The following is a 71665-nucleotide window of genomic DNA, read 5'->3' on the forward strand; positions in this document are numbered from 1 at the left end:
AATGTTGTAAATTATACTAAAGAGGGATGGATTATTCCCATCAAAACCCCACATCCATAAGAAAATTAACTGTATCTGCACTTCCAGGACCTGCTCCTCCAGAATTTGGAAGCCTGGTGACACTTGGGCTGGCAGTGGAGACGTGATTTTACAACTATAAAAGATTTGTTTTTAGAAAATTTCACTTCTCCCAGCAGAGGTCAGCTAAGCTTTACCTGGAAAACCTTGTCCTTTGCTCACATGGACTCAGCACCTCGTTCTTCCCTGCAAGAGGAGCAGTTCCTGCCCTGAATCCCAGCGGATCATCCATGTGATGGTTCTGTTTCAGGTGTTCACTCAGCTGTGGCTTTCTCCTGGAAGTCTTGAGCTGGATTTTGTTCTTCTGCTGCAGCCGTGAGGAAGCTCACGGTGAATTAACACTGAATTAACAGCCAGTGATCAAATGGGGGTGACCAAATCAGTTCCCATTTCCCCACCATTTCCATCAGAACAGGGTGCTCCTCACCAGTCAGAAGCACTTCTTCAGCCTTGAGGTTTGGAAGTGAGAAAGCTTCCAAAATGGGGATAAAAGAGCAAAGACACAAAAAGCAATGCCTTTCTGACACTGATGTAAGACGGATTTTTTAAATATTTTTTATCCCCCATCTCTGTTGTTCCAGCCACTCCTTGCTTTAGCCTCTCAACCTTATTCTGTTTGGAAATACTCCAGATATCTCTGGATTTATGCTTTTCCTTTGCACACACTCAAGATGTAAATTTTACCCCAAAAGAGAGCACAAATCTCTGAGGAATCTCTATGACAGTGCAAGATATTCTGGTTTTTAGCCCTGGCCAAAGGCAACAAAAACATCCATCATGGAACTAATTTTCATCCCAAATCTCCTCTAAATTTGTCACTTAGAGTTCCCTATTAAAGCTGGCACGTTGGGCATTTTGAGTCAAGGGGAATATTTGATTTCAGTAGTGTATTTTTAAAAGACACGGTGTCAAAATTAACACACTTGAAGAAAAAAGAAAAAACAAACCACAAGTTCTCCTTCAGAAATGTTTTGACATTTCTTGAAATGACTCATTTTGACTTCTCTTTCACAGCTACAGTTTCCTGAAGTGGGTATTTCGTGGAAAGTTTCTATTCTGGCAAAAGTGGGATTTTTATTTTGTGAGAAAATGTTCTTGGAAAGGTTTCAGGCACTGATAATTGCACTGTACTTACCACTTCTTTCTTCTGCTCCTCCTGATTCCTATTTGGATTCCCAGCCCCAAAGTTGCTTGCTTTTTTAACTGAATAACCCCAAACCTCACTGAGGATCCTAAAAAATATCTTGGATAAACAAATGTCCATTTAATAATAATACATGGCCAATGAGATGGGCATGAAACCAGCTCAAAAGTGATGATTTTAGTGGAATTTATTTTAAAAGGCCCTACAGAAAATCAGATTATGGGGGCAGAAAAACAGGCATTGTGCAAATCCAGAGCAATAACTTCTTTCCCCAAAGAAACATTTGAAATAAAACTGCTTGAAGGGACACATCCAGCCATAATTTTGCTGAAACACTGCATCTCCAGCTTCATCCTTTTACTTCAAATAAAAGTGATTAAAGTTGGTGCTTATTCAAGCTTAAATATTTCAGTGTTTGAGGCATTTAAATTTTTTAAAGTACTTAACTAGAAGTATTAGTTTTAAAAACTGCCACAGGAGTTCTGAGTCTTCGTGTCTCCAGAAGAATAACCTATAGAAAATGTGCTGTATTTGTTCCATGCTATTGATAAATATCATAAATACAATTAGCAAGGGAGCTGGCCTTCTGCTTTAAAGGAATAATATCATAGGATTACAACAGAAATAAACAAAAAGCCAGAGGTTGTCTGCTCCATTGTCTGTTCTGCAAACAGAACATTTTTCCTTTCATAAATCAACAGTTTGTCTTAATCTAATAGAGAAATGCCTATGGATAAATGTGTTTATCACATCACATAAATATCACATTGTCTGCAATGTACTGCAGTATCTCTGAACTCCCAAATGCCAACGTGCAATAAATTGCAAACATCGTTACAGGAATTAATGTCTGTCACAGCCAGAAGGATTTTACACCAGATTTATATTTTTCAGAAAGTTGCTTCCATGCAATTTTTGCAGAGAAGCTTCTTATTTTATGCTGCTGTAAGATGTTCTGAACTGGAAGGAGTCGTGTCTTCCCTCAGAGATGATGTTAACAGGGTTAAAATTCCACAGAAAGCAGCTTTGTGAGGCTGCTGAACCTACAGAGGGCAAAATCCCCAAATCAGGCTGCAACAGGGAACACATCAGTCCCAGCAGCATCTTCATAACCCTCTGCAGCCAATTAACAAAATTAACAAAACCTCTGGTGTCAGGGAGAAAAGCCTTCAGCAGTTTGTGCTGCTACAGTCACGGGGCGCTGCTTTTTAGGACTTTTGCATCATTAATCCTCCCATGCCACGCACAAAAGCAACGGGAAAACCCATTCAGGATCTCTCCCTGCTTTTCCTTCCAGTGTTCTCCAATATCCCACAGTTTCTCCACTGCTGCTCTGTGATTCCAGATGCAACTCCAATACGAACTCATTTTAGGATAAAGTTGTAGCACCACATATTCTGGGTTCTTTCAGAGCATTTGGGTTTTCTCTCGCCCAGCACAGGCTCAGAACATCCAAACCTCTTTCAGTCACCTGCACAGTCTGAATAACTGATGGTGATTTCAAATTAACTTGTGCTTTCATCTCTGAAAGAGCCCTTGGCCTCTTTTCTCTTTGCTCTCTTTGGACAGGGATGAAGTCAGAATCTGCTGTTTCTTCTTTGATTGGTTTTGAACTGGAACAATTTTAGGTTTTGACAAGAAAGGGGAAGAAAAAAATGTCCTTTCAAGTAGTAATTTTCTACTTCATAAGGATCAAATTCTTAAGATTCCTGCCTTAAAAGAGAGGAACACTGCAGGAAAGAACTGAGGTAATGAACATTTCTGTCACTCACCTCACAAACTCATTTTTCTTCTACATTTTATTAGATGCTGCCTTGCTCTCCTCCTTAAACACAAATGACAGATTATATTAGATGCATAAATTATATGGATTATATTTCTGTCACCAGTAAATTAGCTGTTAAATTTAGTTTGCATGATGCTATTGACAGGTCTCTGATTTAAGAACATTTTTTTTTTCTTTTTAGTAATGTTTTTTTTCATCTTTTCTCCTTTTCTCTTTTGTTAAATTCTCCATCGCAGTTTGGAAGAACCCAGCAAAAGTTTTTAATGCATGTCACAGAGTTACAAGGACAGAAAGGCTGTGTTTCTCTCAGAGAGATGAGGAAATTAAGGCTTATGAGAAAATATTTAAGCCCAGGGAATTTACCCTGGAAGTGCCCCAGGCTGGGCTGGACGGGGCTTGGAGCAACCAGGGATGGTGAGAGGTGTCCCTGCCATGGCAGGAGGTGGAACTGGATGAGTTTAATGTCCCTTCCAACCCAAGCCAGTCTGGGATTCTAGGATTCTATAAATTCAATAAATATGGCATAAGCATGCTGGCCAATAAATGCCATTTTACTGCACTTATTTTCTCACTTTTTGTCCATAATTTGCCTAAGGAGTGTTTCCATCCCAAGTGGAAACCAGACTCCTGATACAGTTAAAGACTTGTTGAGGTTTAAGCTTTACTGTTGGCTCCTCAGTTTGGTTTTGTTCCCAGACCTCTTAGGAAATAAACCCCCTGCTAAGAAAACATTTCTGCAGCTCATGAGCAGCTGAAAAATTGGAGCACAGCTCATCCAAGCTCCAGAGCTCCAAAGTTCTGCCATGCAAGGTGCAAGTCCCACCTGCTTCAGGTCTGCCCCAGAGGGATTTTCACTGGGGCTTGAGCTTAATATGAGCATCCATAGCCATCAGCATGGTTAAATGTCACGAGTGCTGTCCATATCTGTGTGATTTGTGTAACTCCTTGAACCTGTGGTGGTTCATGAAGTGCTTTCAGAAGAGAACAGCCAGAATATCCCACACAGAATTCCACAGGCAGAGCTCTGTCCCCATCCCAGCCCAGCTGGACTCTGGCTAAGGCTCAAGCCGCTGCTTTAATAAAAGATCAGGAAGCAGACAAACACTTATAGACAGAGATGTGATGCCAGATGTGCTCTAATAAGCCCTTTGCTCAAGTTCAGCAACTTGAAAAAGCTGATTGCTCAAAAAATTTACAGATTCAGCTCACTCTGCCCTCCTGTATTTTCATACCAAATCTTCAAATCACCTCCCCTTTAATTAAATAGTTGCTGTGGAATCCCCAGGAAATTACTGACACCATCAAGCTTTGCTGACGTTATTATATTTGCAAACTAGTAGAGTTTCTATAGACAAAAAATTATCACCAAAAGATCACTTTGAAGATGAATAGTTCTTCCTGGAGTTCTCTTTATCAAAAGTCCTAAGTATTCCACCCCAGGAATTAACAAACAGGTATTTAATGCAGCTCTTTCTTTGCTTGAACAGAAATATTTATTCTTCCTGGACTTTCCATGAGCTACTGCATAGCCTGAGGGTAATTTACAGATTGAGAGGAGGTGATTTACAGATGCCATGAATAAATAGATGCTTTAATGTCTTGGCTGCACCCTGCTCCAACATGCAAGAACAATCTCAAGGCACTTAATGCTACCAAGAGTTTCTACTCCTGGAAACAGCCACATGTTCTCAAAAGTTTGACAGCACTGGAATTCCTGAGCCACAAGAGTTGTCATCTGCTCGTTTGATTTCTTGGTGATACTTGGAACTATTTATGTTGCTTCTGGTTTTCCTAAGAAGGGGAATTCTGTGGCACAGGGGAGCAGAAAAGCAAGGAATTCCCTTGGTAGCACAACATAAAATTGGAACTTTCAGCATCATGATGAAAGAACTGGGCTCCAGAGCTCTTTGTGCAAGGAAGGACCAAAGTGCATCTTGGAGTTCACAAGAATAAAGAGTGGAGGGTGAGAAGGAGCCTGGTTTGAAGCTTTTAAACAAACCTAAAAAGACCTCTGCCCTAAAGGTTTGCTCAAGAAGTGTTCATTACAAAACACTTTAAAGCTGGAACCTCAAATGTGGTTTTAGGATGAAATAAGCCAAATAAAAATTTAAAACAAAGCAGCCCAAGCACTGTTGCACTGTTAATGCTCTCACAGATACTCCATAGACATTTGGCAGGCCCAGCTGTTTATCATCTCTACACCCTTTTTAGCTTTTATGCTCCTTTTTTATCACGAGGTTTGCTTGAACTCTGAACCAGAACACAAACTCTTGTTCCTGCACAGGGAAACAGAGGCAAACCAGCAACACCAAGTGTTAATCAACCCTCTCCCCTCCTTCAGCCTCCTGATCCTTCACTGTGTTTCACTGGATCAATGGGAACCAAGCCCTGCAGGAGCCACCCAGAGAAGCACTGGGATTTCAGCCCTGCAGCTCAACAACAATAATCATCTCACTAATGACAGGCATCCCTCGAAGGGGGTGGGTGTTTTTTGGGACTACTCGGGGTTTTTTTGGGGGAACAGCTCACCAGCAGAATCAAATCGTATTTGGCAGAGAGCCAGCTGAAATTATCAAAGCAGATTTATAGAGGGCCATTTCTTAAACCCCTCAGATTTCCACATTGACTCTAATCTTCTCACAGCAGCAATTTAGGGGAAGGTTAAAAATAAAGCACACTATGAATTATGAGGCAGGCTCGTGGTTTTGCATTCCCCTTTTATGCAAATATGAATTCCAAAGAGGGGGTGTAAGAAAAGAGGCTTCGAAGGGTTTGACCCTAGCAGCTGATTTGAAGCACCACAATTTAAAGAAGAAAGCCAAAAGTGAACAAAAAAAGCCATTTCTTTCCTTGTGTGCCCACGTGGTTTGCTGTGGACAAGACAAGCTTTAAAGAAAGTGTTTCAATTTTGCTACAATTCATGAGAGATACCCCCACATCCACACTTCCAGACCTCTTAAAAACGCTCCTCTTTTGGGATTTAAAAAGTAAGTTTTAATCCTGGCTCTGCCAATAATCTTCTGAATGAGCTTGAGCAAATCACTTTGCCTCTGTTCTTTCAGCCCGGCTGTAAAGCTGGATTAATTCTCACCCACTCGTGCTGGTGTAAAATAAAGATTGGCAGGAATTCTGAAGCACCACAACACGCAAGAGATAGGCAGGACAGACACCAGGCTTTGCATGGGCTTTGCAAAGATAAGCTCAGACACTACTGTCTGTGAGGTTTCAAGGGAAAATATCAATATTTTCTTGCAGAAAGGTTTGCATTTTTTCATTCCGAATGAATCCTACCTGGAACTCACCCCACTCTGATTAAAATTTAAGACAGTGTGTACACCTTTGATTTGTGTCAATAAGAATGAAAAAGCTAATTATCTCTTTTTCATATTTTATTTCCTTCCTTTCGTGACATAAGGCTCTAGACTCCACTAGAAGTAAGAAAACATTGAAATAGCTCAATTTTGCCAAACTGCCCATGCAAAGTGAGCACCTGCAGCATGGCAGGACACCAAATGGTGCAGGAGGATGGCTCAAACACCCACTCATCTCAGTCATTTTTCTAGCCAGCAACCAATTAATTTATGTTTTGAAACACAGCCACACACTTGTTTTGCAAAATATTCCTATTAAATGCAAAGCTATATTACCTAGAATTCCCAATAAGAATTCTAATTAAACTGTCAGCTTTTTGAAGGCAGAATTATCTAAAGCCTGTTCTTCCTACTGGTCTCATTACAGCTGGATTTTGTTTTCATTAGTTTCTTTCTTGTGGTGCCTTTATTTTCTGCTCTCATTACAGAGAAGATTCATAGATCAAAATGACATTTTTGCAGGAAACCCCCAGTTCAGCCCGTTTGGTTGCTTACAAAAGATACAAACCTGCTTATCAGGAGCTGATTTCTCTGCACAAATGAACACAGGAGAATCACAGTGACCCACAGCAGTGAAATCATTAAATTCGCATGGGCAGAGAAAATCCTGTTCCGAAGGATTACAGAACCTATCAGCGGGGTTAATGCCCATTCCCACACAGGTGTCTGCAGGAATTTTCATGGCTTTAAGGTGATCATCTTCTGCTCGGATATTGTTTGTTTCTAACTAAGAAAGCTGCACTAAATACCTGAAAACCAACCCCAAATTCCCTGCACACGTGGGTTATGGATCATGGACCAAGGAGTTTGGTCAGCACTCAGGACTGCCAGAGATTCCAGCTTCTGTCCTTTCATGAAAGAATCCTCTCATAGCCACACCTCATCCTCACAGTTTGGCTCTATTTGGGTATCTGTTCTCAAAATTCACGGGTGGTTTATCCCTGGCAGGGCACTCTGAGCACAGCTGGGAGAGTTCACTGAGGGACACGATACAAACATCTGCAAGGGGAAGAGCTTCAATCATCAGGCTTCACAAAAACTGCACCAAAAGGTCTTAAAACTGCCACAGTGACTGAGTAAGAGCTCCCCAGTCCCTAAATTAATACAGCTTTTATTTAGAAGCTGTTCTATTTATTTATTTTATTTATTTAACCCTGTGCTTTTCTGTACAAGCCCTTGGGAATAATTGGACACAGCACTGAAATCTTCTGATTTCAGTTTCTATTTCTGATTTCTGGTTTCAGATTCTACCTGAAAGTATTTTAAAATCTTGAGCAACAGCATCTCAAGGGAACACGGCAGAGCCAGCACCAAAATTGCTCTTCTGGCTGCCCCTGAGAGTTTATGACTGAAAAATTTATTGACCTCAGCATCACTCCCTCCCTGTCCCTTCCTGCCAAGTGTTACTTTCTTCTCACATCTGCTGATACAAGCCCCTCTATCATAGTAAACCTGATCTTTCTGCTCTTGAAATAAAAACTATTTTCTGTTTCAACCAGCTGTTGTTCACTTTTGATAACAGCATAAAGAAGTGCAATCTAGTTTTAAAATTCCGGTATTAACAAATACAAAGTTACATTGGAGCCAATAATCACACATTAAGATGCTAAAGTTTAAAGTTTTGGGGGCTGAGAGATTCAGATACCTTTTGGACTGCAAACTCCAATATTTTTGCAGTGATGTGACTTGGCCACACTTTTAATGTGGATATGCACCAGGGGCAAATACTGGAACAATTCATCCCTGAAAGTGGAACAATTCATCCCTGAAAGGTGAAAAGTCAGAGGGATACTTAGTGTGGAATTCATAATTTTCCAGATGAGGTAATTAGTCTTTTTTCCTCTCCTCTATTAGTGTTTGTATTCTGTAGAACACAAGACACAAGAGGCTGTTTGAGGTTCAAACAGGTTACAAACACACCTAAAGAGCGCCATTGGACACATCACTATCGCAGAGTCTTGGAGGAAGGTGGAGATTCCAAAAGGCACCAGATGAGAGGAAGATAAAATGTTATTGACACCTTCAGGAAGCAAACTGACCCCTGCTCTAGCGATTACCTGAGTGTGGACACATCCTGCACCAGTTGTTGGCCCTGGGGTGGGGACAGGGCTCAGGCAGGGAGGGAAAGGCTGAGCTGGGATTTAGGGGTGCCCTGGGGTGCCCACAGTCCAAAGGGACTTTCAATAACCGGGATTCCTGAAGCTCTGCTGTCACCTGGGGTCGATGGCAGCCAAACTGGGGAAGCCACTGGGAATCTCTGTGTGCCACCCTGCAAGCTGCTGCAGATAAGGTCTCTGCCTACAAAAGAGCCATTCATTTTCCATTTAAAGCTTATCTGTGCTGAGCTGCCGAGGACAACGACACTTGGTAATGATCATTAATATCTGGAAAGGTCTCGACCTGAATTCAGTGCATTTTGAGATAAACAGTGCCGGAAGAGGGCTATCATTTAACTTTGCAGCACACAGGCATGCAATAATCCCTAAGAAATAGCCTAGGAGGTCTCAAAAGCATGAAAAATGTATTTTTGACATCCTGTGTGCATAACTGCTTTTATGGTGGCCCTCGAGTGCAGGCGTCATAAACCACTGAAGACCTCACAAATAATTTATAGCAAATAAAGAGCTGTGTTGACCTGAAATGCAGCACAAACTTACGTGGTGTCCAAGCTTGCTAAACAAAGCACTGAAAGAGTGCTAAAAGTGGTCCAAAAAAATTTAAAAAATAAATAATGCAGCTGCTTTCACAAGCATCATAGGAGGAACCCTGTATTTTTCAGTTGTATGAGCTTGCTTTGAAGCAAAACCCATGGTTTTTTCTCTCTTTCTTTTTTTTTTAGCTGTGTCCTTGGGCTCGAACAAAAATAGGCTGTGTGTCAGTGACTTACTACAATGCCCTCATTTTTTTACATTAATGCAGTTAATGTAGCATAAAAAGAATAAAAAACGGTGCACATTTAAGAATTGCTCTTTCCTGCGCAGCATCCAGACCATCTTCACACATTTCAGCCACTTTCCATAGAAACCACCCTAAGTGCCAAGGAAAATCACCCAGCAGAGTCCCACCCTCCCCCAGAGACAGAAACCCTCCTGCTGCTCTTCCCAGGATCTGTGGCAGGAGTGAACACCAACACCAATAAAATATTTAACAGCCTAGATTTCACTTGACTGGCTAGAGGGTGCAATGAAGCTTTTGACTTGATTAAATATCCCACTTCCAGTGTGGGATGCAGGTTTAGCAGTTTTTAATTCCCCCCCAGAGCACCATGCCAGGTTTTATGTAATTAAGTGGGTACATCCAGACTGTTTACAACTGGGATCCCTGATGGGCCTATTGTCTGAAAACTTTATGTTCTTCTCAAAACTACAGAGAGGATGTCAAGTTCCTTAATAAATTCCCTTCTAGTGGCTGCTCCAGAAAGAATTTTAAGCAATTTATGATTAAGGAAGCCAAATAAGGGCTTGTCTCCCCCCACCGCTTTTTAATTTTTGTTTCTACTTTCTTATTTTACTCTCTGCCATGGGTTAATGGGTCTTAATTACAGGAGTAATTGAGAAAAAGCTGAAACAGAGCTAGCTTAATTTGAGGCATAGAAATGAGCCCATTTTCAATATATTAATCTGTGGAATAATTAAAAAGCAAAGGAGAAAACTTTAGTTCATGACTGACAGAGCTGCAGTGCGGAAATTAAGTTTGATACATTAAAAAGCCACTAAATCTGAGCCAGTGTCACCAAAATACCTGTGACTGTGAGGAAATAATCTAATAGCATACGAAACAGGTCTCCCTCTGGTTTTTTTTCCCCTCACAAATTTAATAAGATGGAACAGTTCCTTTATTTACAGGTCTCCATGCTTTAGCAGTCTGCTATCCCCCTGTCACGTCTTGTTAGGATGCAAGCAAAAAAATCAAATGGGAAAGGGGTTTCAAATAAATATTTCATTAAGGAGAGCACAGCAGTAGTCAAAGGAGGAAGTCTGTACACAGAGCAAGTTCTGCATTTAGAAAAAAAGGAAGTTAGTGCCCACACATGTTCAGTGGCACAGCTGACCCAGGCAGGTGACAGTAAGTGAATTTGTCTGCTCCCACATATCCCTCCTCAGCATCCATGAGGAAACACAGGAATAAATTGCTGTTCAATTGCAGGTGATGAATTCACAGCCGAGGAGAGGGGAGCAGAGCAGGATCTAACAAACACTTCCAATAAGCAGCAACAAAACATCCAGGAGAGAATGGCAGCACCGAGCCTTCCTCCTTCCTTTGTGTCACACAAATAATTGCACGCTCTGAAGGACATTTCCAGAGAGCTTCAGCAATTCCAGAAACACGAGGGGCTCAAATTTCCCTGTGCTGATCCCAGACAGAATATCAGGCAGGTACCAGAATCAGCAGTTCTCCCTACAACCCCATCTATAATGTAGACATTGGCTAACTGGGTATTTTGAAGCTAAAAAGTACAATTCTATTAATTTTAAAAAGATCATAAAATTTATTTTTATTCTGCTACTTAATCTTTGAAGTGTTTTCTTGTCCTGAAGGAACATTATACAATGTATTACACTTCATATTTTCTTCCAACTTCCATTCTAATCTTTGCTAATCCATCCAAACTCAACCTAAACTGCTGATAAAAGCTTCTGCTTTGAAGGAAACATCAAATAGTACAGCAATTAGTATGTAAAACAAGATTATTTCAGTGGATCAGCCTGCAGTTCCTATCCCATAAATCACTCCTAACCAGAGCATATGGGCACATTGATCCACACACATCAAAGGTGGTGTAAATATTCCATAGGCAGGAAGAGATGGCTGGGTTATCCAGGGAAATACCTGTTACCATGGCCTCAGCAGGGACACGTGCAGCACTGCCCTCTGGAAAGCTGAAAAGTTAAAATCCTGCACTGGGACTGCAGAGAAACCCCAAAACCCATCAGCCCCAACCTCTGACCCCTGGAAAAAGGAAGGGCAGGACCACTGCACCTCCTCAGCACCACTGCACATCCTCAGGGATTTACACACCTAATTACAAGAGACACACACACCAGGACTCATAAAATCAGTGCCTTCCCAAAAACCCTTTCCATTTCTGATTTTGTGCGCCGTAAATTGAGGTTGTGGCCCTCACTTATTTTACCCCATCCTTCAGAGATTTCACCAGACACCAGCACAGTATTTGCAGAAAGCCATCTGCAGGATCAGAAAAGTCTCCTGAAGATGCTTCTCCCCTCTGATATAACTGTATTTACTATCACATCAAATGAAATATAAATCTGCACAGTAGAGATTCTTGTGTTCCAGTCTGTGGGTAATATCTTTGGGGTCAATAATCAATAAAAGCTTAAATAAAAGCAATGAACTCTACTCCAGCAGTATTTAGATGTCTAAGCAATGGCAGAGCAGCACTTCCATAGATGTTAATTTATAATTCAGAAAATATTCCTTCTTAATTGAAAATCCAGAAAATATTCCTCCTTAATTTAAAATTGGAAAAATAATAATTGAAAATTGAGAAAATATTCCCTCTTTCCCCACATGCCAGTGCTGCTGGATGCCACGCTGCTCCTAAATTCTGCTGCCTGTGGATCTCAGAGCGCAGGGCTCAAGGGCACCCTGGAAAGTGGGGATGAGCCCCAGGAATCTGCTGCCCTGAATGGACACAAACCAGCTCCAGGCTGACAGCAAATTCCTCCCAGCTCTTGGAGGCTGGCACATGAGATCCTGGCTGGCAGGGAGAACAAATCTCCTGATGGAGAAAGATGGAAAGATTTGGAAATGATTACCTGGGCCCTGGCTGATGGGTGCACACCTCCAGTGCTGCTCCAGCTCAGCTGTGCCAGGTTCCTCCTCTGGAGCTCAGGGAAAGCTCTGCCCGCCCTGCAGGAGCCCTGACTGTGTCCTGTCCATGATAATTATGGATTTTATAAGAATTTCCTGCCATGATCTGAAGTTGTAAGGGAATAAAGGCTGGCTGGTTTGCTTGGGGAGCACTGACTGAGACAGCAGAGCCTTCCTACAGTCTGTGGGGAGAGAGGAACACATTTAGTGACCTTCTGCAAGAACCTCTTTCCTACCACTGACTGTAGAAATAAACCCAGAGAGATCAGCTGAATGGATTTCCCATTCACCAGGAACAGCTGCTCTGCAAACATCATTTTAAAAGGTTAGATTAACTGGCTGACAGAGCATTGATTTAATGTGCTGTTTTTTGGGTTTTTTTCTAATTCCACACTTGTAGAAATGTTAAGAAACAAAACAAAGAGGGTGTAGGAAATGCACAGAGACAATAGAAATGACCAAAATAAGCATCAACTTTCCTGACTGTGATTCACTCCTGCAGAACTGTGGGAACAACGTGGAGACGCCTCAGTGGTAATTGAGCTTTTAGAGGCCTTTAGAGCTGGTGACAGATTAATAGGTTGCTATCATAAATCCTGACATCCTTGCAATTTCTGTATTCCTGGATTTACACACAAACTGAACACTGTAAACACTTCAGTGCCTCAGCTGCAGCGTTACACATCTGCTAAGGCCACTGGTAACTTTATGAAATAACACCATGTCACAAAGCAAGGCAGTGTTCAGCAATTAAACTGAGTCCAGGCACCACAACAGATAATTTTCCAAAGTAATTGCCTCGAGGAAACTCCAGCAACACTAAAAATCAGGTCTGTTGAAGACAACAGTGTAAAAGCAGTACTTTCATTGCCAGTAGTATAAACACAAGAGACTTTAAAGGAGTTTGTTTCCTGATTATTAAGTTGCATGCTGTGTAAAGCAATTATTACAGCTCTCAGTTTCCCAATCTTTGTGTTTATTAAAACTAATGAATGCTTTTAGCATACAGGAGAGTAAATAAATTTGCATAGGATTATAACAGGCAGCCTATACTCATCCCTGTAGGCTTAAACACTAATGGTAAAAGAAACATTTACCCAGTAAATAAGCAAGTTGAAACCTGAACTCCTCCTCCTTTGCCAGGAGTTGAGTTGGAGTGGGCTGCAAAACTCCTCTGAGCACAGAGAGATTGGTTATCCAGTGCAGTGCCAAGGTCACTCCTGAACAATCCAACAATCTAACTTGTGATGTAATTAGATGAAATCAGGCTTTGACTTCAATAAAACACCTGGATTGTCCTGCTTCAGCTCAGTCACTTCCCTAAGCACTGCCCCGTGCTGTGACGAGCTATTCATCCACCCCTTTATGATGGAGAAGGTAAAAAAGAGAGCAATGAAAAGTGGAAAGTTTTGTGGGGTTCTGTGTTATTCACAGTCTGAGGCACAGCCCCAGGGAGTTCAGCCCCACAACAGATGAGAAGTTACGTCCTTCCCCAAATGTTTTGTTGAATTCCTCATCAGCCTCAGTGAGATCCCCTCCATATTTGAATCCTGCAGCTTCCTCTTCTTGGTGTCCTCTGCTCCTCTTCCTCCTCACTCTCTGTTCCAGGGTGTTTAAAAATCTGACTTTTACTGCAAGCTGGAGAACAGGGAGACAACTTCCCACTCTTACAGCCAGCCTTCTGCTTCCTGTTTCTGCAGCCTGGAAGGGAGTTTAGTTTGGTACTCAGATACCCAAATCCATACAAGTGTAACTATAGTGTTACTCTGTGAGCACAGAGCTGATCCTGTAGGCTCTCCTGTGCTTAAAGCCAGGTAATTCCACAAAACAAGGTTGTATTTATCTAAAATTAAGATTAAAGCTAAACACTGGCTGCAGCTCTGACAGTGGAATGTTGCTGTCACATTTTAAACACCCAGCTTGGTGAGCTGGAACAAAACCCCCTCAGAGCTGCCTGTTTGGAGGGGCTGAATAATTGAAGAGAAGTGCAAAATGCTGAAAAGATCCTGCTTTTTACTCAGTAACTACAGCAAGTTTGCTTTTTCCAGTATCTTATGAGATTTATGAACTCTTCAAAATGGGATACTTGCTCATTTAAAGTAATTTTACAAACTCTGTTCCGAGCTATTACCAAATGTGTTCAGAGCAGCTTCCCACTCTGCTCTCCCACTGCAAGCATTGTGGTGAAAGGAAAATAGAGGAAGAGTTGTTAGTTCCTCTTGTCAGCCTGGAAAGGACAGTTTTTAGTTGATCACACAGATATTTTTAACATTTTCTAGTAGATTTAAAAAAAAAAAATCTTTATTTTGAGAAGTCAAAAAGAAATTTGTGTATAAACCGTGTTATTACAAGAATAAGCCACCTTTAAGGATAGGTGGGGAGTGATGTGTCTTGACAAAACTCTCATGGATGAACACTTTGCAGGCACAAACACAGATTTATTGGAAATCATTGGCTCCATCTTGTTTCTTTTGAAGTGAGCTGAAGCTCTGCTATTCTCTTGAATAACAGCACAGTCAGTTTCTCAGTCAGACTCCTGTCCTAAATACATTTATGTGGCACTCTGCATGTAAGAGCAAATACAGAAAAGAAACAAAACAAACCCCAAGACACAGGACTACCTTCATTCCCATCATAAATCAGTTTGTCCTTGCTATAGTGGAATTATTGAGCACAGAATCCAGGGCATGTATTTTATTTTTACCTAACATTTGAACAGATTAAAGAGAAAAAAAAAAAAAGGAAGAGGATCAGATTGACTTGGATCAAATTGACTTTCTATCTTTTATTAGCTTTTCTTTTTGCTCAGAGACAAAATTTTACAATTACTGAAGTGCAATTAGGCTCTTTCAATCTCCAGTTTTCTAACAATAACATTCAGTTTTCAGTAATAAGCGTTTTCAAGAATAAACATCCACAGTGGCAAGGCAGATCCAGGGAAGAGGGGCTGGAATTTGGGACGAGAGAACTCTGCAGCCCTGTGCAGAAAGGTCTCAAACCCTCAGGCTGAGCTGAAATGGGGCTCCTGAACCCATGGAGAAGGTCCCAGGTGAGGCAGGGCAGGGCCACTGATGCCTCGTGGTGCCCTCAGGTCCTGACAGGCAGAGATGTGTTTTCATTTCCCGAGCAGCAGCTGAAGCAGACAGTAAGTTTTCCCTAGGGGAAAAAAAAAATAAATAAAAAAAGAAGCAGTAGAAGGTTTCAAAAGAAATGTCTTACTTGACAAAGTCTTACAAGCTGCACCACAGAGGTTTCTGGGGATGAACAACACTTGTAGCTGCTTTTTATGGCTGTAGGTCATGCAAGAGAGCTCTGTTCTTGCAGGAATCCCAGCCAAGGACAATCTGAGAGTGCTGTCAAAATGGAAAGAACAGAAGAATTTCTACAGAGGGTTCTAAAAGGGAATTGCTCCTGAGAAATGCTGACCATTTGCAGGCAGGTTGGAGCCTTCATCGTCCATCACCACTCTCCCCTTGTGCTAACATCTCTATCTCAGGCTTCTTGAATTTCTGAATCAGAAACTGGGCGGGTCCATAAGGATTTCAATGAATAGGAAGATTAACTAGACTCATTTTAGCACAATTCTAGGGCCTATGTCAACCAAATCTGCATCAGATTGTGAAGAAGTTTATTGTAGAATCATACATCGAACAAACACGGCAGATTTAAGATCATTATTAAACATACAGAAAGAAAAATTCATTTTCTAGCTCTACTTAGCTAAAAGAAATAGTCTATCCACCTCTTTTTATGAAGCATGGCCAAAACCGTTTTATTTTAGTTTTCACATGGAAAAAGTTGTACTTGTCTAATGGATGCCTATTTAAAACTGCAGAATTGCTATAAAGGGTGCATATAGAAATATCATGATGATTTTTGGTGGAAGTTTTTACCTACTCCTCTGTCTCCAAAGGCATTACCCTGGGAATCTGACATAGACAGAGGCTCTTTTGGCAGCCCCTTTCCTGGGGAGGTGAAGGAGAAAGACTGACCAAACAACTTTGAAGGTTTTTTATTTAGCTGAAAATTAAGTTCTAAAGGTGGGAAGGGAATTTCTGGAGCTTAATTCATTACCAGTGAGATTCAAATGTTTTAAAATAGTCTTTTTTATGTATTTTAATGTTTCTGAGTCATGTTTTCACTCCCTTAAGGGTATAATAGTTTATCATATAACCCTCAGTTTCCTAGGACTATACTGCTCACAGTTTTTTCTCTTTTGGGACAAAATTCCTTAGGAATCTCTAGCATATTCCTCTAAAATTTGTAACTAGGCAGTGTTCTCTTTATGTCTCTTCACTGACAAAGGGGGCTTGATTCTCTCCCCAATTCTTATTTCAAACATTGAGAATCACAGTTCCCTGTGCTTTTAAGGACAATTGCTGCTCAATTCTGATCTCACTGGCATCAACATGACCCATGTGTTTTGCTGGTTTAATGTCTAAAGGAGGCAAATCCTGAATGTCCAGAGGAGTGTTACCTTCGCAAGCCTGATGGGAGCAGGGTGGAGATGTTGAACTTCATTCACGAAAGGTCCTGACACACTTGAGAGGACTTTGGGCTCATGATGAGTTTTTTTGCTACAGGGCCTAAAGAACAGGCCATGCTCAGGTCTGTGACCTCAAAATTGCACAACCAAATTTGTGTTGTTTCCTGCAGTTGTTTCAGAGCAAAAACAGCTGCAGGGCTGGCCTGGACTCCCTGGGGCTGTGATTCCTGTCCCTGAAAGTATCAGCAGAATTCCAGGAGCCACAGCCTCCTCAGGACATGGGGAAGCTGCCCAGGAAATCAGATTTGTTCCCTGGCGTGCACCAAGCCAGTAATGCCACATTTGAGACACACATGAATTCTTTATTTCAGCGTTGTGCAAGCCTGGGTGCTCAGTGATGTTCCACAAACCCAGCACAGCCCAGCAGGAGCCACAGGGGAGAAAGACACAGAGGACAGAGTAAGGACGTAAAGTGAGACAGGGGAGATTCAAATCAGGTATTTGGAAAAAAATTATTCACTGGTTGGGAGGTCAGGCACTGGGACAGGCTGCCCAGGAGGTGCTGGAGTCACCATCCCTGGAGATGCTCAGGTGTCCGGATCTGGCATTTGTTGCTGTGGTTCAGGGTTACAGTGGCAGCGCTGGATGAACACTTGGACTGGATGATCCTAAAGGTCTCTTCTTGATGATTCACGGAATCACAAAAGCAACTAGGTTAGAAAAGACCTCTGAGATCATCAAGTTCAATTTGTGCAGAACATCAACTTCTCAACCAAGCGCCACTTCCAGGGAGGTGACTCCACCGCCTCCCTGGGCTGCCCGATGTCTGGCCACCCTTTCTGTGAGGAAATTCCCCCTAGCGTCGAACCCGGCCGTCCCCTGGCGCAGCCTGGCACTGTGTCCGATGTGTCCCCGCGGTTCCAAAGTGCAGCACGGTGCATTTCGAGGGCAGGGCGGTGCCGGGAGAGCTCCGGGCCGTGAGGAGGGGCAGCGACCGCTGAGCGGCACGCTCAACATGGCGGCTGACACACCCCTCACACACCCCCTGCTATCCTCACTTTTCATTGGCGGAGCGCGCTGTCAGTCTTCGGCCGCAACCAATCAGCGCTCGCGGAGCGGCGCGGCGGGCGGGGCCGCGGCCTGCGGCGGTGTGCGGGATGAGGCGGCTGTGCCCGCGCCTGGGCCCCCGCCCGTTGCTCTGGGCCGCGCCGGGCCCGCGCCGCTTCTCCTCGGGCGCTTCCCCGGGCATGGAGGAGCTGCTGCGCCGCTCCGTGCCGCCGCTGCCGCCCTACGAGACCAAGGAGAAGGCGCCGCCGCCCGCCGAGCTGCGCGGCGCGGAGTTCGTGCGGTTCTACCGCGCGCTGCAGCCCGGGCCGCCCCGCGCCGAGCTCCTCACCCGCCTGGCCCGAGACTTCGGCGTGGAGCACGGGCGGGTGGCCGAGGCCGCCGCCAAGGTGCTGCAGGCCCGCGAGCAGCGCAGGGAGCCCGGGGCGCTGCTGCAGGCCGAGGACCGGCTCCGTTACTACCTGAACCCCCAGTACCGCGGGCTCTTCGCTCACCTGGGCCGGCTGGAGGGCGGGCTGCGCTTCCTCGTGGAGCTCAGGGCCGACCTGATGGAGGGGCTGGCCAGCAAAGCGGTGGATGGGCCCCACGTTAAGGTGAGGGCTGGCCTGGGTGGCTCTAAGGGACAGTCGGGGGATGTGGTTTGGGGTTTTACTGCTCTTGGTGCAGCCACGTTAGGCTGGGATCCAGGTCACTGCTGGGGTCTTTATGGGTCCCTCAGTTCAGGAAGGACATAGAAGTGCTGGAGTGGGTTCAGGGAAAGGGAAGGGTCTAAAGGACAAGTCCGATGAAGAGCGGCTGAGAGAGTTGGGAAAGGGGCTCAGCCTGGAGAAAAGGAGGCTCAGGGGGAATTTCTGGCTCTGCACAACTCCCTGACAGGAGGGGACAGCTGGGGGGTCGGGCTCTGCTCCCAGGAACAGGGACAGGAGGAGAGGGAATGGCCTCAGGCTGGGTCAGGGCAGGCTCAGGGTGGACAGCAGTAAGAATACATTTGCATTAAAGGGTGATTAATCATTGGAACAGACCCAGAGAGGTGGTGGAGTCCCCATCCTTGGAGGTGATCAAGAAACCGCTCCTTATGGCACTTGGTGACATGGTCTGGTTGACAAGGTGGTGATGGGTCAGAGATCGGACTCAATGATCCCAGATGTCTTTTCCAACATAAATGATTCCATGATTCTCTGGAGAGACCCGAGTAAACCGCTTCCCCAGGCCATGGCAGCAGTGAGAGCTGCCTGTGCTGACACTTGGGAAGGAAGTGGCCCCTGGTAAGTGGCCAGTGGGCTTTCCAGAGTGGCACTGCGAACTGCTGGCATATAATACACTGTTTTAAAAGTTATTTTACAGCAAAGCTGGGCTTGATTATTTTTTTATTATGCTATTTCAATTTTTGTCCTCTCTCATGTTCTTTTTTTCCACAGGCCACTGATTTTCCACTGTCCTTATCATTTCTGATGAGCTCTTGCAATTCACAGAGGGAAATTTGCTGAAAATCTGTTTCATGGGTGCAATTCTTCCTCTTGCTGTTCAGAACCCTCTCACCTGCAACACTTTACTTTTTCTGTGCCAGCATTTTCCTCTTGAGATTTGTTACATTTTGCTTGCTTACTTATATTCCAACCCTTGAAATATGACTCTGGTGAAAAATTCACAACATTATGATCTCAGGTAGCAAATCATCCAACGATTGCTTTTAAAATATTCTTCATCTTTACATATGATTTAGAAAAAGTCAGTGAAAAGTTCAAGTTGCTGGCAAAAGATAATGAAAAAGGGAGCATTTTTGTCAAATTGATTTATCTACAAAGCTGCTTCCATAATTAAGCAGTAGTTGGAGTGTATTTGTGATCTTGGTCTTGTGTTGATCTTCTGGAAAAAAAAGCACCATCATTGTTAAAAGTTTTTCTATAAAAAGTGTTTGGTATTTGCCTATCAAAAGTCCTGTGTAGCCATTTCATTAGTGCAGAGTTGATTTCAGTTCTAACATAAAGACAAATGTGCAACAAGAGTTTTATAACTTCTGTATATTTGTGTCTGCGCTGACAAGGAAATGTGGGAATAAAATTAAATGGATCTCCTTGATGCTGGTGGAGAGCTAAGAATGCATTATGTGGCCTCCTGGGATTCTGGTTTTGCTCAAACTGTCTAAAATATTTCTTAGACAGTCCTTAGTCCATTTAGTTTGTAATTTGAAAGACCTATTAAAACCAGTAGTACCCATTTCTGTGTTGTAAATATGAAATATTTTTCTATTTCCTCAGCACTATCAGCATAAAAGCAGCTTGGACTGCTCAGATATTGGGTGATGAAGGATTTCTATTTTGTGTTTGTTCAATAGATTGTAGTAAAATGTCATATTTCAGTGATTAAGTCACTTGAAAGTGCTTGAGCACAATTTACTCATTGACCAAATGAGCAGAAATGGGGGTGGGGAAGGGAAAGAAATAATGATTTTAATTTTAAGGATGAGATGTCCCATAATATAAACCAATATAAATAAGAGCCAGAAGAGATTTTAGCACTGCCATTATCACTGCAGTAATTACTATTAGCAATAAAAAATCAGAAACCTATAATTTGTGTCACTATTGAATCCTTGTGTTGCTGGTGGGGATATTTATCCATTATCTTACCAGAGATATTCTCTATGTAGATTCTGAAGGTAATTTGTGGGGGAAAAAAAAAAACCCAACAGAAAAAAAATTGACCCACCAAAACCAAACTAAATCAACCTGCCCAGCACAGGCACCTTCAAATATTTGGCAATATCAGAGTAGATCTGTAAGTGCCAAATGAAGTAAAAAGTTGAAAACTTCAAATATTCCAAAACCATGGGAAAACTCAACTCTTGTGAGTGGTATTTTATTTAGTAGCTCAAGAGGGAAAGAGAAATAGTTTCCTCATGAGCAAGGCATTTCTTCTTAATAAAAAATAATTAATTGGAGATTTTAATAAGAGTTTTCCCATTTGTTGCCCAAGAAATAGGTACTTGATATGAAGATTAAATAGGCTGTAATTTGCTGTCTCGTAGCAAGAGCACGGAACAGGAAAAAAATAACCACAATTTATTAGACTTGGCTAATAGAAATTGAAGTATAGCTGGTAATTTGAAATACTAATCTGAGTATGTCTTGTTGCTCAGATTTAGGACTGGGATGCTGAATAATGAATGTGCTTGCTTTTCTTTTTAATGAAGTCTTGCAGATATAATTTTTATGACTAAAAAGGCCTCTGAAATGAAAATAAGAATTAAATTTACAAAATAAGAGAATCTGCCACTAAATCTGAAAAATAAGGAACCCAAACTTGAGCCTGTCCTTGTTGAAGCTTTTTGGAAATGTCCTGTATAATGAAATATTAAACACAAGTCAGAATCTTGTTCAGGTGACTTGAATTAAACAGTTTTGGATAGTGAAAACTTCTATGTCTTTCTGCACTGAAAAGTTTTGTCAGCACAGCATCATGGAATCCTGGAAAGGTTTGGGTTGAAGGGACCTTAAAGCCCATCCAGTTCCACCCCACACCATGGGCAGGGACACCTCCCACTGTCCCAGGCTGCTCCAAGCGCTGTCCAAGCTGGCCTTGGGCACTGCCAGGGATGGGGAAACCACAGCCTCTCTGGGGAACATGTGCCAGGGCCTCCCCATCCTCACAGGGAACAATTCATTCCTCATATCCCATCTCAACCTGCTCTCTTTCAATCTGAAGCCATTCCCCCCTGTCCCGTTGCTGCAGGCCCAGCTGGGGTTGGACTCGATGATGGTGGCTGGTCCCTTCCACCTGGAGCCCTTCAAATTCCTGCACTGTTGTTTTATAAAACCTTCTTATTCACAACTGACAGGTTGGTTGGGTTGTAATTCCCCATAAACAATATTTCTTTCTCCCCAAATCATTACTGAAAGCACATCTGCTCCACCTTGTTCGGTTACAGCTGTTGCTTCAGCCACACCCCGGGCCTGCACAGTAGTGCTGTAATGGAAACAGGCTCCAGTTCCATTGGCATCCCTTGCTGAACCTTCAGAGGAGCAAAGCTGCAGCAGTTTGGAGTGCTTCCCACTCTGTTTCCATGCAGGATGTGCTGTGTGAGCCTGGTTACTGGCTCTGCCATCCTGTTCCCCCTCTGCCTGCTGCGCTGCAGCTGAAATGCTGCTCAAAAGGCACATGGATGGCAAGAGAGACGTAAGAACCTGTTCCTCTGCCCCCACATCTGACAAATCCAGCTCCTTTTTCTGGTTTACAGTGTGCCCCTACAAAAGAAAACAAACCAAACAATCCTGGGGTGCCTGGAGACCTCCACTCCACCATAGGATATTTGACTAAAGTGATTCATGGTATTATGGAAAAACTTCAGAGCTGTGCAGAAAGGATTCACAAGGGAGGTATCTTAAAGTCAGAATAAACATACCAATCAGAATTTATTTGTTTAGTAAAAAGGTATTGAAAAAAAATTGTCATGGAGGACCAAATTGTTCTATGCAGATGAATAACTGTTTCTTCTGGATTTGAAATTGTTTGGTTTTTTCTAGTATGTTAAGAAATAAACCTGTCCTCTTATTCAGTTTTGGACTACTTGTAGCAGTTATTTTGGCCAGCAGAAACCTTTGATGTGTGTCTTTTGACAAGTGCCTCTGCAACTTTCATCTTGATTAGGTTATAATAGGAAATATTTTTGCTTTCTATGACAGTCCTGAGACTACATCTGAACTTAAGAAAAATATTTTAAATTTTCTGATTAGATTTATATATTTTTTCCAATTGTTTTTCTTTAATGTGGTAAGCTAAAGTACATTGGAACTTAATTTTTCTCTCTTACGTCCAGCAGTAGCTATTTAATAAAGGTTTGAATAGAAGATGAAGAGTTTTGTTTTGAAATAAATGGTTATTAAGTTAGTTTCAGGCAAACCCATCTGATAAGGCTGTTGGTAAGTTGGTGCTGGTCTCACACTGTGTCTTGTGTACAAGGCAAATGGAAGAAAGAAAAATGAGCTCTGGAATCTCTTTTAGGGATAATCATGCTGTGCTGAGTTCAAGAATACTTGTTAAATTCAAATAAATTTAGACAGGAAATCTTTAATAATACAGGCAGCTGGAAAGTGGTATATAAAAATCACTATTACAATGAATGTTTCTGAAAGGGTTTGACATTACAGTTGGGTTTCATCTCTCATACTGTTCCAAAGTTGATTTGATTTTTCAGTTCTGTAGTCTTATGCTGCTGGGTTTTATTTTTCTTGCTCAAATATTTTCATGTTTTTAGAGAAGAAAAATTCTGTCTGCATCCTGTTGAAAGGTATTTCCATGGTATTGAATTCTGGGCTACTGTGTAACTGCAGCATGGTGGTCAAATCTGCTCAAAACCTCCCCATTGTGTGCTTTTTGTCCACAGTGTTTTGCCTTCTCTTCCCTGTCCCTGCTTGCACTACAGACAGTCCCTTCAAGGATTTTCCTTGGTTCAGTCCTGGACTATTTCCTGATTAATCTTCTCAAGCAGATCCCTAAGGAGTCAGTCAAGGTTATCTTTACTCACATTTCCATGTTGTACCTTGCTTATTCAGCAGCCGGTTCCATCTCGGTTCTGTTGGCAGGAGATGAATGGAGTTCTCAAGAACATGCTCTCCGAGTGGTTCTGCACAGGATTCCTCAACCTGGAACGGGTCACATGGCAATCCCCTTGTGAAGTACTCCAGAAAATCAGTGAGTAAGTGCTGGAGGCTGGGAGGAGTCCCTGATGAAGAGGAGATGGAATGCTTGAGACTGCAGAAATTCTGTGTTTTCAAGACTCTGCTTTTCTGAGCTGAAGGCAAAGTATGATCAGGAAATATTTGCATTAGCACGCTGTAGAGCCCAATTTTAAAAACAGATTGAAGTAAAGAATAAAGGTGATGATTTGTGCCATAGTTTGATCCTGTAGCTCCCACTCTGCGCTGGTAGAGTGCTGTCTTTCCTTCCAACTTTCTCAGTTACCCTTCCCACTTTCCCAGAGGTTCTGCAGTGGTTTTGGCTGGAACTGGTGAGGTGCAGAGGGTCACTTGTAAAGTACATGTGAAGAGAGCACCTTGGTTTTTGTACCATGTGCTCTACAGTCCATCTCAATCTGATTTCTGAACCTACAACATTGACTGCTGAATTTCTGTCAAATGGTCAAAGTTGTGATGAAGTTGAAAACTACTGAATTATGTGCTGGGCCACCTTGTTGTATAAAATCTTGATGAAAAAATAATTTCTAGAATGTTCTGAAAGTATGTTATGTGAGTGTTAATGAGGCAAAGACATCTTGGACAACCTGAATTTTCCAAATAAAAAGAATTAGTAATATTTAATTAATCTTCAAGGTAATTTGGCAAACACACTAATGAGTGGATATGCAATATTCCTTTACAATCCACTTTGTCACAGCTTGCTGACAATTTTACTTTGTTCACAGCCTGATTCTTTTTTTTTTGATTGGAAAGTTTTGTCACTGACCTCAGTGGGAAAAGCACTGGACTTGTAGGGCAGATGACCTCTATTTTAAATTAAATAATAATAACAATGACACTGATAATGACAATGATGATGATGATAATAATAATGATAATAAATCAATAATAGTAGTAATTTTATTTTTACATTTTCTCCTTGAGTTCTGAAGCTGTGCACCCTGTCAGAAACTGGGTTGATATGAAGCGTCGAGTTGGGGCCTATAGAAGGTGCTACTTCTTTTCTCACTGTGCCATCCCAGGAGAGCCACTGATTGTCCTGCACGTGGCACTAACCAGTGACATCTCCAGCAGCATCCAGGTACAGCCACTCAGGCATTTGGTACACAGCAAAGCGCCCAAATTGCAGTGGGCTTATTTAAAAATCCACAATTCCCTGTCATTTGGCAATATTTGCTTTTGTTTTCATCTTTTAAGAGAGGAGAGAATTGGCATGTAAAAATTACAGGGATATTTTTTGTTTTATAATATTCTGGTTTGGTATATTATGTAAATTGAAATTTTGAGGGTTTGCTCAAGAGCAAGAAGAATAAGAAAATATAAGAAATATATAGAGAAATAAGAAATATATAGAGAAAATGAGACAAAAATTTCAAAGTGGTTGCAATTACTTCTGAAAACTTTAAACCATGTTACAGCTTTTTCCTCCACTTACTAATGAATAAGCAGCTCTTCCTACTTTTTCATAGACTTTTGTTGTCAATGAATAAAACAGTGGGGAAAAGTGTTAATGCATTTAAAAGTTAAAAAGAAAAACCTCCCTTTAATGATGATAGTAACTATTAGTAACATTTTTTATTTTTAATCCTTATTTTCCCAGGCCATAGTGAAAGAAGTGCCTCCTTTAGAGACAGAAGATCCAGACAAAATCACAACAGCAATTTTCTACTCCATCAGTTTGACTCAGCAGGGCCTGCAAGGGGTGGAACTCGGGACTCACCTCATCAAAAGAGTTGTCAGAGAGCTGCAGGTGGGTGTGGCAGGGGGGCTCAGGGTTTGTTTGCACAGCAAAATGGTTTAGTTCCCAATTCATGTCACTACTCAGCCCAGGAAGCTGGGGCTTCCCCTTCACTTGGAACTTCTTCCCAGAGCAGCCTTTGGAGATGTGGAGAGCTGGAAGAGCATTTCCTGCTCTTGGTTGGTGTCTGCCAGATGTAGATTCTGTTCCACAGCTGACAAGTTCTGTGTGAACTCCTTGTGTGGTTGCCTGAAGTCAAATGAGAACATTTCTGCTGGAGGTGGCTTTGAAACATCTGTTTTCTGCTCTGATCCAATTCACTCTTGCCTCTCAGCTGAGTGGGAAGAGCCTGATCAAGATAGTCTCTCTTCAAAGTACCTGACAGTGCCTTTTCCAAAATCTTACAGCTGCTCCAGGAACCAAAACACTTCCTGTTCACTAATTAGTTCATTGTTTTGTTTGTAATATTGAATTGCCACTGGTTATTTATGCAGTGTGCGTGCCCTGAATACATCCATTGAGAAAAATAAAAAGGAGAAAGATTTCTTTGCCCAGGTATGTCTTGCAATATAGTAAACAAAATCTCTTAAAAGAGTCTTTTACTTTCTGCCAGTCAGTTCTCTGAATTTAGATAATATCATTGCATGCTAAGGGATTATTGTTAATAGCTTTAGTATTTGGAGAACCTTCTTCCAAGCAACTGGAGAAAGGAATGAAAATTAATTTACAGAGTGGTGTGAAAGAGAGAATCACATTCCTGCTCTGAGTACATTATTTTATTTAATATAAGTCTTTACTGCTTAAATTGCTGACAAAGCTACCACTTAAAAGTAATGATCACTGCTTGTGTTTATATTCATTGTTTCACATCTGGATTAGTAACGATGTCTGGAAAACTGCCTGTGATTTAGAACTTCAATTCTACTTACAAAAATATCTTAAAATTGGATGCTCCAAAGCTCTACTGCCAGAAAGTGATAGATTATTTAATTGCTGAATCATAGCTGGCTACCCTGAAGTTGTTTTTTGGTTTTTTGTTTTTTTGTTTTTTTGTTTTATTTTTAATGGATATTTTGGCTGAATTTTGTTGCTTCTTGCTTTTGGAATGGCTTTTAGATTAATTGTTGAAAGTGTAGTAGTCCAGGTATAATTAGGCCATGCCATCTGTCTGATCTTGACTGAGGGGAAATTGGAATAAATTCATGCAGTTATCTGCTTTCACATCTGAAAAATAATTCCTGGATAATTGAGTTGCTCTCATAAAATAACCCTATTGACATTGTATCTGTCCATCACTAACTGCTTGCAACACCAGCAAAGTTGTGAGTTCTAAAGACAAACAGACACATCATGCTTAGATAACCTAATGCAAGTTGTAAAATTTGGTGTTTCCAGCAGAAGAGTGTGTTTTGTATTTATACTTATGGTAAAGTTTTTACATTGCAGTGTTTAAAACCCAGCCCCTCTTCAGTGTCTATCACTGAAACCCTTTGCCGAGATGCCTTTAAATACATTTTAATCATAAAATTAATCCCTCAGTCTTAAACTACCTCTTTAATATTGAGAACTTGAGTGCTTGCCATGCAATGCCAAAGGTGGAGATCTTCCTTCTACTGAAATTTCCTACACTTAAAGCTGTTGTGAAAACCGTGCTGGCAGGAAATTGTTGTGTGACAAATTGGACATGGGCTGAGGTGTTTATATATGGTCTGTGTGCATAGATTAAAAGTACAGCAACCTCCATGCCTTGCCCCTACACCATTCCTGTTTGGAAGGGAACTGCTCTAGGGCTAAAGAAGACAGAAAGGATAATCCAGGAATATTTATCCATTGTGGATGTGGCTCTCTAATAGTTTTTTCTTCACTCTTTGATGTTAATATTTTTCTCTCTCCTGTTCTTTCCACTCCTTCATGCTTTCTCCGCCTTCATTCCAAAGTATTGTCCTCAAATTTGTCTTGAATGGTGCAAGAACCATCTCCCACTGCATGTTTCACATCTGTGAAGTGACCCTGAATCATTGTCCTGTGGTTCCTACAATTTTTGATGCTCTTCTACAAGGCCTCCTTGCTGTGCCTCCCATCTCAGTGGACTTCACCCCTCAGAGGAGAGAAGCCCTCTGTATGTCAGCTTCAAAATACTTCCACTGTGGAATTTTTACAAGGTCAGGGTTGTTCAGGGCAAAGGCAGGGCATGCAGTGAATAAATACTCCTGGCAGCCTGTTCTGCTTGGCTCCCAAAATTCTGGAAGTCCTTTTCCTGTGGATGAATTGCACACATGTGCGCTCTTTCTCTCTGCTCAGGTGCAAGCAAAGGACTTGCCAAGGTTGTCTGTATTCAGGTTGGACATAATTCTTGGGAGCAGCATTACAGTCACTTCAGGAGGGATAAATGGTGTACAGGAGTGCTGAGTGGACTTGGTGACAGCAGCTGAAACAATCCAGCCTCAGCAAAAAAATTCTGGGTCAAAAATTACATCTCATTAAGCCAGCCTCCAGCAGCTTTTGTAAAAACAGATGGGTGAGGTCTCTGATAGGAAAAGGATTTTTTGTATCACCTTTACATGGCTTTGCAATAAACAAATCTTTTTTTCAAGTGCTGCTAAATCACCAAGTGTTCCAGGTTACAGAAGTTGAGACTGTCTTTAATTTAACTGGTAATAAAATGCATTGGGAAGAGGAGACCATTTGGAAGGGTCGAGGATTTTGTTTTTCATTTTATTTAAACTGATGATTAAGACACTTTTATAACTTGCCATTTGAGTTAACTTTGGTGGACATCTGTTTGATCTGCAGAATTCTGAGTTGTGCTGTCCCAAAGTGCTGCAAGCTCTCAGAACTTCTTTTATCCTCCAGTAAAAATCCTCTACCTGACTTGTACCTTAGTGTAACGTGCTCTGACACTTCTACTTGTAAGTGCCACTGTAACCTGCAAACTGAAATCCCAGCTGTCGATGAGAAAAACTCCAAATTGGACCTGCCATGAATGTGTATCATTAGGTCAGGAAAAGACATGCACAGAGTTAGGAGTGTGCTGAGAACCCCTCTGCATCGAAGCCTTCATCGGACAGGATTTCAAAAAAAGCTGCACTGAAACCCTGATCTGAACTAGAAAATGATGGCTGTAAATCCAGTTAGTACCATACTCCTTAATATATCATTAATACACAATTAAAATAGAATTTAATTTTTTATAAATCTTGCTAATCTGCCTGAACTGGTCACATACTCTGCTAAACATGAGCATGTGTGGGGCAGCACTTCTCACTTTCAGAGGATGCCAAGCACCAATTCCTTCCTGAAATATTCCTTGCATTGGGAAAACTGGTGAGGATTTCACATCCCAGTGCTGAGCACTGTTAGTTTGAGACACTGGGTACAACTTGATGCTGCTTTTGGGTGTCACTAATTTAAGCAGATGGAGGGTGGGTGAAACTGAGGCACAAAATGGGGTCCTCAGTTTCCTCTGCAGTTGGAATCCTTAACATTTACCTGGACATTAAGATTTGGCATTTGCCACAGGAATTGTTCTGTACAATTGGGTAAAGGTGGGGGATATTCTGGAGATCAGAATTGGACCTGGTGTCTCCTACAAGGGGCATCCTGGGAGAAATTGTGCTGCTCTCAGGAGCAGATTTTTCAGTTTTTGGCAATTTCTTGACAAAAGTTTGCTTTACACAGATTACACAGATAATATAGAAGGGGTTTGTGTACAGGCTTCTGTTTTTTCTCAGCATATCCTGTTGGGATTATTTTGGGATGAATTCATTAGGCCAGTGATACCACTTTGATCCCAGTGCTCCCTGTACAAATCTGGGAATAGGCTGTGTAGGCATTCCCTGCAGTCTCTTGTTTATATTAATATATATAAAGCAGGGAGCAGGCAACAAAAATGATCTCTTGTATTGCTGAAATTGAAGCTTGCTTTGTTCCCAGAAATGAATTAGATTTTGAAACTATTTCAGACAACTACAAAAAAACAAACCCCAAAATGAGTGCAGGCAGATAATTTCTAGCAAGCTGATAGGTGCTGGTGAACGAGGAGGTGGATGGATTTCTCATTAGCCAGACATTTAATTCCCAATGTGTTTATAGCCACTCTAAACAGTCTGTGGCTCTGCAGAAGGTACATGGTGGCAATTCAGTCAGCAGATGACAGACACAGATAGCTGTGCTGAAGCCTTTGAGAAAACTGCTTAGGATTTTATAGCCTGTGGCATTTGAGGGAGAAAACTGATAGCTGCTGTGGACTCAATAGAATGCTCAACAATTGGTGGCAGATTTTAGCTTTCTGCTTGGGCTGTTGATAATTGCTACCTTAATTTGATCTAGGTGACCTGGGGAGATTATAATTTCCAAAACAGGCTTTGATTTCATTGATGAAAAATGTGACCTTGGACTGCAGCTTTCAGAGTGCAAGACAGTTTCAGATAAGATATGGATAATGGGAGAAATCTGTGCTCCTCTGCAAGGGAAGAAAAAAGAAAACAACAACAAAAAGCAGCAATCAAACACAGAAATCTACCCCGAAGCAAAACTAGCAGCTGTTTCTTAATGGTGTGTGGGTTTCTGACAGGAAAGTAAATATTAATGTATCTCCACCAGTAGCCTTAGAAACCAGCACATCAATTTAGCAAAACATAAATGTGCTCACTCCAGTGAATTTATTTATTTTTCCATGAGAAATGGATGCCTCAGATAAGCTTCTAAATAAAACTTTTATCAGATGTGTAGTAGTTGGTACTGTACCTTCAAGATGGGGTCACTTTCCCGTGTCTTATCTGTCCTGAGAAGTAAAAAACTCACGATTTCCCATTTTGTTTTTAATAGAGTAAGAGCTGGTAACCTCCTGTGAAGTCTTTGGGACTGTGTTGGTGAACAGGTCACTCCTGAAAGCGGTGATAAGCAAGGAGCAGTCCCCAGCAATCCGTGTCAGTTATTTATTTAATTAAGAACTTTGCAGTGTTTGTTATTACCACATGGAGAGGGAAGAAATAATTCATTCTCCCTTTTGTCATCGTGGGTGGTGCACAGGTGCCCTCGGGCTCTGCAGGCTGGGAAATGAGATTGGAATTGTTACCCTATGGAAGCAATAGACACAGCTCAGCTCCCGAGTGAGAACCTTGTTAGCTCTGTTCAGGAGAAAAACAGAAGGTGTAAGAGATGTCTGTAAAGAAACTTCTTTATTTTATGAAATTCATGTGCAAGGAAACCTCATAGTTGGATTTCACAGAAGACATCAGCTTTGGAATTAATCTTAAAAAAAAAATATCACTATGTCCTTTAGTGGAAACTTGAAAAAGGTTTCTACTTTACTGGTTTCTGCTTCTTTACCAGAATTTCACTTTCTGAGTGTGGTAGTTGTAGCAGTTGTGAGCATGACAATGACCTCCTGGGAGCTCTGATTACAAAAATGGTGTTTTGTTCAGTAAGATACAGAACTGAGTGTTTTTAGGAAATAATTAGCTTGGTTTTCTTGACTTGGTTCTCTAAGGAGATGAAATGAGGTGTTTCTTTGATCAGGTGTAACTTGATCTGCTTTTCTTGTCCCTGCCTGGTCCCAGAAGAATTCTTAGGCTGACATGTCTAAATAACAGTCAGAGAGCTTCAGCTCAGGGCAGGCAGTGATTTTCTGCAGGTGCTCCAGCTGTGGCACCAAACAGCAGAGCACAGCGCTGGCAGGCCCAGCCCAGCAGGGACATCTGGGGAAGAGGGAGAAGGTTTGGTTGTACCAGAGCCGGTGCTCAGCCCAGCACTGCTGGCCCTGCGCCCTCCCGGAGCAGGCTGCAGATGGCAGCTGTGCGTGCTCACACAGCCCGGCAGCACCGGCTGAGCCCTGATGGCTTTTTAATGCTTACCTCGGTAATCCTCCAGCTAGAAAAAGTGCCGTTTGTAGTCATTTAAAGACAATTTTCTGCTGAAATTAAGATGCATCTGTAATGTTGATGAATGTCTTGGTTCTTATCATTTCTGCTGTTGGAACAGTAATTAAATCAGCACTGGGGTGGTTTCAGCTCAGCTCTGTTCCTTTGCCCCCCGCTCCTCCAGGAGGGTTACCTGATGGATTCTGTATTCATTCCAAGTGACAGTGAGTTTAGTCTTCATGCTTGCGAGCCCCAAAACTAACACGGTTTTCCTTATGCATGTTTTGCTTTACATGATTTCATAGTTAGTAAGGTTTAATCAGAAATTAGCAGGAGTACAGAAGAAATTTTGCATGGTTAAAACAAGTATTATAGTTGCAATAAAAAAAATACTCACATGGTGTGTATTTCTTGCTGGTTTAGGGAATAGCATGAAAGGTAGCTGGTCTGTATAAAGAACTTCATTCAAAACTTCAGGAAATACTTCTTTCCATAAAAATCTACAAATAGTACCTCATGATTCTACAATAGACTGAAATAATAAACTGCCCTTGATTTAAAAAAAAAGATGGTTACATATGAAAATAAATAGTATTTAAGTGGCTTTCAAAACTTGCATGTCTGTTTAAAAGAAATATTCTTCAGAATCACTTCTTTATGGCCTGTGATTTTGTTTGTTTATTTCTGCCTGTAAAAGGATAATAGCAGAACCCTGTGGTGGTAAGTACTGCAAAAGTACTTTTATAGTGATGGTGTGTGAGGAATGGCATTCAGTCAGCTTTAAAATTTCCTGCGTGCTCCCAGTGCCTTCTCATCACTAACCTGCTACTGCCAGGGGAATTTTTTACCTTTTTTTGTGTGTTCATGTGTTCCTTTTCAGGTTTCCTGATCTTCACCTGCCAAAAAGCAAAGGCCATCAGCTGCCCTTTCGCTCAAACTTCTCTGTGTCAATCATGACCAAACTCACGGTTTATTTTTTCTCTCCTTTTGTCTGCAGAAGGAACTTCCTCAGATAAAAGCTTTTTCCACACTTTCACCTATCCCAGGATTCACAAAATGGCTCGTTGGTCTCATCTCCTCCCAGACTAAAGAACAGGGAAGGAATGAACTTTTTACAGAGTCGGAATGGCAGGAAATCTTTGAGATCACGGGAGACTCCAGCAGCGAAACCTTGAAGAAGCTGTTGAACACCAACGAGTGGGTGAGGTCAGAGAAGCTGGTTCAGGTGCTGTGCTCCCCCCTGATGAGACTCTGTGCCTGGTACTTGTATGGGGAGAAGCACCGAGGCTACGCCCTCAACCCAGTGGCCAATTTCCACCTGCAGAACGGCTCGGTGCTCTGGAGGATAAACTGGATGGGGGACACCAGCCCCCGGGGCATCGGGGCCTCCTGTGGCATGATGGTCAACTACAGATATTTCCTGGAGGAGACAGCCTCCAACAGTGCCCTGTACCTGGGCTCCAAGCAGGTCAGAGCCTCCGAGCAGGTGCTGGCCTTGGTGTCCCAGTTCCAGCAGAACAGCAAGCTGTAGCTACGTACCATGAACACTCAGAGTGAACGATCCTGACTGTAAAGAGCTGTAATCATCTGCACTTCTTCACTTAAATCAGAATGTACCCCCTAGGACAAATGTGCTCCGAGTTCCCTGGGTTAGCAGGGTCTTGCTGATGTGGCTGTGTACTCAACCTGGTTGAATCACCTCTGGTGTGTGCAGAGGGGCTGGAGTCGTGTTAATGGAGAGTGAAATCCTCTTCATCAGTTACAGCCCAGGGGTAGCTTGAATGGAAAATACCCGAGCCAACGTTATTCTGTTGGTAATATAAATTGTATAAGCTGTCTTTGAAGGGAGCTGCACTTCTCTGTCAAAATGCTGCTATAGATTGTTCAGAACCAAAGTACCTGGAATAAAGGTAAATTTTGGGTCAAATATATTATCAAAACAGAAATCTGCAGTTTTATTTCTACAATATCTGTCTTCTGCACAAAAAAATCTCATGTAAAGCTTCCTGGTATTTTCATTTTTCAAGCTAAAACTCACTGAATCCTTGCTTTGATGCAGTGTGGAAAAGCCTTGCACTAATCAAAAAAAATCAGGATCTCAGTACAGCAGGTATGTTATGTTATATTGGCGTGTTTTGGCTGCTAAAATTTAATGAGCAATAAGGAAGCCTTCAAATAGGGGAGGAGAACAAGCCAGACTGTTATTTGGGAATCAGATGAGGAGTTTCTAATTATGTATATTATATTTCGGCTCTAGTAATGTTTTAAGTTGATAAAGAGCTTTTTTAATAAAGAGGTAGGTGGGATTTTTAAACCAATAAAACAAACTTTCTCATTAAACAATGTGGATTTCAGCATCTCCCCTCTTTCACTTAGTTTACTTGTTACCTCCTTGATAACAGTTACTGCAGGACACTCCTGTTTTTACCAGGGACCAGGGGTAGGATCCATTCTCTTGGGCTTTCTTAGCTTTCTCAAATGCCTTAGAATTCAGGTTTCAAGGTGAAATTTATCTGCTTGTATAAACCATGCAAGCCATTCCTGGCTGGCAGGAATAGAGCAAGAGAACTCTCCTTGTTCAGCTCTTCAGGTTTGAAGGAACCAGGTCACTTACTTCAAGTTGAAGGAGTTCTGAAAATGCAGTGGTTTTGAAAGATGGTTTTATTTTGAAGCAGGAGGAGCTGTGAGGGCAATTAAATCTGCATCCTCCTGGCCATAGTTCAGAAAAAGCTAATGCTTCTGCTGTATTGCAGATGGAAATACAACATAATCCCATATTCTTAATAGCTGGACTCGAAGGATAATGAGTTTTTTCCACTTGGAGCCTTAGACAATTGTATGAGAATTGGTTCAGTGACATGAAATGATAGTAGCTTATGAGGGAGGAAGAGCAAAGCTGCTAATGCTTCGTTAACACTTCAGTTATTGCCCAGGCCTGCCTGGGACCGACACAGAAAGATCTGGCACAGCTCAAGGGAGGCAGGCTTCTCTCCATTTTCATTCCTACCAATCTTCAGGAGGATGGATGCTGGCATTGGGCCGTGGCAAACAAGTTCCCACCTGTGGCTCCAGGACCGGTTTCTCAGCCGCTGACCCACGCGGTTGGGCAGTCTCCATCAGGTCTGTCCCTGCCGCCTCGTGCAGGTGCCACCTTTCTCTGGATGTTGAATTAACCAGTCACCAACGCATCAGCAGCCAGTTTAATCTGCTGGTATTCCCAGGAGTTGTGGTGTGGGGCTGAGGAGGAGGTCGCAAAGCTGCAGCAGCCTCTTCCTGGAGCTCTTGTGGATGGGTACATTTGTTAGGTGACATCTGGTCTCCATCAGAACCTCAGCACCTGCAGAGTTGTTTCCTTTTCAGCAGTTGTGGTTGTTGGTTGTGTGGTGCTTTCTGAGGTCACATCATCTGTTCCATTGATAAGTTAGCAATGTGAGGCCAAAGCTCCTGCAGCGAGCTCTGTGTCACAATCACGGCACCAGTGTGAGTGCAGAAGGATCGTTTGGATGTGAAGGTGGGACAGGCTGCCCATAAAAGCCATCAGCTGCTAAGTGCTATTAGTTTTTTTTGACTGGCCATTGATTTTGCCTTTTCTGATGGATTTTCCAGCTTGTTACTAAAGAGAGATTTTAGCATGAAAGATGCTGAGGAGAAAAAAATTAAATATTCACCATCTGCGCTACTTACCAGGACAATAACCATCCCTGGAGAGGATTGTACTCTCACAGGGAGTCTGCACAACAATGAAAGCAGAGAGACGTCCAGTTCCTTTCTGTCCCTGTCAGTGCCACTGCAGTGCCATTTCTGAGGAGCAGAGGATGTGAAAGAACACCCTCTGTCAGAGTGTGGAGAGGAAAAAGGAGAGGCTGCTTTCCTCAGCGAGCAGTGGGAGCTGCTGTGCTGGAATGGGCTGCATAGAAAAGCATCTCAGTTTCACAGCTGCATCCTGCCTCTGAAAGCAAATCAATAGAAATTATGTTGCTTTGTCACTTTGGCTTGTTTATGATCAACTCAGGCTGTTTTTCTCGTCCCAGGAGCGGGGCCTCCCGTAGTGCAGTTGTGTGGGGTTGAGTGGGACCTGTGCTCTGAGATGTGCCCTGGCTCAGCAATGAGAGGCAAAACAGCGCCTGGCTGGGGGCTGCTCGCTTTTCAGTTCCCTTGCAGGTGCCTCTGAGCCATCCCAGAGTTCTGCTGAAATACAGGAGTGCTCGAAGCAGACAGACTTTCCACGTGTATCTCTGGAGTTTGGTTATTGGGGAAAAGGGTGCAAAGGTGTTGTAGAGAGAGTAAGGTAAGGGCAGTGCGATTCCTCAGCCTCTTGTGATGGTTGTCTGAGGCTTGGTGCTTTTCCTCTCATGCTATTCTGCTCCCCACTTCTGCTGCCTTGGATACACATTTTGCAGCAGCAATCATATCTTGTGACACATCTTTTGCAAGCCCACTTACATCTCGTGAAAGCCTTGCTTCCCCTTTTCTTACACTGCCCAAAAACAATTACAAAGGTAACTAAACCTAAAAGCAGGTTAAAGCTTACAATAAACACGGGCAAATGCAGATTTCTGTGGTTTTTTCTCCACGTGGCTGTTCCTGGAGGTGCCATAATTGCCTGCAGGATGCATTAGCTCACTGCAACAATATTGAAAAGGTAGCATGGTGTTTTATATTATGTGTAACACTAATCAATATCCATCTCTTCCTCTTTATTATCTCTTAATTGTGGGCATAATTAACAAAGATAATCTCTGGAAGGCAGAAGCTGTAGCTGAAAGAGAGAAATTAAGCAGTACCTGGTCAGATGATGAGGAAATAAAAGATATTCTGTTTCCATTTTAAGAAATGGCAAGAAAAAAGTAATTTTTGCTAAGTTGTTTAAGCTAATAGGCCTTTTTTTCTTTTTAAAAAATGAAAAGTAGGAAGGAAAATTAAAGTAACTCATTTACTGAAACAGATTTGTAAAATTCTCTGCTAAATGTGACTTTTAAACCAGACAATTCATTAACCCAGCTGCTGGGAATTAGATTGGAATTATTTACTGAGTCTTAACCAGAGTCAAAACTTGGGAGTGTTGAGGGGAGTGGTGGAAAAAGATTGAGAATTAAAATGACATGTTTCTGCCTAATTACAAAAGAAAAGGAAATGATGCCAGAACTTTAAATAGGGGAAAAAAAAAAAAACATTACATTGTTACAGTCTGTACCTAAGATTATACTTAGATAGACTTCATGTTCCAGAACGGTATTTAAAATGCAATTTAAATATTTAAATTATGTTTGCTTAAATTTTTAAAATAAATGTTGTTGTGTTATTTTTACAGAGAATATTCTCCCGATGAGATGGCCTTGAAATTTCATATTTTTACTGCAACTAAAGTTCTCCTAACAAGTTATGTTGGAGTTAAGAGGATGCCTTTAGGCAAAGGATAAAGTTTTAATTGGATTTTTGAATAATCATCTTTTGAGTCCTACTCAAACTTCAGATTGCTTTTGAGACACATTTTGCACCGTAGATCTTTGATGTCACACTCAAAATGTGCAGTTCTCTGCTGTATTTGTGGCACAGCCACCCTGCAGTGGCACAGGGGTGGCTTTTGTAGGGAGGGACCTTAAAAACCACCAGCTCCACCCCTGCCATGGGCAGGGTCACCTTCCACTCTCCCAGGCTGCTCCAAGCCCTGGCTGGGACATTTCCAGGGCTCCAGGGGCAGCCACAGCTGCTCTGAGCAATAAACAGTTCTGGGTTTTGGCCAGCTCTTTATCCTGTGTTTGAAGCACCCCAGGGTGGATTTTCTGTCCTGGATCCCCGGACAGCCCTGACTCTCTGATCCTCCTGCACCCCCAGATCCCTTCCTGGCGAGCAGCCTCTCTTACCCCAGGAAAATCCTGTGCCAGATCTGTGATTTTCAGCTCCTGTTGCTGATCTTACCCCACCACTCTCCTTGCTCTGGTTTGGCTCCCATCCCCTCAAGCCCCTTTTCATCCCCCTGGTGACCTGGCAGGGCTGGTGCCACAGGAGACAGTTTGCTCTCATCCAGGTGAAGTTGCCAGAGCCTTACCCTGCTCTGGGTGTCAGGGGCACAGCTGGAGAGGGAGCTCTCGCTCAGAGCCTGCAAGCCAAGCAGTGGAGCATGCTGGGGACGAAGAATTCAGCTGTCTGGTTCTATTTCCCCAAGCCTGTGCAAGCAAAGGCTTTCAGAGGCTTCAGATCAGGACAGATTTTTCCAGCTTCCACAAGAACCTGGTTATCTCCCAGCAGAGCACTGAGGGGAGGAGGTGCTCAAACACCTCTGTGAAGTTGCACTAACAGCAGAGCACAGCGATGCCTGTAACTCCTAACTTCATCCTCAAAGGAATATCCAGGGTTTTCCTCCCTGCTGAAAATTGTTCCTAACCAAGGTATGGAGGTGCACAGGAACTTTCAAGCTGAATGGAGGAAATTTTAAATTAATACCAGGCTAGCCTCACTTGGAACAGCTGCCCACTCCTTCTGTCCCACCTTTTCCCAAGCAGCCTGTGGAGGGGCTCTTGGCAGATCCACCATGGAAAAACACAGGTTATATTCGATGATGAGGAGCTGCTCTGTGAGGCAGAGCAGCAGAGGTGTATTTCTCTGTTTCTTAATATGCAGCTGATTCAGATAAGATCACTCAGAGAAACCATAAAGCCAATAAAATGTGGTGTTGTAAACTCCAGTTTCCCAGCTGGATCAGAAGCTGGGCGAGAGAGCCTTAACAGAATGAATGATGTAGGAGTGAAAGCTTTTAAAACAGAACAAGGCTATTCTCGCTGCTACACAGATTCATCATTTCTTTTCCTGAAGGAAATAATTCTGAGGATTTGAGTCTATTCAGTCTGACACAAGTGGCTGAGAAAGGGAGTATTGAAAGAGCAGGTTTTTGATATAAAATATACTGAAGTAAGATATGTGAGAGCTTTTTCCCTGAAGTGCTCACTCCTACGCTTAGGCCATTGTTAATGTGATGAAATTTATTAATTAAGAGGAATTTATTCACTGTGTTGGCATCTCTTTTGCTCTTTCTCTTCCTCCCTGGTACTGTGTCTCTGTATTTCATAGGCTTTGATGCATAGATAAAAGTAGGAGGTAAGAAAACATTCATGTGGTCATGTTTGGATAAATATTTTCAATGAGAGTAAGCCAGTGTTGGAGGCAAATACATGTTTGATTCTGTTCCACGAAGCAATCAGGCTCTTTTCTTTCCTTAGCCCATACTAAACTCCAGGTTGTAAGTTTGTTTATATTAGGAAAATAAATATTAGAAAAGGGAATGAATGAAATCTGAACTACTAACACGTTCCACTTCTTTTTATATTTTTTTTCCCTCAGCGAATTTATTTACTGGCATATCAGTGAGTGTAATTCCCCATAACCAAGTTCATAAAGTGAGGGAGAAAAGAACACTAATTAGATAATCTCTGACTCTTATAGGATTAAAACCTTCCTGCCCACAGACAGACAGCTGAAATAGTGGCTCTGTTGAAATCATCACTGAAACTCCTAATGGCTTCCACGGAGGCACTGGTGATTTGTCTGCCTCTTTGCTCATTTGGAGAATCTTGATTTATCTCAGGTTTGCTCTCCCTGTGTGTGTTTATTGCTCTTGATGCAGCCTATCAAGCCATGCAGCCCCCTATGATAGCTCTGTGGAGATATATTTAATTTGATTTGCTGCTGTCCCCAGGAGTTTATTCCTTGTCAAACAGCTGCCTGTTGCAGAGAAACCTCAATAGAGAAGCACATAATGGTTTATGGATGGAGCATTTAACAACCACCAGTGAGTGGCATATGTCTGGAAAATATGTCCCAAACAATGGCATGTGCAAAGAGCATTGTTCTGGGGATCCAGCCACAAATGCAGCACAAAGGAGAATTAGCTGACAGGTGTATTCAGGAGTTTATAAACACCTCTGCTGTCTGAATGCCTCTGTGCTGTGCATTTTAGTGCATTACACCTCAGCAGACTCTTAATAGAAGGAGAAGGTCCTTCAGCATTCATTCCCTGCTTTGATGCTCTGCCATTCTTCATCTCTCCACATCGGGCCTTGTTTCTTCCCTCTCCCTCCAAAGGGGGAAAAAAAAATTCACTGCTTAAATGTCTGCTGGGCATGACAAAAAAAAAATAAAATTGTGTTAACAGGGAATTAACTGAGGTTGCTAAAACAAGAGACACAGCAAGGCACATCATTTGCATGTGTTAATGGGAGTAAGGGAATGAGAGAAGAGGAAGTGCCTGTGCTCCATCACTGCCAGAGCAGTCACTTGGAGCCACCCTGACACTGATCTAGTGCCACTGGCCCCGTGCCAGAGTACATCCAGTCACTGGAGCCCTGCCCTGGCTGCGAGTTCATTGCATATTCATTTCAAAGGGCCTGGACTTCAGGCGCTTCTTTCAGCGGAGTGATTAATTTCTGTAATTCCATGTGTGTGTGGCTTCTCACATCCTCAGGATGAGCAGAATGTCTGAAATGGAAACTCTGGGACGTCAGGTGAGAATGATCTTTTCCGCTGGGGTTAAAAATGTTACCTTAAACCTCAGTGAGGTTTTGTGGGAGCTGGATGCTGCATTCCCTGAGAACTTCCCTGCCCAGGCTGTTTCCTCAGGTGCCACCCACCCACATTCCTCCTCAGCACCTCCTGCAGTTCCCTCCCTCCCCCTGGGCTCTCCAGGAATATTCACACACATATTTCAGGGCTCTGAAGGCCTCTCTGACATTTAGACTCGGAGCCAAACCAGTTAATTGAGAGGAAATATCTCAGCTGGCATGTCAGGCAGGGACCAAGCTTCAGCACGAGAGTGATGGGAGGGTCCAGGTAACCACTGGAATGGGGAAAGTTGGGGTGAAGAATCCATCATGATTGTCCTCTGAAAATCCTGACCCCCTGGGTCAAATCCTGGCATCACTTAGAGCACAGAAATGCTCCATGTCTGCAAGGACACTTTGGAAATGAAGTTGAGCTTTGGTGGCAGATATTCTTCAGTTTTCCTTTTGTGAATTCCAGTTCCCAAAAGGCCAGAATTCTAACAGGTACTCTTGAAAAAAATCCCAAACCCCGAAACAACAGCAACAAAACCAAAATGCTTTTTTTTAGAGATATTTGCCATCAGAATTTCATTGGGATGATGGAGAAAAACTCACACTTCCCCACGTGCTGCCAATCAAGTGATTGACACATCTCACAGTCTCAGCTGAGCTCTTCACGTGAAACTGTGGCACATTCTGTAAACTTGCAGGGAATTGCCCGTTTTAAGGAGAAAACAGAAAGGACAAATGATATTTGCCTTCTCTCAGCAGGGTCTGTGTACACAGCCAGCACATTTGTTCTGTGAGTGACCATCCTAGGGTGGTCACAGTGTGCTGGCAATGACACACATCAAGGCTGAGGGGAAAATCTTCAGAGAAACTAATCCAAGTAAATCAGAAAATAGTCATAATCAATAATAGGGTTAAAGTCCTGATCCAGATCTTTCACAATTTCTGTAGGCAAAGCTGCTCCACCAGTGTGGCAAATACCCATCTGATCATACCCACCGAATCAAGAGTAGATGAATAACTATAAATAATAACAGCATTTTAAGTTATTTTTGTTTTATTTACATTTTTTTAAACTATGTGAAAATATCAGCTGCCAAGCCCTTTCATGTCTCCTGGGGTTGTCCTAGCCTGGTGACCGTGTGCAGGTTTTGAAAGCACATTTTTGACATTTTTGGAGCCCTGATGAGCTGCAAATCTGAGTGCCACGAACAGAGGCTGCTCTGAGATCTGCTGTGCGCTCCTCGAGGTGCCTCCACATCCAGAAATTCCCATTTCTTCTCCATTCACATCTATAGTCACCTTTCCTTTGCAGAACTCTCTGGTTCTACCCCAAACCTCGCACAGGCTCCTCAGCTGAAGCCCCTAGAAGATGTCCACAGATCATTACAGAGTTTGCAGTCTCTGGTAGCCCTTCAAATTCTCTCAGATCTGTAGGTTTTTGCTCTGGACTGTAAAATAATGCTTTGCTACTCTTTAGTCATTGTTTCACACAGTACTCCAGGCAGCAAATCTTTCTGGAAATTCAGTAAATCTTTCTGTGTAATAGTAATGCAGTGTCACATTCTGCAAAACTGTTGGCTGTATTTTAGTTTTGTGGGATGTAGCTACCCCCTGAATAACAAGAGTGTGGTTTGTGTGATTTCAGTTGTGTTTGGTGCTTCTTGGAGAGTACAGAAACTTCAGGCTATGGCAAAGAGGAACATTTCCAAATACAAACCAAGTTATCGACAAGGAATAATAAACTGTAGGTGATTGTAGGAGAAAACCGGATTAAAGTGAAATTATCACAGGTCTCACTTCTGCTGGGTCAATACCAGCCTGCCCTGGATCTTCTGACGTCCTTGAAGTTTTTCTTGAGGAATTTGAAATGTTTTTTCTGTGCTCAAGCAAGAGACCTACTTATGTATTTTTAAACAAGGTGTGTTCTGTCTGGGCGCATTGTTCTGAGGAGAATGTTGCTGTGCATTTCCAATGGGCAAAGAATCCAATTAGAGAAGCATGAGGAGGTCTGATAAATACTGAATCCTGCTTGAAGTGGGAAATGAAAAATGTCTGGGGGCACCAACCAAGCATTCTTTTGAATGCTAACAAAAAAAGACATTTAATGCTTTATGGTAAACTCATCCATACAGCCAAGATGCTGGAGAGGACATGAATACATGCTCAGGTTTTATATGTTTGTGCAGCTCATTAAAGGAGTGATCTGGGCTGTGTTTCGAGAACTTTCTTGTGAATAGAGGAGTGCAGAAGAACACAATAGGTTTAGTTTGTAAAAATACCGACTGTAGAGTGAAAATCAGCAGAACCTTTAGAGGAATTAACGCCTTTTAGGTTCAGTGGGACTCTTCCAGCTCAATCTGGATATAGGATATAATCTCCAGAGTGTAAAAGCCACATCACAACACATGGAGATATGAAATAAAGCAGCACAAAGATGGTTTGCAATCCCTCTGTAAGTGACTGGGAGAGAGAAGAGTTTATCTTGAACCTTGTCCAAAGGGATGGGGAGCAGCCAAGCATGGAAATCATCAGAAGGGAACAAGGCTTAAAATTCCTAACCTCTATTTTCCTCACCAGCTTCCCCATCAGGTAGCTGAGGAAGTCTGCTCCTGCACTCATTTCTGTACCACGGGTTTGTTGGTAGCTGTGTACACCTCCAGTGCACATTACCTGTTTGCAGGGGTTTTATTTGTCCAGTAGTGTCTGAAATTCTTTCTAATCTACTGAAGGTATTTACCAAAGTGCCACCATGAGAGAGAAGGCATAATGCTGTTAGTCATGTCATGGAATAACAGGAGTATCCCTCAATAGGGGTGATGTCTGTGCTTCCATCCCTCAGCTTCTCTGTGCTTTCCTGCTTCCTGCTCTTTGTTTTCACTTTGGAAAGGTGTCAGTTCTCTCCATCCCAGTTTGTTTACATGAGCAGTAGTTCAACTCGGGATATTTCCCAAGGAAATTTCCCCCTGAGAGAGGTCCAGCTGGGACTCACCACACTGCCAAAGGATCTCTCAGAATCTTCAATTCCTCGGTGCCACAAGCTACTGTGGGTGAGTGCAGAGTCTTAATCCTGGGGTGGTCCCGTATCTTTGACCTAATTAGTGATGTGCCCTGATGAATTTTGGCTACAGGCTGTGTCAGCCTGGGCATAAACTGATGGATCACCCCCATGCAGGATCAGGCTGTTGGCAAACTGAGTGATTTCCAGGCTGGTCAGCACTAAGGCTGCTTATCCACACCTGGTTAAACCCTCTTCAGAAGCAGAAAACACATTTTTCTTCTTTTCAACACCTCTGCAAAAGATTTACTATTGTCCTTGTTTGCAGTAGACAAACGTGCCCAAAGATTCCAAGGTTTGGTTTGGCCATTGGACTTGCAAACCAACAAACACAATCCTTGCATCCTGCACTGAGCCTCTGGAGCAGATTTATTACCTGGCAGCGTCGTTGTGCACTGTCCCCGCTGTGTTTGTGGCCGTCCTGCTCCCTGTGCACTTCTGCTCACTCCACATTTTCCCTGTTTCCAGCAGCCTTTCCTCGATTTACTCATTATTTACACTCCAGTGCCTCCTGTTTGGTGAGATGTTTGATGCCCTGCTTCATGCAGTGTTACCTTTGATCTAACGCCTGCTCTCGCCCCAAACGCCTTCGTCATTCTCGGCTCCCCACTCTTTGATATTCCTCAACCACTTCTAAAATCAACACCTTCCCTTAATTGTACGCCCCTCTGCTTTGGAAAACTTCTGTTCTGATTCTGGCAGCCTGTTTTCCTCTCTGCTCACTTTCCTTTGAGGTCACGGCCTGTCCTGTGCACATTTGGGTACAAATAATCTGGGTTTGTGTTATTGCTCCCCTGTGACCCAGCTGCTGTTTAGAAAGCCTTCGTGTTCAGCTTTCCCCAGAAAAAAGCAAGAATCAGCTCACATGGATATTTTACAACTTGAAAAAAGAGTTCTTTCATGTATTTGGACAAAATTAGAAAATGTATAAGTGTGCTGTTGAATGGTTCTCCCATAGCAGAGTAAGTATGGGTGCAAGTGTGCTACTAAATATATAAACATAAATAATCCTTGCTTTGTCTCTTCTTCCAGGCAACATATTTTTCCTTTATAACTCACCCCTGGAGAAAGGTTCATGAGTGAAAAATCATTGCTAACTTCATTTTTTGCCTTCACTGTGAATTTCTTTCCTGGAGCAATGATAAGAAATAATGGATGCAATGTTTTCCTTCAGAATCCATACTGTGCAACAAATTGTCTGGTTTATTTGTTGTTGCCATATTTAATTTAAGTGCAATAATTTTTCTCCTTGGCTTATCTATTACATTTGAAGTTCAAAGGCTCTTCCAAACCTTTTTGCAACATTAGTTCAGGAGCCAGATCAGTTTTGTAGTTAGATGTGGAAAGGAAGATTCGAGTCTCAAGTCTCCAACTTCCTCCCTGGATTGTAAAGCAAAATCAATCAGAGGCTACAACTTCAACTGGCACAAGAAGAGAGGTGTTCTCTTGGTGTCCCCAAAAAGCTGAGCCACAGAAATTCAGTGTTTGCTGCTCTTTATCCCTGTAGGTCTCAGTTTACCTCTCTGTAATATCTGATTCCAGGGAAGGAATGTTCAGGCTGTTTAAAGGCTGCAGAAGCTCACCCAGCTCTAAGAGGATTGCACTCGATGGGTGCTGAGTTAAGTGGTGATGTCTCCTGTGTTCTGCTCAAAACAGATGTGGAGAAAACCCCTGGCTGGGCAGATTCTTTTGTCACATCCCAGCGACTTTAGCAAATCCAAAGACAAAAGATTTTCCTCTTTATGACCCTGTTTTCTTCATTACTCACAAGAGGAGACATTTGTGAGAGCACAGGGTGTGGATAATAACCTCGTGTTCACCTTTTGCTTCGTGGGTCCAGTGTATTTTGACAGTTGAGGAGTCCCATGAATTAAGGATGGGAAAGTGGAGATTAGGGAATATTAAACCTGATAATTGTGCTGCTAATTGGTGTCCACTGGCCAGGAGGCTGGAGACAGAGTGAATGCAGCTGCATGAGGCAGTCACAGAACTCCAGCCATCCTCAGCCAAGGGTAAAGTGGCACTGGGGTGTGACACTGACCCAGGGGCACAGGACACCCCTCAGCACCCTTTAACTCAGCTGGACACCCAAACCCACCCGTGCTGCTGGCATCTAGGCTTACCTGTTGCTAAGAAAACATCAAAACACAGCAGATCTTTTATGTGTGTTAAAAAAAAACCACCCAGGTTTGCAGGAGTGCAAATTACCCTTTGAGAGCTCTCAGAGCTCTTGAAGGCAAAAAGAAAAAAAAGGTAAATAACACAAAAATGTTGGTTTAAATAGTTTTTCCAGTATCTCTTTAGATGTGAAGAGGATATTTCTGTTGTCATTTTCTATTCTGCTCCTTTGGGTTTCTGAAATTATACAGCAGCTTGCTCACCAGAGGGGAGGGATTTGAGGGCAGGCATTCCTGATTATGCTGCAAAAAACTGAGGGCCTTTCTCCCCGTGGTGTTCAGAAAGGTCCAGTTTGACAGAACCTCTGTGAGTACAGAATCCCTGCTCAGGCATTTCATCCAGCAAAGGGGAGATCCCATTTCATGGGCACATTGGGCAGGGAAAGGCAGGTTTTGGAGCATCAGCGTGGGAATGGGCACTGCAGAGCCCCTCGGTTTCCAGGTTTTTCCAGCTTGGCAGGGGGGTGTTTGTTCCCAAAGTTTTTCCTGCCTGATAAATAGTGATTTCTCAGGAATGGTTTAATCTCTTTTGGCTGCTTTGCATAAAGGGAAGGGTTCTGTTCACTGGGATCCTGGGATTAAAGTTGTTTGTAACCTCAAACCATTGAGGCTCAGCCAGAACTGGGGCAGCACCGTGAGGTGAGGATGGTGATGAAGGTGGAGACTGGGACTTTGCAAAGTTTGCTCTGCTGTTTTAGATATAAATTACTTGCTCAGGCCCCAGTGGATTGCTCCAAAACTGACAATATTCCAGTGCCTCATCCAAGATTCTGAATAAAGCAGGAGGATTTGAGGTCTTTATCTTGCAGCATGGTGTTTAGTATAGATAATATTTTATTTCTTCTTCTTTAATTCCCATGCCAGATGGGAAAGTTCTGCCTTGCCAGCTTGGTTTGTCTCTCCAGGTAGTTCTCACATTACATTTTTGATGCTGGTAATTGTAGTTTATACTAAATGGGATTACTATTATACTCAGCAACCACTTTAATTTCTAAATATCTTCTTATAGCTGCAAATCAAAAAGACTGTCTTCCTTTTCTTGTGGGAACACATATTTGACTGTATTGCTATTAAATGCCACTTGTGTTACTCCACTTGTAAAGAACACAGCCTTTTAAAAATAATAATAATTAAAACTAACTTCCCCTCACATCCAACCTATGCGTCATCTATCTTTATTTATTGTGAAAATATTTGCAATAATCTTTAAAACATTTTCAGATCCCACACTTTTCTTTCTGTCACCTATAGGCATTTAATATGTTTTGTGACTTCCAAATAAATATGTCTTAGACATATTCAATCACCCAGCTTGAGCTGGTGGTCCTGGCCTGTAGCTAACAGGGTGCTTCTCATGAACACCAGGAACAGTAAATAAAAGACAAAGAAATAACCTGGGAATACAAGCAAGGGAGAAGAAAAGAACCTCCCTTAATAAAAAGGAGATTGCATTACACAGCCATGCCTCCAAGTGCCATTAGGATGCCGGGTCTCCGTTATCTGTAATTCCCAAAATATTTAATTTGCAGCTCTGAGCAATCTGTAACACACAAAGAAGCAAAAGCAATTTGAAAGTAGCTAAATGCTCCAACTTTCAGTCTCTCTTTATTGCCTGAGATAGGACTGCTGTACTTTAGAACATATTTTTTACACTGTCATGTTCCTTATTTGCTTTGCTGTGTGACTTTGTCTTCTTTCCTCCTCCTTTTGTTTTGTTTTTAGGTCTGTAACAATGCAGGACTTGAAGGGAAAGGCTGCAGTGCCATAAAGGAGCTCCTGTGGAGCCAGGGGCTGTCCCAGGGCATCACTGAGAGCGTTGGGTGTCAGACCAGGAGGTCCAAATCAATGAAATCATCTTTACCAGATGAGTGTGGGACAGGATTTCCCACCCAGCCTTTCATGTGCACAGCCATGAGGAGTTGATGCAGGCTGGAGAGCTTCATTAAATTCCCTCCTGTGGCATCAATGGACACCTGCTGCAGATCAGGACAGTAAAATGTTCTTACAGGGACTTGCAATTCCTGTTGTGCTACAATATTCCAGATTTTACAAGCTTGAGTGAATGTGGAGTGGGGAGCCCTGTGCAGGAGTGACCAGGAGTGTGTGAAATGAGGAAACAAGGAATTTCCTGCTGCAGCGCAGGCAGAGCTCTGTGATTTTTGTGGTGAGGATGCAGGCTGGCCCTGAGCTGACAGAATGTGCCTCACTGCTGCTGGTGCCACCTGAATTACCGTGGATTACTCAAGATGAGGATCTGATCTGAGAACCTGGAGGGAAGATTATTCCCCTTTGGTGACTTAGAGCCAAACCAGATCAGAACTGTGGCAGCTGAATGAGCCAGAGCTGATAATTCAGGAGCACTGGCCTGAAGCTCTGCTGGGGGATTAGGGGAGAGGCTCCCTACTCCAGGGCATCACACAAACCTTTCTGCAAGTTTTGCTAACCTTGGTCAGTCTGTGAGGTTTCTAAAGTGCTTGTAAAAATATACTGAGTTTATACAAGGGTTTATGGGGCAGTTCTTAGGACAGAGCCACAATTTTTTAAATAACTGATCCTTAAATCAGGGGAGAGGAAGTCATAAAGAAAATTGCACGGAGATAATTTTCTCCTGCTAAAAGGACTGCAACAAATGAAATGTTTCCGCCTCCATCAGGCAGCCTCTGATTCTGTACATATTTATTTATCCGCTTAACCCTGGGCTCAGAATTGTCCCATTGAGAGCCCCCCTGGTGCCCTGCTGTAATATCAGTGAGTTAAGCTGAGTAACAGCAAGAAACCCTGGAGAGAGATCAGGATGCTGCTGCACAAAATGCTGCACAGACACACAATAACAAAGACAGACTCTGCCCCAAAACCCTCCAGGTAAAGCCAAGAGAAAACAGATGGATACAGCAAGCAGGCTCAGAGGAAGTGCCAAAATGGTATGAGCAGCCTGAAAGTCAAAAGTCTACCCAGGGCTGGCTTTTGGCAAGCCTGAGCTTGCAGAAGGGTTCAGGAGGAGAGGAGGAAGAGGGGTGCAAGGTTTAGGGGTGAGCAGTGAGGAGACAAACACAGGTTCCCCCTGGAAAACCCAAACCAGGGGGGGGTGAAAACCATGCATATCCACAAGTCTATGCAAGGCTGGTGCCCATGTGTTCAGGGTGATTTTTCATATGTTTCTCCTTATGTGTTTGGATTGTACAGTCAAATCCTATACGCTTGCGTGTGGGAAAATAATTAAAGATTAATGGATATGTTCAGCACAAGAAAATTCTAATTATGAATAGGCTGAGCTCTTCAGCTTAGGAAAATGTTAAGGACACATATATAGGACAATGTGAGAATAATTTCCATAAGACTGGTATTGCTTAAAGGCAAATATAACTTTCACTATTTATAATTCTTCTCTCGGATGGTTGCTCTGGGGTTATTTTTTGCTTTTTTTGTTGTTTTTTTTTAACAGTATTTCCAAATTTATTTCCTTTCCTATTCTATCTATGCCATGGTTGAGGAATTGCCACCATTAATATTTCATAATCTCCAGAGTATGTGCTAAAAATGTGGAAATGTAGAAACAAATCACCTTTTTTGGTGTTAATGCAATATTGTACAAAGAAAGGATGAGACTTTACAGGGGGAGAAAAAGGGCAGTAAAAATGTGTCTGGAAAAACACATTGAGAGTTTTTAACCAGTTTTAACAATTTTATCACATCCTGTAGTGACTTATTAGCAGTGCCTTCAACCCTTATATATTCCAATAACAACCTGATGCCTTCATCTTATCTTATGGAACTATAATTGGCTGAATCCAGGTACCAGTGCCTGGAGGCCATAGAACTTTATAGACTTTAATGGCTCATTAGGTATTTATTCACTTTAACTTCAACAGCTCAGCCATTTGTGGAAAATGAGCCCTTAAAATAGAATTAGGGGTTTTGGTTTTGGGTTGTTTTTTTGTTGGTTTTTTTTTTTTTAACCTAAAAGCAGTGTATAACTTGAACTGCCACTGAGTTTAAATTTCCAGATCTGCCAGTTTAATTTGGCTTTGCTCTCTTCCCTTTTCAAAATGGGTTGTGGCTTTGTAATGACTTCTTATGCTGAAGAACTATGCTGGTGGCACTGAGCACTGCTTGAATGAAACAGAATGCTTCCTTTAGTTAAAAACCAAGCCAACCCCCACTAAATGTGTGCTTAATGTCTTTTGATAACTCACGCTGGCAGGTGTCATCTCTGCAGGCTCCTTCAGGCCTTTAATCATCAGAAAGCAGAGACTGGAGGGATCCTAATTAATCTGAATTTTAGCCAGGGTGGTGGGTGGTTCTACTTTACTCTTCAAAGTAGCACGAGCCTGGTGCTACACACATGGTGCACCTTGGGCTGTGTCCAAAACCAGGAGGCTGGGAGAGAAAAAGGCTGTAAAAGGTAACAGAGGGTAGGGAGGGTGTGAGTTCCTTTAATGGTTCCAGCTGAAGCCTCACTTGGTGCTGAACAGGAAAACCCCGTTCTCCTCCTTCACTCAGTGATCTGGAAGGCCCAGCACAGAGAAAAATGCGGTTTTTTTTTCTGAATAAAAACAATATTGTTATGTCAATGAAAATGCACCAAAGCCACAGTGATGTTGAGTGGTTTTGTTGCAAATTTCTCTTCAAGGAGAATTTTTCTTGGGCTTAAAGGAAGGTCATTCCTGTAATGGGATGGATAATTTCTGTGTGGAAGGTTACCCTCGTCCTTCACTGCCCAGCAGTGCCACGTGAAGTGGGCATGGGCTTGTGAAAAAGGGAATTTATGTGCAGGATGCCATGGAATTGATGGCTGCCTTTGGCTTCTTGGGCCACCAGGGTCTCTGTGGGAAGGGAGAGCTCCTGCTCCTTGGGGATAATGACGGGTGAACATTCTGTTCTAGAACCAAGCTGCCCAATTTTCCACCCTAATAAATCTATTTCTTTCCCATATCATCAGGCTCCACAGCCTAAGAGAAGTTTTATTTCATGAATGCCTAAAAAATTATCTGGAAATTGCTTTTTAGCTGCCCTTTTTTCACATTTCCTTTTGTTCTTTTCCATTATTTGGAATGATCTAAAATGTCTGTATTTGCTCTATTTAGTTGAAGAATACACTTTATGTTTTGCTGGGGGAGGGTGGCTTTGTAAAGGAAAAAATTAAAAAGCTCTTAAAATACTCAGGAATGAAAATGGTGCCTTTAATACAAACAGATTGTGATGGACTCTGAGCACAAATGGGAGCTGAGGGCTAAAATAAAGCTTTGTGAGAGTTGTGGTCTAAGGAATGAACAGGATGGAGCCCAGGAGAAGCAGGAGCTGCTTGTCCCTGGGTGGAGAATTGAAGGAGCAGTAAAATACTGAAAGGCTCTGTCTGTTCCAAAGGGATCATTAAGGTGAGTTTGTTACTTTAATTCACTTAGAGTGGTGCTTAAGGACAATTTGTTCCTGATTCCCCCTGCCAGCTGAAGCAAATGGTTTTCTTTTCTTTTCCTCCCTTTTCCCCTGCCAAGATGAGCCCACAGAAGGGAATGGCTGGAGACAGGAGCCTGGCTCAGCCAAATCCCCTTTCCATCATCCCCCAGCTGCTTTCTGCACGCTGAACACTGCCCACAACTTCTAACACCCAATTTAAATTGATTTCAAACCAGTGCCAGAAGAATGCACAAGCAGTGAGCTCTCTTTTGTGATGGGGACCTTTAATTGCAGAGTTTCTCCTGCTCTGGGGATGCACCCATTGCCCCCCAACACCTTTGACAAATTGTCTGTATTGTCTAGATGAAATGTCCATTATTGTCTATATGAAATGTCCTTTATTGTCTATATAAAATGTTTCTTTGATTTTATTTTTTGTTTGAAAAGCAATATATGTACATAATTAATGCCTGGGCAGCTCTTAAGACTGTCCCTCACCCCCGGTAACTTGTTAAATTTAGAAAAGGTGCCTTGGTGTTTAATTCCTGCAGACTCCTGGGCTGATGGCAGTGCAGGGATGGCAGTGAGGGCAGGGTCAGGCTGGAGCTGACATTCCTCCCATCCTGCTCCATCCCACGTGGGATCAGACAGAAGGGACCCCACATCACACAGGGAGCAGAGGAACCACGGTCCCTAAACCTCCTCTCTTTCCCTCCCCATATTTCCATTCCAGGAATCCTTGTTAGGATAAATGCTCTTCTGAGAACGGCACCACTAAATCAGCATTTCTTCCTAAGGAATCCTGATATTCCAGGGAGCTCCTGAGCTGGGCCCACCTCTGCTTTGTGCCAGGGAGCCGTGTTGACACAATATATTCAGACTTGTGTAATGTGTTTGACTCAGCGCTGCACAACATTCTGATTAAAAACAATTATCGCTGCACAAAACCAGTGTGGCACATATTAAACACTCCTGAGGTGCCTGCATGGCAGCAGAGGGGAGCTCTGAGTGGGATCAGCGCTCGGGGGAAGTTTCCAGCTCCCTCTGGGGTGGTGGGTTGGGCACAGGAACTCCAGTGGAATTTTGCTGGTTTGGGCTGGGACAGAGCTCACTTGTCTCTGTGCTGGGAGCTCAGGGTGAGGATGGTGTGGGCAGCACGCTGAGGATGGCTCTGGTGGGCTGACCCTAAATCGAGGACTTCAGCTGGCTCTGCAGTGAGGGGGTGCAGGAGGGGCCAGGAGGGAGCAGGGCTGGGACAGTGCGGCCAGACTGGGACATCCCACACATCCCAACACCCTGACCACTTCAGGAACTGGGGAATTGCCTCTGGGCCAGACTGGGACATCCCACACATCCCAACACTGACCACTTCAGGAACTGGGGAATTGCCTCTGGGACAGACTGGGCATCACTCAGAGGTTTGTGGGCAACTGTCCTGGGCATCACTTGGTTTTGTAAGGGCTTATCTCTCTCCCCCTCTCCTTTTTACTACAATTTAATCAGCAGTAGCAGCAAACATTGCTTTGTTTCAATTATTAAAGTGTTTATCTGTCTTCATCTTGACCCATGAACTTTTCCATCCCTTTTTCTCCCCCGGTTCTGCTGAAGCAGAGCACTGAGGGAGCGGCTCAAGGCCAGCCCACCACTACTTCCTTTCTGAAAATCTCCAGAACAATTTGCTGATGTGGAGAACTCAAGGTAATCATGGTATTGTCCAGTTGGAATGAAAGTTCTGATGTAACTTGATTAAAGCCCACGTGAGGGAACAGCTTGTGTGAGGCACAGCAGACATTTCCTTAATTTAACAAGCCAAGGCAGGATGAGATCCAGTTAATTTTGCTTAAACTATAATGACTCATTCCAATTGAAGTTATGGCCCTGGAGGTCTGTGGAAAAACAAGTGCCCTGTGTTGACTTTGAGCCAAAACACAGTAACTCAGGGACTGAAGGCAGGATGGGACCTGTGGCAGAAAAATGGAGCCAGCAGAAATTCCAGGCAGGCTTCAGGTGCTAAAATTTCACACACAGACCCATAGAGGAGTTTTCATTATTTCATTTCATAATCCTTCTTAAAACCTGCCCTAGCTCCTACCACAAAACACGCTCAGGATGCAGGGGTTACCAAGTGATGCATTTTGACTGGATTCTACTGGAAGTCACATAGATTACGGTAGTTTTCCCCTTCTGGTATAAAAATTCCGTGAGGCTGAATGAGATCACAGCCTGTAATGACAGTGTTCACTGTCTCCTAGCACCAGCAGTGATTAGAAGCAGAATTATAGCGTGGTGATTTCATGTCAGAGGACAATGCTTTATTAGAGTTTGATTTACTTAGTAATTTAAGTACACTGAATCAGAGCAGGGGAAAGTGCTTTAGAAGTAATTTTTTTGTTAGCTCAGTTATTTTTGTTTTGTTCTGTCTTTATTGTGACCTTCATCAGACTGTAAGGGCTCCTGGAAAACAAGAATAGCGCCTTTTTAATGTTGTGATTCACCCAAATCTAACACTGGTGGAACAGCAACATGCCAAGGGGACAGAGAAGGTCTAAGGCATGTGGAAAGAAGCTGATGACCTGAGTATGGTCATGGAATGGGGTCTTTTCCTGATTCCCATGAAGATGATAACAGCTACTCTTGATCAGCAGCTGCCCTCTGTTGAGTCACGTTTAATTGCTCAGTTAGTCATTTATATCACTGAGTTTTCCCATCTATGAGGTAAAACTGGTCTGATTTAGGAGTGTAGGTTCTGCACAGAGTCCAAAGGAAAGAATTGAGCATCTCCAAAGATGATTCTGCTGTACTGGGCTGCTGAAAAAGGTGGGCTGACCCAGCTTCTGGAGGTATCTGTGTTACTGCAGATCACGAGGTGTGTCCTGGCTCTGGGGCTGCAGCAGAAGAGCTCTCCAGAGCTGCTGGGGATGTCCTGACCCTGTGGGTTCCCATTCCCTGCCGCCCACTGAGCAGCTCCAGCCGCTCCTGGAGCTGTGGGACAATCCCTGCCCTCATCTCTGCTCCGAGGCTGGGATGGAAGGGTTGGAAATAACCAGAGCAAGGTGAGCGGGCAGGGGCTGCTGCTCAGGAAATCTTTCACTTCCTATTAAGGCTAATTTATCCTTTTTTTCCACAGGCACAGAAACTCCCATGCAAACACATCCTCTGCTATTGCATTTTCTGTCAAATTAACCCTCCTGTACCCCAGCCTGGGGCTCCACTGCTGGTCCTGGGGCACTGGGACACTGCCTCCCAGGGAATGCATTGCCCTTGGGGCCACCTGGGGTTAGCTAAGCAGCATTTCTCCATGTTTGATTACCAATTTGAGTTAATTAATGTGCTGCATGTGATCTCTATTAATTAGAGCGTGCTCAGGCCTTGATAAAGTGTGTGTCCTCCTAGCATAACATAATGGCTTCACAAACCCCCTACACACTGTGGTTAATTAGAAGTGCATTAGGATTTCAGTGTTTAAGGGCTGAGGGGAAAAAAAAAGAAAAATATAAAATACTTTTTTATAATGGTTGTAGAATGGTTCTAAGAAAAGCCTTCCACGAAGTGAAGGTAAGAATGGAGGTTTTTTTTTAAAGATGAAATTATTTGGTGGAGACAATTTTTCCCTAATTTGACAGCTTTGCTCTGTGTTATCTGTGGGAAGGGCAAGCTTAGGATGGGAAAAAAAAAAAAAAAAAGCAAGGGGACACATTGCTTCAGTGCAGGAGAGGAAAGACAGTCATTTGTAGCTGCTATTTCCTTAAATTTGGTAGTCAGCTCTAGCCAGTTGTGTGATCTCCCAGCTCCGGGGAGAAATCCTTGTTTTTGAGGACAATTAACATTTCCTACTCATTGTGCTTGGTGTCAACCCATTTGATGCTGCACTTGGAGGCAAACCCTGCCCAAACCTGCCAGCAGAAGACCACACGTTCGAGAATAGGGACAACTAATTAACCTTTCACTGGTAGTGTGCGTTTTCTTATTTACCTGCCGATAGAGCTGAGAGCAGGATCAGCAGCTCAGCCTCAGTTCATGCCATTTTGGCTCCTGCACTCCCACAAATTTCCTGTGAAAGGTGTGGGGTCCAAGCAGTAGAATATTTGTGTTGCATCCACAGAAACTTTCAGGTTTTTTTCTGTTTGTATTGATCCCAAGCCTGAAGTTCTTTGCCCTTATTCTGGCACAGCTGCCCTTACAGCCTGCAAGAGTTTAGGCTGAGCACAGAAAAGGTCTTTGTTCCACTGGCTTCCATAAAACTCTTGAAAAATAATAGCACTGAGCACTAAAGATAAAGGTTAATATATTTATTATTTACACAAATGTAAATTATATATAATATTTAAAAGAATTAAAATTTTATGAGCTGTGTGGAGCTGGCCACGTTTAAATGAGAGTTTTGCTCTTTCCCTCAGTTATCTGGAGCACAGAGCCCTTCTGCACCATTAGGAATTGTGTGTTTACACTGATTCCCTGCAGCACCACTTGAACTCTTCAACTCCTCCTCTCCCAAGGATGAAATCCTGTGGCATGGAAACTCCAATGCAGTGGTGAGCTCAAATATAGATGTGAAATTAATATCAAAGCAGATTAGAGAGTATTTGCTCAGCTGTTGTCTATCCAAGTCATTTTGCAGGATGTGAAAAGCAATCAGCTTTGTTTTAGGAGGGCTGTTTCACTTAGCAAGCAGCTTGATTAAGACAGATGCAAATGCAGCTCTGGCTATGTTTAAAATGGTATCTGATCATGATTCTTTTAGTCTAAGGCCCCACTTCAAATGGCTACAGGAAATGGAATAGCTGCTGGGGAAAACGTAGCATATGCTGTGTGGACAAAGAATTTGCCTGGGTAGAAAAACAACTTTCAAAAAAAGAGGAGAAAAATGGGAAAAAGCCAGCATAAAGGAAGAATTAAAAAAAAAAAAACCTGGCACCTCAGTTGCACCTAAGATTACCCAATATTTTCTTCCAACAAAGCAGGAGGAATGATTCCCAGCACTGTTGACTCAAACCATCATAAAAGACATTTTTAGTGTGTTGTAAAAGCAAGATCAACTTTTCCCTGCAGAAACAAGTGCCAGCCTTGAAGCACAGCAAATTCCTCCTGATCTTCTTGTCCTCAAACCTCCCTGTGGCCACAGCTCCCTGCTCACAGAGCACAGGGATGGTCAGAGGACCTCATTCCTGTGCAGATCCAGCTGGGACATGGGGATTGCTCCCTTTTCCCTGGAAAAGAAAGGTGGGAAGGGCCAAGAACGGTTTAGAATTCACCTTTTCCCCTCAGCACCCAGAGGGAGATGAGTGGATGAGGGTGATGCCTTCTCTGGGGCTACCTACAAATAGAGGCCAGACAAAGTTAAGGGAATAAAAAGGAATTTTATTTATTGAAGGGCCTTCAGGTAGTTTTTGGGCAGACGAAGCTCCCTCAAGGGCTGCACCCAAAAATGGATGATGGGTCTTGGGTTTTCATATTTTTATAAGTTTGTTCCATTTGCATATTGGGGGTTCATCTTCCAACTCCAGCTGCAGGTAATGAGGTCATTTACCCCAAGTTTGCTCCCACACAATTCATTTTTGTTTCCATCTCTGGAGGCCTGAGGCAGCGAGGTGTCCTCGATTCCCAGGCCTGGAGAGGAATTGCTGCGTCTGACCAAAATGTGAAAGCAGTAGCTCACAGTCTGTGTGTTTAGAGTTACACACTACAGAGCTGCAGGATTACAAATAGATGAGAAACAGCCAAGCTAGAGTGCAGAGGGATCAAGGAGGGGTTAATTTTGGGAGCTGAGAGCAGGAGCACAGAGCTGCACTTCCCAGCAGATGGCTCCGTGGTATTCCAGACCCGGCTCGGTCTCCACCAAACCTTTTAACTCCACACAGATGCACCAAGCTTTGCCTTTTCCGTCGGGCACCGGGGTCATGCTGAGGTGTCTTTTATTTTTTCATGATTACTGCTTTTCCCCTCTGATCATAGCACCAGAAACTTCCACAGTGGAATCCCAGGGCACGGAATAATCCGGCCCTGGGCTGAGTGGGGACCAACAGCTGATTCAGCCCTACTGAGTCATTGGCTGCACATGTAACCAGATAAAATTTAACAAAGCCAATTAAAGCCTTCAGCGTAACACAAGGACACTTCCCCAATGGTATTCCCAGATTCAGAATTTCTGTTGTTTTGTTATTTTTTTTTTTATTATTATTCTTTTTTTCACAAAGAGGACAATATGGGATTGATGAGTCTTGTTATTTTCCCTATAAAGAGAGGTCTTAAGCACTTACAGAAGCCTGCCAAGTGCAGCCATTCAGTTCTACGCCACAGAACCAGATGAGTTTTGTACGAGTTATAAAATGCATTAATTCAAGATTATACCCCTGTATGCTGTGGAACATATGTAGGTACAGCACAAAGCTGACAATTTGTCAGGCCCTTTTCCAAGCCCTTCTCATGAAGAATGAGGTCCCATTTGGATCAATTACAAGTGAATAGGCATTACAGGCTGAAAATCATGCCTTTGTTGCTTAACAGTGCAAAATATTGTTGGTATAATTATTTTTGTATAGTCCTCTTGCCCTGTGGCGTGGATCCAAATGTGATTCCAGCTCCACCTGGCTCTAACCCAAGAGCACTCCACATCAGGCCCTCAGGATCCTAATTCTCTCATTCAGCTGACTATGACCAGTGTCTGTGTGGTTTTGCTTCAGCATAGACTGGTACGTGCAGGGAAATCCAAACAATTTTCCAGTGCTGGTGGTGTTCTCCAAAAATTGGCCTCTTCTCCTGTGCCATGCCAGTTCTTCATGAGTTTCTCCTTTGTATTGGATGCCTTAAAGTTCTGTATTCCTGAGTTGTGTCGTTATGTGACACTATTTCTCCACTTTGGCCCCTGATGTTTTGATAATGTTCTGATTTTAAACCTCTGATTACACACAAGCAGCCAAACTACCCAGCTTTTCTCAGGAGCAACTTGCAAGAAATGCATCTTCATGCTACACAACATAAACAATTGCTAAAATATGCAGATCAGGAAAACTAATGATGTGTAATGCTAGGATGTTTTAAATGTCTTAATTTAGTTTATAGGCACTCCAAAAAAACCCAACAAAAAACAAAAAAAAACCCACCCCACTTAGGGAGCCAAGCATCAATAAGGTGGGTCTGCTCTAGCTGAGTAATCACCTCTCGGTGATGAATTCTTAAATATTAATTTGCTGGATGCTATTCATCATGTGCAACAGTGAAGGCAAGGCAAAATCAAGGCTCCAAAAGGAGAGGGAGGGTTTTTTTGCAGCCAAAGTGCAGAGTTGCCATTCTTTAGGCTGGCATGTCCCGTTCTTCCTGCTATCCTGGATCTGCCCCAGCTCCCAGAGCGTGTTTGCTGTTGGGGGAAGGCTGAGGTGCCATCCCTGGTTCCCTCCTGAGCGCAGGAACCACGCTGGGGTGCTGCTGGCAGGGAGCAGGGGCTGTGGATGTGCTCATCAGTGTGCTCCTGAGTTCCTGCACAATTCCCTGCCAGCTGGCCAAAGAAATGCTGGGGGTTGGATTTTGGTAACTTTTGAGAGAAGGGCAGCTGCTGTTGGTGGAGGGGTGGGGGAATATCTCTGTACAACAGCTCCTCTGTCATCTGGGTGTGTTTGCACAGAGCCCCAGGGGAGAGATTTAGACCCAGCTAAATTCAGCTGAGGGAGGTCAGACACTAAAGGCATTTCAGCTGCAGCCTTGGACAACAACCCTGTCTCGTTGAGTGTAGGAAAAACACCCAAGCTTTAATGCTGACTCCTGAAATGTCATATTTAAAATGGATCTAAGGCAGTTCCTCATGGTTTTCCTCTAGGAAAACTCCACTCCTTGGACTTCACCCCTTCCCTGCCCTATGAGAGAGGCAGTCAGTACCTAAGACAGGTGTGCAGGAGAGAAAAGTGATTTATTTCATACACCCTGAAAATAAAAGGAGCAGATTTGGGGAATTTTCTCCTGTGCTGAGCAGTATTGGTTGGGTGGGGGGTATTTTAATGCACAGCTGCTTTCTGCTGCTGTGGTTATGGTCTTGCTGTGGTCACACTTTTTTGGGGTTTTGCTGTGGTCACTGGGTTTGGAGATCTCTGACTTGAGGAGCAGGGAAACGTCAGGCCTGGTGGAAATTCTTTGTTCTGCTATTAAGAAGTTTTCTACAAGTGTCCCAGTGTGCTTAATATAAAATGCCAGTACACACTGGGGTGGAAAACATAAGAAATTCTGCTTTTGCTACTTATTGGTGTGGGATTATTGAGAAGTGATTTCAGCCACTTATGGCCTCAAGGGTCTAATTAAAGTGACAAGTCTCCACAGAGCCTGTGATGCTACAATACTTAGTGGTAGAAATAGGAATAAAAATCACTCCCATTTCATTGTCTTCCTGTTAAGATGTGACATTTGACAGGAGAGAGGCATCAAGGTGGGAATTTTCATTCACTTGGAAAGCAGTGGACACCCAAAACTGGGCAGAGAAAGCTCCCTCATTTTCTGTCTTTCACTAGGGTTTATGCAGTAGTAAAATAGAAATAATTCCAGCTCCATTCTCGTGGGAGTTCTGTGGAGTGCAGGAGTTTTCCAGGGTCCTTCACAGATTCCCTGGAGAGTTTTCCATGGCTGACAGGCCAGGCTGTGGGTCCATGGGTGGGGTTGTGTGATTGCAGCTCTGTACCAGGTTTCGGCTCCCCTCCCCTTCGGGCTGCTGTGAAGTTGATGACAAAACTCCAGGTAAAATCTGGAGAAGTTTCTGCACATGGGCTCAGTTTTGATGTCTGTGGCCTTTTCTCGGAGCATTCCCTTCCACCTTTGCTTGTGCATTCCCTGCCTGCTTGGGCTCCCCATCCCCAGCCAGTGAGAGCGTCCAAGATTTGTGCCACAAATCCATTCTTTTATCCAGGAGCTGCTGATGGAGAAGAAATCACATTCTGAATCATCAATTCCTCCAAGAGCAAAGTCTCTCAGGAACAAAGATTGCAAAATGAGGCAGCACACTCAGACCTTTCCCTCTCTGTGCTCCTTGGGCTGGTCCCCCAGGGAACCACGTTTTCCAATCCTGCATCGCCCACTTGGGGAGTTGTTTACTTTTCTTTAGCACAAAATTTTTAAATGATACTTAATCACACCAAAGAGCTTTCTTTTCCTCAGACAAATTGTGTATTTACATACAATTCTCTAATTGCTTGCAACATGTTGCCTTCCAAGTGTAACACCTGCTTGGGGAGGCTGCTAATTTAGATACAAGAAGATAAACGGTGGAGTTCTGCGTTTTGTAAAGAAGGTAGAACAAAAATAATTTTTAAAATATAGTTAATTAAGATTACATAATAATAGGGATAATTTTTTTTTTCATATTCCATGGCAGCTTTCATAGGAAATGATTTATTTTCCTACTGAAGAAAGGAAAATTTCTGTGAAAATTCGGCCTCATTATAGGACAGAAATGAGAAAGAAAAACCATGCCTCCTGCTTAAAAATTAGGAGCCTTTAAGGACGTGCAGTTTCAAAGCCAGAAAAGAGCTTATTTCTTGTCCTAGACAATCAAGGAGGAAGAGCTCTCTTCTCCTACTCTCCCTCTGCATCCTCGAGCCTTTCTTTCCAGCTGTCCCTGTGCCCACCAGAGCTCTGATGGAACTCACTGAGATTTCCATCTCTGCATTTTGCTTTCTTTCCCAGCCCTCGCTGCAGAGGCCTCTCCAAAGCCTTTTTCTTCCATTTGAGGCCCCCTGTGCAGTACAGAGGGCAGTAAATGTCCTTTGAGGCTCCAGAGGCAAGGCTGGGTAATTGCTGGCAGGTAGAGCTGTGTCTGTCCTAGTGAAATCTCGCCATTCAGGGCTGCTCCCCTTATTGACAAAAGTGGGTTTCTATTTCCCTTGTTCTGCTCATCTCTTTCTGCTCTGTGTGTCACAAACTAAAGGGAATATTTGGTTCTGGCTGCAAGAGAGTTGGTGGAGATGAAGCACAGGGAAATGGCCTAGGCTGAGAAAATCATTTTGATTTTCACTCACCACGTCTGTGCATTGTCTGAGAGCGTTCATAGGAAATAACTGTGTCATTTTTATATTCAGTTTCATTTGTGGCTTTTCTTCCTCCCTAGGATGTAACTTTTCTGAGTATCTAGATGTTCTTCACAAACTGCTGTTCTCTCAAGCATTTAAATGTAGTTTTTCTCTTTTTTTAAAAATGGAGGGAAAACAGGATCCCACTCTGTCCAGGTGGATGGGCTCTCACCTCCAAGCTTTGTTTTGGTCCATTCCCTGAGTAGGAAACCTGGTTTCCTATGGCTCCAGAAATGTTTTTCCCTTTTGCCCGTGGCCTCATTATCTGTTCTTCACGTCCTTACGAGCCACAGACTCTTGGCTGTGCTGAAAATCCCCCACGTCCCATCCTTGAATCCCCAAAGCATTCCCAGCTCCATCCAGCTGTGCCCATCCCCTCCCACACCTCACCTGAGCTGTTTGTAAAGGAAATATGACCAAACCTGTTACCCAAACTCAGCCATCACAGAAAAGGGGTTTAACTGATCTTTGTGGACTCACACACGAGTCCGAACAGAACTCGGGTCTTGTTCTTTGAGCGCTCTCTTCCACCATGGAGAGTCCTTGTGCCTGTAAAGATGGCTCTGTTAAATTCACTGCAGTGCCTTTGATAACTGTGACAAGTTGCAGCTCTGCCACACAATTCAGGGCTCTGATTGTATTTACAGAATATTTACAGAATTGTGTAAAGTCACTTCATATACGTTTTCTTTTCCTCCCCTGAGGAAGATATTTATTTTTACATCTGTGTCTGGCTAAATCCTAAATGAACACATATGGAAGGTGCAGGAGGGAAATGTGGGATAACAGAGGCTTTTTCTTTGTACTCAGAGTCCGTTCTGTGCTGCGAGCAAGCGAATAGCTTTGCCACCTGCAGCTACTTGCAAGCCAAAATGAAATGAGCTGATGTTCTCTGTCCTTTTCCAAGCATACAGGTGTCCACTGGATGGGAAGTGTTATTGCCATGGGCAGGGCTGCTGCAGTGCCAGCACGGAGCCCAAATGGCTCTGTCTGGAAATTGCCCTTTGCTCTGCTCTGGGGCTGAGCTGTGCCTCGTTAACAGGGAAACAGTTTGTGCTTTAATGGTTCTGCTTCGGCAATGAATATGATTCAAAGTTCATTAAATCACTGAGGTCTGCTTGTTGAATTCAAAAGCCTTTAAACAAAGTCTTGGACTCCTTTTCAGGGAAGATACAGAGCTTCATTTGCAAGGTACACCAGACTCTTTCCATCCTCACCCATCTTCTGGTCTCTGACAGCATTGTTAGCTACATTTTTTAGAATTATAGTGTGGTTTGGGCTGGAAGAGACTTTTAAATGTCCCAAACCAACCCCTGTAAGCAGCTTGGAAATCTTCAGCTGGATCAGGCTGCTCAGAGCCTGACCTGGAATGTTCCCAGGCCTGGGGCATCTGCCCCCTCTCTGAGCAACCTCTCACACCCTCCCAAAAAACTTCTTCCTTATATCCGGGCAGCACTGCTGGACTTCTGCTGTAGAAAAAGTACAGCACTGTTGAAATGAAAAGTTTTTTTGGGGAATGCATTTGCTACTTTTGACAAGGAAGCATTTCAGACATAAAGCTGAACTTCATTGGTGTGTTCAGCCTCTTCAGAAAAGGAATCAAGGCAGTGATCACTCCCTTGCCTGCTTTGTCCATCAGCCAGGATTCCTCTCACTGGGAGGGCAGGAGGTTTCCATGCTGACAGGGCACAAAGTTTTATTTATTAGAGATTATTTATAAGCATATTCATGGACCAGAATAATCTGCCTTTCCTCCTTTTTGTTGCCTGCAAGAGTCTAAATATTTTCAAATTACTTCGTGATTCCTGTTCTCTACCTTACTCCAAAAGTCTTGGACTCTTGCTACTGTTAATATTATTTTTGAAACTTGGGGTTAGTTACCGGATTCAGCTCTGAAAGTGAGATTTTAGAAGTCTTGTAACTCTTCTCATACTGTTGTCGAATCTGGAGAAAGGTGACTACAATATCAGCTGCTTCTCTTTCAGTTTTATTCTTGGCTTCTGAGCAGGAAGAGAGGACAGACAGACAGCAGCGCTGCTGAGAATCCCCTCCTCCTGAATGGTCCAGGTCAGAGCTGAGGGCTGGCAAACAGAGACAGTACAGCAGCAGGGAAATCAGCAGAATCAGAAAGCCTGGCTGAGGCAAGAGAGAAAAAACCTGATAGTAAAAGATTTTAAAATCATGGAAAATTCGGGGAGTTATAAAGTTAGGCTTAGCAAGCCCTGGGAAAAGTGTTAAAAGTAGGCCCTGGGAAATGTTAGGCCTCGTGCTTGCTATGATCGTGTGAAACTGCACCTGTGTAGTGAGTACATGATAAATAATTGTTAGATGTGATTAGATATAATTATTGCTTAAAGAATCATGAGAAACAACGGTAGGGATTTGAGGGGGATCACAAGAAATCCGTGCTTGGGTAAAATCAATGTATGCAATAGAACAATATAAGTTTAATAATTAATATGTAAGTTATATAATGATAGAGTATAAAAACATGTTCAGCTCAAAACCAAGGTGGGTCAGATTGGGGTTTGTGTACCCCTGACACCCAGAGCTCTTTAATAAAGCACCTTCATATAATAATTCTGTGATTCTGTGTTCCTGAAGGCTAACAAACCCACCAGCCATGCAAATCAGGACAGACAGGCAGGAGCAAACCACACACTGAGGCCCTGGAATTAACAGGGAGTCAGAAAAACCACCTTGTCTTTGGGTTGGAAACCCCATCAAAAGCACTTGGCAGAAGGAATTTATTTAGATATAGCTTCAGAGAATCCCTCCAAGGATCCACTGTGGCACGTGAAGGCTCTGCATTGTTTCCCAGCACGCAGGGGCTTTGGGGTGCCACGTGCAGTGACTCCTGTGTGTCCCTGGAGCCCCTCTCCCTCTGCTCACTGTCATTCTGACACTGCACAAGATCTGGGAAAGGCTGCCTGCCTGATGCTTGTGCTGTGAAGTGAGCATTTCAAACAGAATATGTGGGTTGTTTTCGCTGGTCACTCGAGGGTGGTTCAGCTGGCTTCCTGCTTTTATTCCCATAAAACCACTTTATATAATTGTGGGGACTGAGGCACGGTGAAATGAGCCACGATTCTGAGTGTGCCTGTTGACATCACTGCCCAGTTTTGGTCCTTGGGACAAATTTCATTAGCTCAAGTCTCAAGCAGCAATCAATACTTCACTAATACTCCATAAAGCCCCACATCCTGCATTTCCATAAGGGATGGAAACTTGTGCTGTGCTACATCAGAACGTGGAGCAGCAATGCTGCAGAGGGCATCTGTCAGCACTGCCTGAGCATTGCTGAGGCTCAGGGCTCAAGAAACTGCAGCAAAACAGAGCCACTAAGCAGGAACTCTTGCCTGCAGGGAGGGGATTCTTCTCCAAGTTCCACTGGGTTTTGTTGTTGTTCTTTTATCTTATTTGTTTCCTCTTTTAGGGATGACAGTGATTGTGAAAACAATCAACCCCCTCATCAGCTGCACCCATTTCTGGGCTCTGAGACTCTCAGAGGTTAGTTACTCAGAACAGTTCTTTTGGAAGACCAGTTCTGTGCTTATTTCAGTGATTTAAATCTGTGTGGGAAATGTCTGCTGGGCTCCTGACCCGCAGAGACATCTGTGACTCAAACTTTCCCATTTATGATGTGATTGTCATGGCCTCATGGTCCTGTGGTCTGGGTCACATGGGACATTGCCAAATCCATGTAGACAGAACTGCAGCTCTTTGTACAAATTTCAGCAGGATTTGGATCAGCTCCTCAAAAAAAAAAAGGAAAAAAAAGAAGTTTCTCCATCTGCATGCAGAGTGCCCATCTCCCAAACTGTGCAGCATCCCTCAGAAGTATTTGTAAACATTTCAGCATTGCTATGCAGCTGCCTGTCCAGTCCTTCACAGAAATCCATTCTGATTTCCCATTTCTGCAGGGATGTTTGCTTATCTTCTTTCAACTGTCTTGGCCTTCAGGAAATTGAAACAGAAGGGCTCAGACCCCCTGCCAGAGATTCTGTTTCACAGTGCTCTGGTGCTCTTTATGGCTGAATGATGAATACCAATTTAATTATACTTGGGAGCCCTGGCTGAGTTTTCTTTTGTTAAGTCAGAAGTGTGGAAATGAGTTCCAGCTACTGTTAAAAAATTGTTACAGTACTGCCATAAAATACAGAATTTCCACTGTACATGGCTTGTTCTACAGCCCTTCTAAATTGAACTCAATTAAGCTGCATGTCTCCTCTACTGTCAGAGATATAAAACTGCTCCAGTCACATGTGGGATGTGGTAATGCATTAAATCAGGAGATTGTCAATACCTCCACACCATGTCCTAAGGTGCCCTTTGCTGAAGCTCCTTTTAAATTAGCGTGAATGGCTGCAGGTGTAATAAATACATCTCTATATTCAGGACATTTGTTATGGAGTGGAACCAAGGGTTTGCCACAAGAGGAAGGAAAATTTTTGCTGCTTTAAGGCTCGTGAGCAATGTTTGTGAGCAGAGATGGATAAAGGAGTGTGATCACTGTAAAATTCCTTTTGTGGAACGGGTGAGGATCTTTTTTGTGGACAGATTTTGTTTGAATTTTGTCTTTCTGTGGAAATATTACAGAGAACATATGCTTCTGAAATAAGCTGGTGCATTTCCAGAGATTTCAGTGAAGTTTCATCCCTTAACATTGGCAGAAAAATTGAACTTCTTTTGGGAAAAGAAAAACAACAGAGCAAAACATATAAGAACCTGATGCAAAATTCCCTTAAATTCTCAGTGACCTCCGTGGGCACTTCATGAAGCACTAACATTATTCATAATATCTGGTTTTGAATACTGTTCTCTCTCTTATTGCTGCTTCTCTCCTCACACCTCTTAAAATTTACTTAGCAACACTGGTATTGAAATGGCATTTCCTAATATATGTGCTCTGGCTGACAAAATGTCAGTAGACTGTTAAAAAAAAACAAAAAAAAAAAAAAAAAAGAGGAAATTTATTTATTTCTCTCTGCAGAAGTGGGAGGAGATGAAAAGCCCCATTGTCAGCCACCTCTCAGAGTAGGCAATTAGGGAGCAGCAGTGTACTATTCACATTCAGAGCATAATTCAATAAATACATACTGCATGCTCACATTCCACAGCTGGCAATTACATACAGATGCAATCAACAGGTCTTTTCCAGAGGTTTTACAAACCTCATTGAACTGCTAAGAAACCTCAAAGTGGAGCACACCCACCCCACACACTCTCTGCTCTAACTCTAACCCCTAAATAAATTAATAAATAGAAAAAAAAAAGCCTGCAGAAAAACGTGTGGACAGAAAGGATTTATCTAAGGAGAGAATTAAAACTTCAGGGTGATTTCAATTATAGACAAGCTCCTCAGAGGTCAGCTTTTAAAACAGTGTCCATCTCTTGCCAGGGGGATGTGGGGATGTTTGGGGAGGACAGGGTTCCCCTGTGCTGCAGAGGGGTGAGGCAGAGCGTCCCTGTGCCGAGCTGCTCTGCACTCACAGCTCCCAGGGGATGAAGGTGCTGAGGAGGAGGAGGAGATGTGCAAAAGGAGGTTTCCCTCCTCCTCCTCTTGGGTTCAAAGGTGTCACTCAGAAATGCCATTATTTGCTTGAAGCATGGCAATGCCTGTGCAAACCAAAATATTATTTTCATGCATTTTAACAGCTGTTGAAACACAACCAACACTTGTGGCTTAGGCCAGTTCTTCCTTCTGAGCTCTCAGACAGCATCAAACATGAAACTGGGATTGCAAGATGTGTTGTTTGCTGTTCTGAGTGGTGCAGAGCTCTCAAATCCCTTGTGACCAGGAGAAAATGAAAGATCTAAGAAGTCCTGGTGACCCTGAGCAGACCATGAGGGAATGATCTGGGGGGGAATTCGTGTGTTGCTACGGTTTTCCTTCCCATAGCTCTGAAAATTTGCAGCTTCCTTATCACTTTCTTGGTTCCAAAGAGAGCAGGGAATTTTCTCACCCTCCACTTCATTTGCTGCGAAATTGATAAAAAGTTGTAGCTAATGGGAGTCTGTGGAACACAGATGGATGAGGCACTGGGAGAGGCATCGGGAGCTCTAACTCTGATTTATGGGACAAGTGGCTTGGGGCCACCTGCAGTAAACCACTTGAGCATTGCTCACAATCCTTAAATTGCATCCCCAAAGTATTCCAGCTGAATGCTGGAGTCACCAGGCTGTGCTTTCTGCTGCTCCCATTCCTCACTGAATCTTAAAATTCCTCCCTGCACAAGGCCCAGCTTTAGGAGGACGTTTGGAGGGTAGTATTCATTTTGTGACAGTCTTTCCTCCTCTGAAATCCACATTTCCAGATCCTTTCCCAGTCCCTAGGACACAGGTTTTTTTGGGAAAACTCACTGGACTGCATCTTTAGGAGAAAAGCCCCTGGGGTGATCAAATGGAATGTTGATGCACATCTCATTTCTGCACCAGGGCGTGCTGAGTTGTGAGTGGGAGTTGTTCCTAGGCCACGGGGCTGGAAATTTTATTTTTCCCAGACTGTAGGTAAGGATGGTGTTAGAAACTTGTGGGAAGATGGGACTTAATGTATCCCACAGGGACAGATAGCAATCTAGAGATGAGCAGAATTATCACCCTCTGCAAGGCAGAGGAAAAGGGACCAGGTTGCACCAAGTTAAAAATTGTGCTGAATGCTCTGTTTGTAATTGTGTGTAAATTGTTCAGCCTGAACGAGGAGCAAGAAATGTGTTCCTCTCAAAAAAAAAAAAAGATGATTCTGCACCATATGCTATCAAATGGAATTTTCAGGTACTCAGTGAAATTTTGAGTAAAAGCTGCATTACCTCTGTGAAGGATGGTCCTGAAGGACAGCAGGAGGGAGCAGGAGTGCACTTGGTGCTTAGGTACTCGCAGTCTGATTCAGCTTCATTTCATAATCTCCTATAATTGGATGTAGCTTTTCTCCACGTCTTGAGCACTCATTTACCTTTGGAAAGGATTTTGTGCTCAATGGGTGGAAGGTGTTCATTAAGCACGAAGTATCACTTTGTTTAGCTGGTGATTGAGCTGAGGGCCTTGCACAGGTTTATAGCCGAGCACAAACCAAGGCAGAGAGAAGGAAACAATCCTTCAGTTCAATTGGAAACGGAGAGAGGCGCAGCTTTGCTGCTGAGTCACTCGAGCTCCACAAAATGCACCTCATTTCCTACCTCTCTGCCCTCAGAGCAAGGACTGATGGTGTTTTCTTCAGGTCTAAAATACACCAGCCTTGGAGACTACTCTAGCCTCCTTCATCCCAACCATCCCAAGGTGTTTGGAGACTTTGTAGGGGAATCATTCCCCGTGGGACAGATGGTGGCAATTGCTCACTGTGAGCAGGACGGTTCTGGGGTGTCTGAGGAGGGTGGGCAGCCCAGAATCTCAGTAACCCAAGGGCAAAACTGGGCCCATTGTTCAAAACAGATAGAGTTTTTTAGTGTTCTCTGAAGAGCCCTTTGCAGGTGTGGCAAGGATTTGTTTCTGGCTGATACCCACCAGACCAGCCAGGAGGGTGTGAAACTCTCCAAGGTGTTTGTGGCCTGATTTCAAACTGGAGACCAAGCCAGCTGTAGAGCAAGGACAATTCCCACTTCTCTGAACTGCTGCAGGCCAGGCCCCAAATGTTTCTCCCATAAAATGTTTGTGAACGGAGCAGTGATCCTGCTCTGCTCACCCTGGCTGTGCGGGCACTGAGCCGCCAGCCTTTAATTCACCACAGCTCATCTCTCCCTGCCACATCTCACACTCATCCCGCAGGCTGAAGCTTCCTCATTTCACTTTGTTTCCCTAAAAGCAGCCAGCCATAAGCTCGTGGATTCAGGCTCTTTTAAGGAGCCCCCTGCCTCTGCTGTCTCTATATTCAAGCAGACACAAGGGTCAGTAGTTTTCCACCATTTCCTCCTCATCTCCTGCTCTGCTTCTTCCAGCCTGGGCCAGTTTTTCATTAAGGAGAGCTCAGCAGTGGGAAGAACACATGGGGCTGCAAAAGCAGAGAGGCTTTTTTCCCATTTCCCACTGCCATATGAGTTTTTTTATTTGGAAATGTAAGCACAACATGTGGCATGCTGTTCTTCCAGCCACTGAACTGGTGACTCTCCTCTCTGTATGTACGGATGGGGGAAAGGAAATCTCCCCCAGTACTGAGCCTTCCTAGGCAAAGGTAGTGGAAGCCTGAAAGATTATTCATCATCCCCTTCTATTCAGACAGTCTCATGTGGTGAATTTTATTTTTATTAGAATACAAAAATATTTAAAATTTGCACCATCAGGAGGCTGTCTAAGCACTGCAGTCTGTTCCATGCCTTTAAATCAGAGCTGTGTTAATCAAAATATTTGCCTTGGAATTGAACAACCGCTTTACTGGTTAACCTGGGCTGTTCCCTGAAATGCTCACGTGGGGCCTAAATGAAAAGTAGAGCCCCAGGGTTTGATTTGTTCCTGCAGCCTTTTATTCTTGCCCGTGTGAGGATGGCAAATGCTAATCCTTGACTGGGGACATTTCTTCCAAGTGATGAGGTGCCTGTTTGCAGTGGCTGGGGTTTGGAGAGGATCTCCAGGCGATCTGAGGCAGCTCCCAGCAGGGATTTGCAGCTGATGGGTGCCTCTGTCTGCAGAGTCACCAACCTGGCCTCTTGTGATCGCCTTCCTGCTCGTGCTGGGGGTACAAAGCTGAATTTAGTCCTGGGTGTGGAAAATGTCAGGGGGGATTTGTGGTTCCTCCCAGCGGTGCTGTGACACAGAGTCACTCTGAGTTGTGCTGGATGGACACCCCCAGTCTGTGGCATCAGAAGGAGACACATCTGGAGGGGACCTACGGTGTCAGGAAGCTGTGAATTAATCACATTTTGGGAATGCACAGCTGTGCCAGGCTGGGAGGCAGCCCAGGGGCAGAGCCTGAAAATCCTAATTTCAGTCCGGGGATTTCAAATCACCCCTCAGACACTTTGCTTAGGCCTGCTGGAGAACACCCTCCCAGAAGGAGATGCTGCCATGGGAACTGCAAAGGGAGCCCTTTAATATTCTGTGCATTGAGCAGCCTTGCTATCAATATGCTTTTAGGATGGCAGCATTGCCGAGTTTAATGATTAAAGATGCAAAAGTGCAGTTTGGTTCTGTACTTCCCAATGAAAATTAGACCCTCCAGAGATTATGGATAAATGACTACATATCCCAGAAAGTAATTTGAGCAAGTTCCAGATCACTGACCAGAAGAAAATTCAACTACTGAACACAAAGACATGTTTGCAGCCATGAACGCTATCTGACAGGGTAACTAGATTATGTCAGATTCTGCTTACAGGCAACCGAAAATAAATAAACCTGAAAAATTACTTCACAGGGTATGACTGTAGGTGGTGAAAAATACCACTCACCAAGAATTGTGATCCAGACCAGAATTACCTTTATGTTCCTAATCTGCTCTCAAGGCTTCTTTTTGTCTTTAAAATAATAATAACAATAAAAAAAAGCTACAACCTTAATATTTCTTACATGTCAGCTCAGACCCCCTTGGGTTAATACATTCTGCAGTCTTGTTGTTTACTTCTCATTAAGCTAAATGTTTTATGCAAATCATCTGACATAAAGCCAGACGACCAATCTAGAAAGGCTGTAATTCCATCTGATGAGTTCATTCAACTGAAATCTGTATTTAATTTCCATAATTATACTACCCTATTCTCATAATGTGAACTGATTGCTGCAAAAACACAAAATAACTGAAATGCATTCAGATTTAAAATATGAAAATGATACGTCCCTTTGGGCGCAAGAGTTATGTTTTACAAACAGTTTCTCTATTTTCTTTATTTTCTCCAACAAAATATCTCTTTATTTAAGGCTTTGCCAGCCTCATTTAAAGACTATTAAAATGATAAGAGCTATTTCTAATGCAGTGTTGCCTTGCTAGTAAAAAAAAAAAAGAAAATTAAAAATAAGAAAAAAAGCAGGGGAAAAGAGAAGAAAATTGAGGGAAAGAAAAACCCAACCACACCAGGGCATTAATAATTATATTAATGCATTATGCTCAAAAGCCTGAAGATTGCTGTCTTGTCATGGAGCTTAAACTCAGAACAAACTGGCTGTGTTCTTGCTGACAAGTCTAAGTATCTTCTTAATTATAGAATCAGACAAATGAAGTTGCTGCTGCACCAATCGGGCACTGGCAGAGCTTGGCTCGAAGGAGCTGCCAAGGGCCTGAACTTTTCCTTGGGAAGCTCAAACCATCCAAAAGTCAGCCTCAAAGATGTCCTTTGGCTCTCAGACCAGAAGGGAAAGCTGTGCTCCAGCTTTGGGCTGGGTTTGCGGAGCTATTTGAAGGAATCTGCTTTATAAAAGGGTGATAATTTTCAGCATGCCCCTTCCTAAGGTGGCAGCCCTAAAAACTAAGTCACTAAGTCACCAGAAGACCAGGCTTTTTATCTTTTATTTATTTTTTTTTTTCCTTCTGTCTGGTTGTATAACCAGAGCTGTCTTGTTGGCAACAATTACAGAAATTTGTGCTGACCAACACTCAGCACACCTGATGGGAAGGGCAGGATGCAAAAGAAGTGTTTGAAGAGGTTAAATGACATTAACCTGGTGGTGTCACCAACCCCTCCCTCTCACCTGTAGAAAGGTGCTGTGATATTCAGAAATGTGCGTTTCCCTGCAAAAAAATAAAAAGTGCATTTTAATATTTTTCTGTCTCTTGCATAGAACAACCCAAATATTTCCTTGGATTACTCAGAAAAGCAGTGGCTATTTTTATGTAAAAGGCACTGATACCCCTCTCAGGTTGACCCAAGTATTGCAGTTTCCTTCTCCAGTGTCAAGGGGGTGCTTATTTATATCACAATTTGTGACCACCCATCTGTCTGTCCCCACGGATTTGTGTTTCCAAATCCATTTTTTAATCTAGGTGCTCACTCCTGCCCGGTAACTCTCTCTTTAGTGCTGCAGCAATTCAGCTCTGCTGATGATAATTACAACCCTGCTTTGAAACCCTCCCTCCTTCTCTGTGGGGGGAAAAAGGCAAAATTGCAGCAGTTTTATTTCTGTTATCATTTTAATTGCTCTCATCTCAGGCGTTTCTGGACTTGTCTGGGTATTAGCTGGTTTCAGGTTTTGCCTGAACTCTGTGTGCTCTGAACTTGCAAAGAGCTGGAAAATGCAGCTCAATTTTTTTTTTTTTTTAAACCTTCCAGAGGTTTGAGTGTGCAGCAGACAGTTCCAGATGATGGATGGTGAAACCAGTGAAATGTGCCACGCTGCTGTGAGCCTGGGCAATAATACTGCTCCAGGAATTCCATAGGATGCAGATAATTCTGCTCTTACCATGATGACCTTTCTGGGGAGGGAAAAAAAAAATAAAAAATAGAAAAGAGAGCAGAATCTCTTTATAGCTT

The 71665-nt window shown here is 43.1% G+C and overlaps 1 protein-coding gene across 2 annotated transcripts; it reads left to right on the plus strand.

Annotated features, from left to right (window-relative positions):
* Window positions 1–17852: 17852 nt before the first annotated feature.
* Window positions 17853–33615, plus strand: MLYCD (malonyl-CoA decarboxylase). 2 transcript variants are annotated; one of them, XM_088062378.1, is made up of 5 exons: window positions 17853–18358; window positions 23318–23460; window positions 24386–24542; window positions 25062–25211; window positions 32058–33615. In XM_088062378.1, exons 1-5 carry the CDS (start codon window positions 17858–17860, stop codon window positions 32589–32591), a joined length of 1485 nt encoding a protein of 494 aa, XP_087918504.1. In that variant the 5' UTR covers window positions 17853–17857; the 3' UTR covers window positions 32592–33615. The 2 variants fall into 2 exon arrangements, with proteins under 2 accessions (XP_087918504.1, XP_005528229.3); XM_005528172.3 differs by having other exon boundaries at window positions 23348–23460; window positions 32058–33611.
* Window positions 33616–71665: the final 38050 nt, after the last annotated feature.

This window comes from Pseudopodoces humilis, chromosome 14, assembly GCF_049639895.1.
Source record: "Pseudopodoces humilis isolate 2021_Gansu_Grassland_sample_001 chromosome 14, ASM4963989v1, whole genome shotgun sequence".
NCBI lineage: Eukaryota > Metazoa > Chordata > Aves > Passeriformes > Paridae > Pseudopodoces > Pseudopodoces humilis.

Excerpts from the sequence above, each read along its gene's own strand:
- MLYCD (XM_088062378.1), top strand. The coding sequence starts at position 17,858 with ATGAGGCGGCTGTGCCCGCGCCTGGGCCCCCGCCCGTTGCTCTGGGCC. Across the intron at positions 18,359-23,317 it reads TGGATGGGCCCCACGTTAAG|CAGCCGGTTCCATCTCGGTT; the intron begins GTGAGGGCTGGC and ends TTGCTTATTCAG. Across the intron at positions 24,543-25,061 it reads ACATCTCCAGCAGCATCCAG|GCCATAGTGAAAGAAGTGCC; the intron begins GTACAGCCACTC and ends TTATTTTCCCAG.